Source organism: Lygodium microphyllum, chromosome 10, assembly GCF_053477565.2.
Source record: "Lygodium microphyllum isolate KBCC chromosome 10, Lygodium_microphyllum_v1.1.10, whole genome shotgun sequence".
Classification (NCBI taxonomy): Eukaryota; Viridiplantae; Streptophyta; class Polypodiopsida; order Schizaeales; family Lygodiaceae; genus Lygodium; species Lygodium microphyllum.
Window position 1 is genome coordinate 73014661 of NC_141144.1, and position 72089 is coordinate 73086749.

The 72089-nt window shown below is 39.6% G+C and overlaps 2 protein-coding genes across 2 annotated transcripts; one reads left to right on the top strand and one right to left on the bottom strand.

Annotated features, from left to right (window-relative positions):
* The first annotated feature begins 4736 nt into the window (after positions 1-4736).
* On the top strand, positions 4737-14905 carry LOC148030159 (uncharacterized). Its single transcript, XM_087687366.1, has 3 exons — positions 4737-4801; positions 4947-5475; positions 14813-14905. The coding sequence occupies exons 1-3, from the start codon at positions 4737-4739 to the stop codon at positions 14903-14905; spliced, it is 687 nt and encodes a 228-aa protein (XP_087543492.1).
* A 9526-nt stretch (positions 14906-24431) lies between these two features.
* LOC148030160 (expansin-A11-like) lies at positions 24432-27738 on the bottom strand. The gene is made up of 4 exons (XM_087686430.1): positions 27627-27738; positions 27362-27534; positions 26510-26804; positions 24432-25455 (listed from the first exon to the last, which is right to left on the bottom strand). Exons 2-4 carry the CDS (start codon positions 27525-27527, stop codon positions 25152-25154), a joined length of 765 nt encoding a protein of 254 aa, XP_087542556.1. The 5' UTR covers positions 27528-27534; positions 27627-27738; the 3' UTR covers positions 24432-25151.
* Between the last annotated feature and the right edge of the window lie 44351 nt (positions 27739-72089).

Here is a 72089-nt window from a genome sequence, read left to right on the forward strand (position 1 = left end):
CACACTTACATGCATGAATGTGTGTGTGCACACATTTGCATGTGAAGGAGCTTTAGACCTTCATAGATCTTTTTGTTCATCAATACCACAACCTCATCATTTTCATCTTCCCTTCCATCTTCATAACCTTGTTATTTGCTATCAACAATACTCTTCTTCTTGGCTTGATTGTATCCCTCCACCCTCATTATTCTACACTCTTCTTCTTATCACTTGAGCCTCTAAAATTAATTTATAAATACCGTTCTTCTAATTTCCTTTTCCATGATTATTAACTCTTCAATTATCTCTATACTTTAACCCTTCTACTATCCTCTTATTCTATTTGCCACCATTAATTATCCTTATCCCCTATTTTTATCCTTGCTCTTTTTGTAAGGAGACCCATAAGGAGTCATATAGGTCATGAGAAGGGGCTCTATTGAGAAGAAAGAAGGCAAGACCACAAGTGGATATCATGGCTTGAAGTAGAGAGCAAGTCCTACCTAGTAATGATGCTATGATAATAGCATCTCCTATCAAAGCTACTTGGTTCTAATAGCACTCCATAATTTAATTTCTCTTGGTAGTGAAGAAATGTGAAATCGATGATGGAAAAATATAAAGAAAGCTATGTAAATGGTAGTGTAGACACACATTGTATAAGCGCTAAATTGTAGAATAATTGAGGGTTATAGAAAGTGCACTATAATGTGAATGGTAGTGTAGACACACATTGTATATGTACCAAAATATAGAACAATTGAAGATAATAAAAAGGACATTGTAGCAAGTTCAAAAGTTGATTAGACTTAGATAAAAGAATAAGGGTTGTTATTGGTAACACTATATTGGGGCATGTTAGAAATATAGAAGTTCACATGAAGCTTGGATAACCTTCAAAAATATGCTTTCAATAAATAAAAAGGCATAGAAGATTCAACTCAAGCAAGAGTTGAATACTTTGAACAAAGGGAAGATGTCTGTAAATGAGTATGTTTTGAGGGTGAGAAGCTTTGCAAATGCCTTAGCAACTATTAATGAAATGACTAATGATGATGATTTGGTTTTACCTACTTGGGTGGCCTTAATAATGAGAAGGCCTAGAAATATTTTGTCACTTCTATGTATGTACGGAAGCCGTTTCTAGATTTTGATGAGTTGGTCTCTCTCATGATCACTAAAGAGATCAATGTCCAAGGTGAATAATCCAAAAGAAGCGATGAATAGGTCCAAGCTTTTTACTCAAGTTCAAGAAGGGAATGTGGTAGATCCTCTTCAAGAGATTGTAGTATGGGTCGTATTGGTGCTAATCATCAAAATAGGTTAAATCAACAATTTGATGATAGTATACTTTGGGAGGTCGTGGTAATTTTAGAGGTAGGGGGAGCTCTAGAGGAAAAGGTAAATAGTAGAATAGAGGTTCTAGTAATTCTAGTATTGTCAGCCACCATTACTATGGAAGAATAGGTCATATTGTGGCCCATCGTTTTGATAATAAGGACAGCATTTGTTGTGGCAAGTTGCAGTAAGGAAATTATGCATTATCTTCAAGATATAATGATGAAATAAATGAGCATTTTTTTCTCGTGCAACATATGATGAACACTATTGTAGGAAAGGGTGTATGTGACGATGTATGGTATGTTGATTTGGGTGCATCTTATCATATGACCAGCCATGCTGAATGGTTTGGAGAGATGCATGATTTACGAAGTCCAAGTTACATAGAGATAGGTGATGAGTTGTGTCATCCTATTTTACATATTGGAAAAACTCATTTGTCCTTGCATGATGGTTAGAGATAAAGTGTTTATCAGATGCTTTACATGTGCCATCCATCACAAATAATTTGGTATCTATTGGTCAAATGATAGAGCAAGGGTTGTAGGTAAAATATAATACAAAGAGATATTTTGTTGAAGACTTTAATAAAAAGTGTAGGTTGATTGCAAAAGAAAGTAAAGTTGGCCGTATGTTTACCTTAGATGGTGGAATCCCTACTATAAATGCTACTATGTATACTAATGATAAGAGAGTAGTTGCATATATTGAAATATACACAAACATATTGGGTGTGCAAATTTGGAAAGGCTAAAATTAATGTAATCTAAAGGGTTGATTATAGGTTTGCCTACATTCAAAGTTGTACAATTACATAAAATTTGTGAAGTAGACAAGGCGACCATTTTCACATGATAGAGATCCAATTAAGAATATACTTAATATTGTGCATACATATGTTTGGGGGCTACCCAAAATGTATCTCTTGGTGGAAATAAGTATTTGTTACATTAATTGACAATTGTTTTAGAAAACTCTAGGTATATTTCAAGAAGGAAAAGAGTGAAGTGTTTGAGCATTTGAAAACTTTCAAGGCTGTTGTTGAAACAAAATCACACTTGGAAGTTAAATGCTTGAGATTATGATGATGAGCTTGATATTCCTTCAATTAGGATACCATGTGTATAGAGAGCACATGATAATGTAAAGACTCCATTGAGTGATCTAGTGGTACGTAGGTCTAGCAGGGTGAGATATCTTGTTAGAAGATTTGGTTTTGAGGGTTATGCAGCTTATCATTATGCTTATATGGTAAATGTAGTTGAGGATGTTAAGTCCACCTATTTTGAGAAAGTTGTTAGTCATGTTCATTGGCATGTAGTAATGGATGAGGTGATGGTTGCAATAGAGGCCAACATGACTTAGGGTCTAGTACCATTGCTCGGGGGGGTCACTCATGAATATATGTATATATAGCGTGAGTTCAAAATAAGGGGTTTTTAAAACACCAATTTTATACATTTTTTACATACAGAAGGGTGTCATATAAAGGGGTTACTTACAGATTGAATAGAAAAGGGTTGTGTTTCATTCAAGAAAAATTCAGAGATTAGGATATTTATAAATAGGCCATGAACACACGTTATATAGAGAATATATATATATATTGAACCCCCCGAGTACCATTGCCTAAGGGAAATAAAGTTACTGATTGTAATTGGGTCTATAAAATAAAACATAATGTAGACGATTCTATTAGCATGTATAAGGCCATGCTCATTACAAAAGGCTATGTACAAACATATGGCATAGATTATGAAGAGATATTTAGTCTAGTTACTAGGATGCCAAAACTATCAGATGTGTGATTACTTGGGTAGTAGCAAAAGGTTGGAGTTTACAAGAAATGGATGTGAAAAATGCCTCTTACATGGTGATTTGCAAGAAGAGTTGTATATAGAGTAGCTAGAAGATAATGAGGATTTAGAGCATCCCATATATGTATGCATGTTAACAAAGTTGCTCTATGGGCTAAAGCAATCACCTAGAGCATGGTCTGACAAGATAGGAGAGTATCTTGCCAATGTTGTCATTTATATTTTTGATGCAAATCACTCACTTTATATTAGAAAGGTATGATAGGATCTAAGCCTCTTTTAGTGCCATTGGAGAAAAATATAAAGTTGAGTGTTGATGTTGGAGATGAGTTAAAAGACCCTACTATGTTCAAGATGGTAGTACGAAGTTTGATCTATATGACCATCACAAGGCTAGACTTGAGCTATGTTGTTGGAATTATGAGTTGGTTTATGCAACTATCTAGGAAGCCTCATTTGGATGCAATCAGATGCATATTGAGGTAAGTGAAATCCACCTTGCATTATGGACATTTTTATGAGGCACGTAAGGATGTACAAGTGTTTGGGTACACAGACCTATAGTGGGTTGCTCGATAGAAGATCTACTAGAGGATTCATGTTTTCCCTTGGTAGTGTTGTAGTCACTTGGAGTAGTAACAAGCAACAGATAGTTGCTTTATTGAGTACAAAGGCCGAGTAGAAAGGCGTTGCTATGATAGCATCTGAGATGATATGGTTGCAATTGGACGTTTTAGATGTGTAGCGAGATAGTCCAATTGTCATTCATTGCGACAACATGAGCAATATATAGTTAGCTAGGAACCCAATGTTCCATCCTAGGAAAAGAAACCAAAATCATAAGAGAGAAAATACACTCATTTCTATTGAGATATTTGCAATCACACCTAACATAGCCTCTCTGTATGAGGCAATCTGGGCTTAGGACATGCAGGCTGCAGTAATCCCATATGGACAGAGAGGGAAGATTGCTACCCATCCAACAACTATAAAGCATTGTACTTGATTACCACTTTTCATATAGAATGAATACAATGTCATGATGCTTTGTACTTTCAGTTAAGTGTCTTATCATTGTCAGTCATACACAAGATTGTGTTTATGAGTCCAAGTCTCAATCTTAGAACCTAATTCACTTGTGTAACAAACAGTGTCTTTGTCTCTATCATCATGAGTTCATTCTTCTTCTTCCATTCACCATAGCTCACTACCATGTCCTAGATACTGCTCATTTCGACATGGTATCAAAGCCCAGTCGGGCATGGCATTGCTTCTTCAGCCTCTCTTGATTCCACTCAAAAAAATCGGGAACCCCTCCAGGCCACACGCACCACCTTGAAACCGGGTTACGCCATAGCCTCCGCTCTCTCTCTCCCTTTGTCCCCATCTTTCTTCTTCTTCCAAGAGAGCAGTTGCCTATCCTTCCTCAGAAGACAAGAAAATCTGTGTGGATCAAAGGTCTCTCCTCGATCCTCCATTCCACCATATCACCCGATTGCACATTGTGTGCATCTGTAGGACTTGTTTCAAAGGCGGGTTTTCTCTGCTTGTGGCATAGGAGGACTCATTCCAAATGGGTTCTCAAGAAAATTGGTTATGCGGCTTCTAGCAGAAAGTTGGATTGAATTCAAATGCATACCTGACAGGAAATCAGCGCCAGAGTGATTGATAAATCTGATTTTGAAGCCTTCAACAATCATTTCACTCCGGGCTTATGATCTGCAGTGGCTTGATTGATACTCAGTTTCCTTGGTAGTCATATCTATGCACATATAAGTGCCTATATACAGAGTAGAAGTAATGAAGGTTCCCCCTGCTACAGGGCCTCAACCTTAGTCACACCAAGGTTTCAAACATTGATGCTCCATTGCATTCTGGTTCAAATACATTTGTGAGGCTTCGCAGCAGGAAGAACGTTGAAATAGTAGCAGATGAGCTTTTGGATGAGGACCTTGTCAGCACACCCACATTCGGAGCAAGGACACCAACTAGGCTAAGGCTGTCTATGGGGAAAAATCAGGCACTAGATTCAGAGGCTGGTGACCAAGTGGCTCTAGGAGAGGATATGGAGATGATGAGTGAGTGCAGGTGCTCCTTGTTTGAACCCCTGGGTCCCAAGAGGGGTCGTGAGAGGTCGCCAGAGAGTCTGCTACCACCTCCAGATTTTAAAGCAGCTTCATACCCTCGTGGGTGGGTTTTTGGAAAGAAAAGAAAACTTGTGAATGTGGATGTTGTTGAGAGTATGAGCCGTATTGTAGTTCATGAGATGCATCGCAAGGATCGGGAGATTGATGGGTTGGACATGGACATGAAGACCAATGCATATGCAAGCAAAGTCAATGAAGAATCAGATCAGGAGAACCTAGAAGAAGAGGACCAAAAGATCAAAGAGAAGAAAAATCAGAAGAAGAAGCATAAAAATCATGAAGACTCTGAAGCGGCAAGCAAAGTGAAGAGCAAGTACATGATCAAAAAGAGTAAGAAGACCTACAATGAATTGAAGATCTATGCTGAGAACTGCAAGGGCTTGTCAGTCCTTGATCCAATGTTTTGCTAACTTCTTTAGCCTTGTAATGTCTAGCCCAAATTTCTTTACCATAAGCTTTTAAACTCCTCATGTAGCCTTGTACTATAGCCTCTATAAGGCCCCTGTTACAGCCTCTGGATGACCATCATGTTTGTGATACCCACACTTAGCCTTTTCTGTGAAGCCTCTGGTGTTTTGCCATGTTTATGGTGTGCCCACACTTTGCACGTGTTACTTTCACTAAAGCCTCTACAGACTTTGTACTTTCTGGTTGTGATTGAGGAGGGGTGTTGAGATATTTGCAATCACACCTAACATAGCCTCTCTGTATGAGGCAATCTGGGCTTAGGACATGCAGACTGCAGTAATCCCATATGGACAGAGAGGGAAGATTGCTACCCATCCAACAACTATAAAGCATTGTACTTGATTACCACTTTTCATATAGAATGAATACAATGTCATGATGCTTTGTACTTTCAGTTAAGTGTCTTATCATTGTCAGTCATACACAAGATTGTGTTTATGAGTCCAAGTCTCAATCTTGGAACCTAATTCACTTGTGTAACAAACAGTGTCTTTGTGTCTATCATCATGAGTTCATTCTTCTTCTTCCATCTATCATAGCTCACTGCCATATCCTAGATCCTGCTCATTTCGACAATTTCAAGTCTTCAAGTCATATTTGCTCTTTATGAGTACTTGTTCTTCAATATAGTTTATGCCCTAGCTAAAAATTGTCCTTTGAGAAGAGAATCAGTGTACTCAAACAATCATTATTCTTGAAGAAGTGCATATCGAAGAACCATGTCATGCACCTCAAATACTCATGCAACACATGAAAGGTTCAATGGACTAGAAAGAGTGTGCCTAGCCTACATGATAATGATGTGCTTTATGCATCAATGGAAGCATGAAGGGTCAATTTAAATCCTTTACCCTCAAATTGAAACTCTGTTAGGAAAGAAAACCCCACTCCATCCCCTCTAGCTTCTAACACCAAATTGGAACTCTCTTATACTTGATTTTAAAGAAAGAAACTTCTAATACCAAATTTTTTTCCACTCCTCATTAGAGTGGCGTAGAAGATGTGGTCATCCCACAAGCCATAGATCCTAGGATTGTAAAATGGAATTCAACCTTGTAAGTAAATAATGATAAGAACATCTCAATTTCTCTAGGGGGAGAGGACATAATATATCTGGATTAATCATTTCCACCATCACGCTTATCTTGCATAAACATCTAGTTTTACTACCAATGCATGCACACAATAACCACCCCTTAGGCCCCGATTTGAATCCAAAAATAAATGAATTTAAAAAAATAAGTTTTAAAATGGCCTAGTTTTGCCACAACTGAATACACATGGTAACCATCCCTTAGGCCACTATTTAATTCCAAAAATAAATGAAAATTTTCCAAAACTTTAAATTAAAAAATGGTCTAATAGGTTTGTCACTATTGGCCTTTTATGCATGACAAAAATAGTAGTTAAGTGATGGGAAGATGACATTGAAGGAATGGAAGAGTGAGGGAGGAGAGAGAGAGTTCCAACCCCCCCATGCTTCACATGTGGTAGCCCCTCTCTTCTCTTTCTCATGCAAGAAGAAGGGATCCTCTTCCCCCCTTAACTTTTAAATGAGGCTCCCCTTCACATCATCATACTCATTTTCTTCTCATTATGCAGTCTCTTTCTCCCCTCCTGTCGACTTTCTCTCTATCTCTATGTCTATCTGTTTGTCTATTTGTTTCTCTCTCTCTCTCTCTCTCTCTCTCTCTCTCTCTCTCTCTCTCTCTCTCTCTCTCTCTCTCTCTCTCTCTCTCCCCCCTCTCTCTCTCTCTCTCTCTCTCTCTCTCTCTCTCTCTCTCTCTCTCGTGTGTGTGTGTGTGTGTCCATTGGTGTAAACACACAATAGTGGGTACATGACTTGTATTCTTTCAAAAGATGCAACTCACTTCAGTGACAACCTCATCTTGTCCACTCTAACTAACCAATCATCCTTTTTTCTGACCTAAGAAAGAAAGAACATAAGACTAGCTTCGAGATATAGCAAACTCACCAATTTACCTTTCCGCATTGTAGTCCAAAATTTTGAAGGCGGTTCCACGATCCAAGCAACAAAATTTAATGTTGTCATTTCTTTGCGTCCACCACCAAGGATGACAACGTCAAGAGAAGAAGATGGAGAAGAAGAAAAGAAAGAAGATGATGTAGAGCTTCACCTTCCCTCAGTTCTCACTCAACACTTCTCTCACTCACTCTCTCCCTCTCACTCTCAAAAATAAAGACAAGATGATAGAATGGAAGAAGTGAATAGAGACCTTCAATAGTTACATTGATAGAGCTTTCATAGCATGGATGTACCAAAAGGGTAAATACAACTCAAACGTTCTACCCTTCTAGACCAACACTAGGGTTAGATTTAGACCACTTCTCAATTTGCATTTTAGGGTTTGTGTCTCAATTGAATTTTAGGATTTCCACAATTGAGATTTAGGTTTGCACTCTCTCTTGGGCATCCTATCCACTTTGTGGACTCTAGGCTAGTCCTTGAAGCATGCTTTTACCTTGGCCTAATTAGACCTAACCTACACTATTGCAAGCACAAATCCATGTGTGCAACCCACACAACACTTGTGGGTGTGACAAATACAATTGTGAGTGATAAATACAATGTGCACAATGGCTCTCACAAAATAATACAACAATGATAATGTGATGTCAATGATGTACAAAAATGATAAAATTACCTAAAAATAATACACTAAAGTGCTCCCAAAATAATATCCTTCTAAAAGTAAATCTTACACTTATGCTTTGCCTTTTCTTTGACCTTCCTTGACTTTGCCTTTCATATTTGTTACACACACACACACACAGGGGGGGGGGGGGGGGGGGGAGGGATTGAGATTTATCCCTTCATAGCTACTTTTCCTCATCGATCATTCTCTTTCTCATCAACTCCACAATCTCATCATTGTCATCTTCCATTCTAATGTCATATTCTTCTTCTTGCCTTGACCATATCCCCCACTCTCATTGTTCAAAGATATTATTGTCAACACTTCAATCTCCAAAATATAGAAAAGATATGTCCTCTTGTGGCCTTTTCCATCCTTATTAACCTCTTCAAACATCTCAACAAAATCTATTGTCCTCTTACTCTTACAATTTCCTCACTTTATCTTCATAAATTTCCATAGTAATTAATCCTTATATCCTATTTCTAACCTTGCTCCTTTTTAAGGAGATCTGTAATAAAATATTTGTATAGGAAAAAAGAAGATGCTCAATTAAGAAATAAGAACCAAGTGTACTATTAGGATTTTATTTGGAGGGTCCAAGTGACACATTGAGTAGTCATGATAACAAGGAAGAAGTGGTTTTGTGTACTGAGACAAGCACAACATGGAAAGTGTTGAGATTCAGACAATCACACCCATTGACAACCTCTTTGTATGGAGCTTCAGGGCCAAGGATATGCAGGCTTACCTATCCCATATGCACAATGGTGCCTACTACAGTTTACTACTTTCCTATAAATCATTGTACTTGCTTCCTTTTCTAAATGCAATGATAGTACTCTTTTCTTTCCAGTAAAGTGTCTGTGTCATTGTCCACACATAAGATTGTGTTTATGAGTTCAAGTCTCAATCTTGAAACCTAATTCACTTGTGTGATACTCAGTGTCTAAGTCTATGTCTACATGAGTCTCCTTCTAGTCTTTGAACCACCATAGTTATGCTCTAGATCCATGTATTCTCACATGGTATCAGAGCACAGTTGAGCATGGCTTAGCATGTCTTAGCTCATCTCTCTACTCCTACAAGTCTCCTCTCACTCCTCCCAGCTTAGCTTGAGTACATGAACTCCATTTCCTCACTTCTGCCCATCTTGCCTAGTTGGCAGCCGTAGCCAAACAGGACGTGCAGTCATTTGAGCTCCTGGATCTCACAATAGAGGCTCTATCTTGCCATGCTTTCTTCTAACGATCTCCTCCTCACTTCTAGGCGCTTCTCTTTATTACATTACATTGCAACATTGGCCTCCCAGTTGTCCAACATTGCAAAAATTTCCTCTCGCTGCCAAGTCTATGCCTCTTCCTGTTCGTACCATCTGCACCATCAGCACACGACAAAGTTCAGCCTGCGACCATGAGGTTTTGGAAGGCTATGACATAAGCTTTCTATCCATGTAAAAAGTTTGGGAAATGATCAAGTATACAGTCCACATAGAGCAAAAAACCAGGCAGCTGCAGAAAACCTAACACAGTCCATTATAGCTTTTTGAGCTCAAGCTCATATCTCACTTCTTTTTTCTCTCTCCTGCCACCTGGAGCAACCCACTGCCACTTGATCTGCTTCAAAATAGAGGTCTCAGCAAACTTTGGGCTATCAAATCATTGAGGAGGGGAAGTGCTTGAAGATCCTTTGAAGTCTTGAAGAAATCAAACCTCTTACATCTCATCCTTCTTATTCTTCTTACCCTACTCAAGGTTCTGCCACCTTTAGTTTCCAGCAAGCAATTCAACAAGCAAATCAAAGAGGGGAATAGAAGACCTATTGAGAATTTTCCGAGTATTTGGCTCCACAAGTATCCCTTGATACTAATCACTTAGTGCTTTTTGGCATTTGTGCTTATTAGCACACTCAAAGTCAACTCTTCTATTGCTAAAATCTGAGAATTTTGGAGTTGATTTGTTGCTACTCCCACTCTCTAGCATGGGAAAAGACTCACCGACAGCTCGATTCAAAGGAGTCGGGTTTCACACCTGGCAAAGAGAAGAAGCCTCGAGATGGGGATCTTGTAGCTACTTGGCAGAAGAATGATGACAAAGCACAGGCCATCATCAAACTGGAATTGGATGACAGCTACATCCATCATGTGGATGCTTGTGAAACTTCTAATGATACTTGGAAGAGATTAGATACTTTGTTTGGTGCACAATCAAAGTCATCTAAGTATGGATTACTGATTGAATTTTTCAGGCTAGACATGAAATCTAACATATCCCTTGGAAATCATTTAAACTACATGGAAAGTCTTCTTACTCAGCTTACAAGGATGATCTCAAAATGAATGAAGATATCGGTATTGGTGTCCTACTAAAAAGTTTGCATCCTGATTATGATAATGTATCAACCACTCTAATCAATATACCTAATCCTAAACTGGTTGACATTAAGGCTTCCCTACTTGAAGAAGAAAAGAAGATAAAGTCAAAGGGAGAACCAAGCACCTCTAAAGATGAACAAATGTTGTATGTTGGAAATAGGTACAAGGGCAAGAAGGAACCACTCTTCTGTGACTTCTGCAAAAGAACCAGACACATGGAGAAATTTTGTCATGCCAGGAAGAGGTCTCAAAAGGCCTATCTTGCAACTGTGAAAGAAGAAGAAGACCATGGCCCAAAAGAAGAAGATGAAGATAAAGATGAAGACCACCAGGATTGGAAGGACAAACCTCACCAGTCCTTCTACTCTCATTACTCTGATAAACTATTCTAAAAGCCTTGTATTTCCTAGCCCAAATGCTTCTTGCCATAAGCTTTGAAAACTCCTCATTATAGTCCATGTACACTTTGTGAGGCCCTTGTTACAGCCTGTGGATGTCCATCATGTTTTGGTGCCCACACTTAGCCTTTTCTGCGATAGCCTCTGGTGTCTATCATGTTTGTGGTGTGCCCACACTTTGCAGGTGGTTCTCATTACAGCCTCTACACACTTAGTGCCTTTCTGGTTGTGATTGAGGAGGGGTGTTGAGATTCAGACAATCACACCCATTGACACCCTCTTTGTATGGAGCTTCAGGGCCAAGGATATGCACGCTTATCTATCCCATATGCACAGTGGTGCCTACTGCAGTTTACTACTTTCCTATAAAGCATTGTACTTGCTTCCTTTTCTAAATGCAATAATAGTACTCTTTTCTTTCCAGTAAAGTGTCTGTGTCATTGTCCACACACAAGATTGTGTTTATGAGTTCAAGTCTCAATCTTGAAACCTAATTCTCTTGTGTGACAGTCAGTCTAAGTCTATGTCTACATGAGTCTCCTTCTAGTCTTTGAACCACCATAGCCATGCTCTAGATCCATGTATTCTCACAGAAATCACTTAGATATTAGGATATTTTGTTTTCTAGGATAGTGCAGCAAGGTTTTTCCTATCTCGACTAGTGAAAATTTTACTTAGTAGTGGAATGTTTGCAAGCCAAAAGGTTTGGTTGGTTTATTCAAGGTATAATGATTGAAAACATGATCTAGAAGGCAAGTGTATCATCATTGGATAGGATTATATAGCCCAAAGATTCTATGATAAGGCTGTGTGTTTGATTTGGACTAGTGGATCATGGATGTATACATCATGAGATGGGTTATTAGGGTATTCTTTGAGCAGGGATGGGCTATGGGTTTTTAAAGGATATGTGCATTTATAAGGACAAGATATTAACTGTCAAGAATCGCGTGGTGGAGGGACTTGCTCAATATGTTGTGCCGAACACACACAGAATGCACAAGGAGAAGCTCACTCAAGAGACAAGAAGAGAGATGGAGGCTAAAACGTTTTCTTGCTGGTTTCTTCTTCTTCTTCCACGCACTTTACAATGTACATAAAGTATAGATAAGATACAACATAAAGGAAAGTGGCCTACTAAGTCAAACAATGCATAACCGACTACACTAGTCGACTGGCGCTATAACTATGCTAGCTGTAAATATGTGTAACAACTTGAATATAATAAGTAATGAGTCAGTGGCCATGTGAGAGTCATAATGACCACCGACGTGCTAAGTGTAGATGTGTGGACCCATCTAACCAAGTGGTCCATCATTAATGTCCGCATGTGTTGAGCTTGTCATCTCAACACTCCCCCTCTAGGTCAATTGCATCTCTGCAACTCCAAGTAAGCTTCAAAACTTTTGAAGCTTCTTTGTACCCAATGCCTTCGTGAAGATGTTAGCTATCTGATCCTGTGTGTTGACATACACCAAGTCAATCTCACCTGCTATACCTTCTCTCTCACAAAGTGGTAGTATACCTCAATATGTTTTGTCATGGCATGGAACACAGGGTTCCTAGACAACTGTATACTACTCATGTTGTCACAATAAATGACAACTGGACCTTCCACCTGCACATGTAAATCAGCCAATAACTTTTGCAGCCATACTACCTCACATGCTACAACAACAACACATCTATACTCAGCCTCTGTACTCAACAAAGCAACTGTAGATTGCTTTTTGCTACTCCAAGTAACTGCTGCACTACCAAGAGAGAATATACATCCGTTGGTAGATCTTCTATCAGACATACTACTAGCCCAATCTGCATCTATGTATCCAAACATCTGTACATCTGTACCTGCCTCATAGAAAAGTCCATAATGTAATGTGGACTTCACATATCTCAATATGCATCTGATTGCATCCAAATGTGGCTTTCTAGGTACTTGCATAAACTAACTCACAAGACCAACAGTGTAGCTCAAGTCTGGCCTTGTAATGATCATGTAGATCAAACTCCCCACTATCCTCCTAAACATAGTAGGGTCTTCTATCTCATCCCCAACATCAACACTCAACTTTACATTCTGCTCCAACGGGACTGAAAGTGGTTTGCATGTTGTCATACCATACTTGGACAACATATCCAGGGCATACTGTCTTTGGGATAGCCATATACCATCATCACATCTGATCACCTCAATGCCAAGGAAGTACCTTAGCTCACCTAAATACTTCATTTCAAACTTTTTCTTCAAAAAGTCCTTGACTTCAGCCATCCCACTATCACTATCACCTATAATAATCAAGTCATCCACATAGATGACTATGATGACCAAACCTGCATCTCCCTTTCTCACATAAAGTGAGTGATCAGCATCAGAAACATCAAAGCCAATATTGACAATATACTCTCTGATCTTGTCAAACCATGCTCTAGGTGCTTGCTTGAGCCCATAGAGCACCTTCTTCAACCTGTACACAAATGTGGGATGCTCTAAATCTTTATAACTTGTTGGCTGATCCATATACACTTCTTCCTGCAAATTACTATGCAAGAAGGCAATCTTCACATCCATTTGCTGCAACCTCCAACCTTTGGCTGTTGCCAAAGCAATCACACATCTGACAGTTGCCATCCTAGCAACTAGACTGAAGGTTTCTTCATAATCTATGCCATATGTCTGGGCATAGCCTTTTGCAACCAGCCTAGCTTTGTACCTACTAATAGAGCCATCTTCATTGTGCTTAATCTTATAAACCCACTTACATCCAATAGCTTTCTTGCCCTTTGGCAATGATACTAGATCCCAAGTCTTATTGGCCTCTAATGCAGCCATCTCCTCATCCATTGCTGCATCCCAATGAGTATAACCAATAGCATCCTCAAAGCAAGTGGGCTCAACATCCTCAACTAGTTTCACTATATAAGCATAATGGTGAGTTGCATAACCTTCAAAACCAAATCTTTTAACAACGTATCTGACCCTGCTAGATCTGCGTACCACCAGATCACTCAATGGAGCCTTTACATTACTATGAGCTCTTTGTACACCTGGTGTCCTAATAGAAGGAATACCAAGCTCATCATCCAAGCTCTCTGAGCCATTGGAGTCTCCATCAAGAACTACATCAATGCCATCTAGCACTTTATTCTTTCCTTTGTCTTTACCTGTAGTGCTATTAGATGCACCTGAAGATGTAGAGCTACTCCTTAGTCTCCCAGACCAAGGACTGCCAGATGATGTCTTTGGTCCACTAAGGGTCCATGATTCTTGCTTTTCAGCCTGCATATGAGTGTCATGATCAATTGTCTATGTTTTTTCATTGTTGAAATACAGTTTACAACAAGCAGGCTGTCAGAAAACTATTCCTAAATTGCATGAAGACTGTTTTTGAACTATAGAAAAACTGTTCCTGAACTACAGAAAGTCTTCTCCTGAACTGCAGGGAGTTAAGCACTTACAGATTACATATAGCATTGAATACCTTAGTTGCAAATATGGAAAATGCTCAAGGCATTGACAATATCACTCAAATTGTGGGAGAGAAGCTTGATAACAAAAACTTTGCTCCATGGAAGTTCAGGATGCAAATTTTCTTAATTGGCAGATGCTATTGGGATTTATGTACAGGGGCTGAAGCTAAACCCGAATTACATGAACAAACTCCTACACAAGAATAGCGGAGAGCTCACCGACAGTGGTCGAAAAGAGCTAGTAAAGTAATGCATTGGTTTTCTTCATGCATTTCTAATGCAATGGCTATGCAGATTACCAATTGCTTTTCCTCGAAGGATGCTTGGGATGCACTCATGAATAATTATGGTAATGTCATGCATACAAGAAGGATACAGCCGAAACAGCAATTCAACAACATGTCTAGGAATGGCAAGAGCATTCAAGCATACACAACTAAAATAAAGACCATAGCTGACCAGCTGGCTACTATTTGATCTCGTGTTTCAAAGAATGATATGATTGCAGTGACATTGAATGGGTTAGGCAAGGAGTATAAGGCATTTGATATGTCTATTTTTGTGAGAACAAAACCCTGTGATTGGGATGAGTTACTTGCACTGCTGCTACATGAAGAAGTAAAGATTGGCTTAAATATAGGTTCAAGCACATCTCAAGGCTGAGACATTGTCTTTCATTCTAGTGAGCAAGCTAGAGGTGGTAGAGCTCGTGGAGCTTTTTGGGGTCGAGGAGACACTCGAAACACGTATGGATAGAAGCAGCAAAATGCTTAGCATAGCTCAAATACGCAAGGACAATGAGGATCTTGAGCCTTTAGAGGCAAGGGGAGATCACCTAGAGGCAGAGGTGGTTCCTGGCATTCGCATGAGCAGTGTAACAAGGATAAAGACTATCATTATTGCAGAAGATATGGGCATATTGCGAAGGATTTCCATAAAAAGCAAGCTGATATGAAGACAAAAGGTATGCAACATGAACATTATGCATCTTCCAGTGATACTCAATATGACCAGGGAGATAGAATGTTTGCTATGCAGGATGTATCTAATAATACGCCTAAGCAAGGCAAAGATGAGAAGTGGTACATAGACTCAGGAGCATCCAATCATATGACTCCTCATGGTGAATGGTTTGATGAGTTAGTAGTAGAGTCTCGTGGATTTTTATGTACTAGTGATGATACGTAGCATGATATTCAACATACAGGTGTGGTTCTGTTACTCATGCCTGATAGTAGAAAGAAGAGCCTATATGATGTACTGCATGTACCTTCTATTACCAAGAATTTACTGTCAGTTGGACAGATGGCAGAATAGAATCTGCAAGTCAAATTCAGTAGGGATGGTTGTTTTATTGAAGAATATGGCAATGGTTGTAAATTGATTGCTAAAGGCAAGAGAGATGGCAGAATGTTTACTTTGGATGTATCTATCCTAGAATTGAAGGCAGCCATGTTTGCCCATGATAATGGAGTAGTTTAGGATGTAAAAATCTGGCACAAACGCATCGATCATGTTAATGTATAGAAGCTAAAAAATATGCAACAAAAAGAGGTTGTACTTGGCTTGCCGAAGTTCAAGTACATTGATCTTAGACATGTATGCTCTGCTTGTTAGTTTGGGAAACAAGAAAGATTTTCATTCATGAAACATGTCAGAAATAGTTCTCGGCCTTTGCAGTTGATACATTCAAATGTATGGGGTCTGACCCATAATGCAGCTTTTGGTGGTGCTAGGTATAATGTATCCTTCATTGATGATTTCAGCCGATACACATGGCTATACATTCTGGAGCACAAGGATGAGGTGTTCGATGTCTTTAAGGACTTTAAAAAGCATGCTGAAAATGAACTTGGATGTTATATCTCATGTTTGAGATCTGATGGAGGTGGAGAATATATATCCAAAGAGTTTGACATGTACCTTGCTAAATATGGCATAAAAAGGCAGCTCACATGTAGTTACACACCTCAGCAAAATGGTGGGGCAACAAAGAGAAAAAATCGGATGATTATGGAAGCTGCCAGGGCAATGCTTAATGAAAAGAACTTGCCAAATGTTTATTGGACTAAAGCAGTGGTTACTGCAATTCATTTGCCAAACCAAACACCTACAGCTAGGATTCATGATTTGACTTCATATGAGAAACTGTATGGGCACAAGCCAGACATTAGTCACTTAAAAGTATTTGGTTGCATTGCCTACATACATGTGCCTGATAAAAAGAGGAAGAAATTAGACCCGAAGGCGGTCAAAAATGTTTTTCTTGGCTATGCACAGGAGAGAAATGCTTACAAATGCTATGATCCGTCCACTCGGGAAACCCTGATCAGTAGGGATGTAGTTTTTGATGAGCGGGCATAATGGTATGGTAATCCAAATGCAGTGGTCTTTGATGGACCAGTAAGCCCTACTTATGCTAAAAATTATACTTCAACTAGTATGTCTATGAGTAGACCAACAGGTGATGGTTCATCTATAGTTAGTCCTTGGACAGGACAATTTTGCAATCGTACTACTGCATCCACTGACACAAATATGTCAGTGAGGGGGAGATTGGATAAAGGCAAATTAAATATGTTTAATGATGTGACTGGCCCGCTTACATTTGGATATGAGTCACCTGGCAATGATAGTCTTGATAGTGAATTAGGCATACCATCAGTTATGATGCCTAGTGCAAGGCAAAGTAGGTATATGCCACCTCATGAGAGGCAAGCCCAAAGTGCACCGCAGTTGACAAGTTTGAAAGGGTCAGAAAACCAATTGATAGGCTGACATATAGTGGGTATTCAGCTAGACATTATGCATATATGACTAAAGTGTCAGGCTACAAAGAGCCTACGAAATTCAGTGAGGCAATTACATATGAGAATTGGTGTGTTGCCATGGATGAAGAATACGCAGCATTGGCTGAAAATGAGACATGGGAATTGGTCCATTTGCCTGAAGGAAAAGTGTCCATTGGCTGCAAATCGGTTTATAAAGTGAAATGCAAGTCATATGGTTCATTGGAAAGGTATAAAGCCCAGATGGTTGCAAAGGGATATGCACAGCAGTATGGCCTAGATTATGAGAAGACTTTTAGCCCAGTTGCCAAGATGGCAATGATGAGAACAGTTATTGCATTAGCGGCTTCTAAGGGTTGGACATTATGGCAAATATATGTAAAAAATGCAATCTTGAATGGTGGCTTACTTGAAGAGGTGTATATGGAGCAACCTGAAGGTTATGTACACCCTAACTATCCAACATATGTGTGTAAATTGAAAAAGGCCTTGTATGGACTGAAACAAGCACCGAGAGCATGGAATGCTTGTATAAGCACTTATTTGCAGCAGCTTGGTTTTTAGATAGGTCATGCAAATCACAGTCTATTTACAAAGAAGACAAAGCACGGTTATGTTTTTCTAGTGGTTTATGTTGATGATTTGATCATCACTGGAGATGATGATCATGGGATTGCAGAAATTAAAGCAATGTTGCATGTTGAATTCAAAGTCAAGGATCTTGGTGAGCTGAAGTACTTTCTTGGGAGTGAGGTTGTGTCTACACCTCAAGGCATATGGCTATTACAAAAATAGTATGCTCATGATATGTTGTTGAAATATGGGATGATGGAGTGTAATGCCATGGAAACACCATTGGATCAGAATGTCAAACTTGCAGTTGATGTTGGGACTGAGATCGAGAATGTCACTATGTACAAAAAAATGGTGGCTAGCTTGATTTATCTTACTATTACCCATCTTGACTTGAGTTATGCAGTAGGGCTGATTAGGCAATTTATGCAAAAACCTTTTAAGTCACACTTAGATGCAATCATGAGGATTATGCAATACGTGAAGGGTACTGTTGATTATGGGTTGTTTTATCAGCATAGGAAATCATTCGACTTGACAAGTTATACGGATGCTGATTGGGCTAGTTGTCTCTATGATAGGAGGTCAACTAGTGGTTATGCTTTCAGTTTGGGTAGCAGTATGATCAATTGAAGTAGTAAGAAGCAGCCGACCACCGTTGTTTTATCTAGTACAAAGGCAGAATATAAGGGTGCAGCCTTAGCGGCATGCGAAGTAGTTTGGCTTGTGAAATTGTTACATGAATTGGGTATACAGTTAGACAGCAAAGTCACATTGCATTGTGACAATCTCAGTAGTGTGATGTTGGCTAGCAACCCCGTCTATCATGCTAGATCCAAACACATAGAAGTTCATTACCATTTTATTAGGGAGATGGTACTTGCTAGAAAGATTGATCTACTCCATGTGAAGACAGAAGACCAGGTGGCAGATATCTTTACCAAATCACTTGGTAAAGAGAAGTTTGGGCATTTCAAGGAGCTACTTGGAGTATAGCAGTTAACTTGAGCTTGAGGGGGAGTGTTGAGAATCAAGCTCGTGATCAATATCACTGACATGATCGACGTTATCTAGACAGTTGTCGTCTTAAATGTCACTCTACATGTGTGTTGTAATAACTGAGTCAATCAGACTCAACTACAATTAGTAGTACAATCAGTTAAGTGACCTAGTGTGTTTATCAATTATGTGTGCTTAGACTTTAGTAAGCATTATGGAAGAATGAGAAGAAGAGAACAAGAGAGTTCACTACTCTCTATTACAACTCCATGTCTTTGTCTCTCTCTCCCTCTGAATCTCGAACTCAAATGTACTCAAGGACTTGTTCATAAACTAAATCTCTAAAGTTGGATATGTGGATAATCTCATCATCAAGCTCAGAAATGTGAGCCAAAAAGACAAGGAGATTTAATGGTACATCACTCACATACGTAGTCTCTTTAGGAGAATCCCAAAGAAAGGATGACGCCATAAGTATGTTGTAGCTATAGCCTTCATAAATGGGATCAAAAATGAGAACTTATACAAGGAGCTAGCTAGTAACTCGATTCTAAGACATGATAGGTTTGCATAGATATATAAAGAGGCCATGAGAGTCGATGATATGTTGAAGAAGAGGAAAAATAAAGTCATTCAACCAACACGTATCATCACAATTGATAGCAAACAAGCCATAATCTCTAGGTGAATGAACAATTCTTGCAAAACTCTCACAAGGGAGATCAAATCTCAAACTAGAGCTTGCAAAAGTGTACCTGGAGGCCTTGAAAGGATAACCTATGAGGCCTAATATTAAATGCATACATTGCAAAGGCAACCACCTTCTAGCAAAATGCTCCAGACCTCAACCAAGATCTTGCAATAATTGTGGGAGATTTGGGCACATGACATAGCTTGACTGCATTATCAAGGAGACTTTCATATCCTCAACCCTACCATCAGAACCCTTATCATGTGAATCAAAAGTTTCACTACTGTAGAGGAGGTCCCTTCACTCTACCTACACCCAATGATCAAAGACAATTAGCACCACCTAGAGTGGACATAAACTTGACAAGGCTACGAAGACCCCATGCACCAATCATAATATTCCCACAAGGTGACATTCCTATTCATTATGTGAAGAAGCCACCAAATAAAGAACCGTATATAAATCCTTACATCCTTACATCTCATATGATAAAGAGTGTAATGCAATCTTTATGAACATTCCTATTCAGTATGTGAAGAAACCACCAGACAAAGAACTATGTATACAGCCTTACATCTCATACAATAAAGAGGGAAATGCAATCCTTATGAACAATAGAACAATGCCAATGATTACACTAGGTAAAGGAAGGGATCATGGGCTTGGGGGCATGCAATCTCAAGACCCAACATGCTGCTAGAACCATAGAAAGAGCAAGCCAATAGAGACAAGGTGGAACTCAAATGCCCTAAATATAGCATCATGTGCTTATACATTGATTGCTTGAAAGAAAATTCTTCAAGTAGCAAGATAATCATTCTAGTTATGTATTTAAGTATCTTTGGAGTCGAATCCTTACACAATGAAGCAATTCTAATTCTGATTAAAGTAATGAATAGATTGCAAGCAAAGAAAGTAAGAGTGTCGATACTAGGACCAAGCAACTCCAAAGCTTCTTTGAAAAAGAAAAAGAACAAGACACAGAGGGAAAGATATGGCTTCAAGATTGATAGTGCTACCATGCTTACAATAGGAAGGCAAGTCATAGAGGTAGAAGCCAAAAACTTAGAAACCACTAAGATAGGGAAATACATTGGCCCTTAACCATTAAATGCAAATTGTGGAGAAGGCTAGAGGCTAGGTAAAAGATACGTACATATACCTTAATAATGCGAAGTCAATGTTAGGTCAAGTTGCTCATGATTTGTTAAGTATAAAACCACCATAGTCATGACATATCTGAAATCTATTAGGAATTCGAAATCAAACCCACTCAACAAAGGGCAAGGTTCAAAAGTAACCATGTCCTTTCACAGACAAGGCTCCAAAGTTCTAGGGTGTAAGAAGTAAAAGTTTGATGAAGTAGAGGTTGGTTTAATAGTTGCCATAGCCTCCGACCAAGTATCAATGCCTTTCAGCCTATTGATGAAGCAAAACCCAATAATGTAGCAAGCTTTTAAAGCTTGGATAGATGGACCTTCAGATCTAGTGAGACCAATACAAGCATACATGAGTATGGTCTTCACAAACACATACCTAGTCTAACACTTAGCCCAGTGCTCAAAGCTTTACAAATGAATGCCTTCTCGGAATAACTAAAATGCATTTAGCCCTACTACTAGTGGCCCTAGGAGATACAACCCAAAGAGGGATTATCAACACTAAAGCGGGTGTATGCATTCTAAGTCATAGTCTTGCAAGCATATGGTAGTCATCCTATAGAGACTACTTTCATAAATGTAACATTGAACAAAAAAAACAAATGTGAGACCCTTTAGAGTTTTGAAGGATTGACTAAAGATAACTAGGTACTGGACTAATTTGTTTGAAAACCAAATGTAAGCAATCCACATATGGATGGACTCCTAGAAGACTTTAGTGGTCATTCTAGATGCCATTTCAATCATAGTCAATGGAGATTTATATGGATGAGTTTAATTGGATGTATATCCTTGCAACCATTGACTTGTCTTTCTTAGATGACAAGGATGATTACAAGAGAGCAATCAAGAAAGTGAGTGAACAAAGGAAGGTCATAGCCACAAATGAAGCATTGAACAAAGCCCTACCCTCTATAACTCTTTGCATTATGAAAAGCAATGCAATTAAGGGAAAGGATTATAAGAGAGCAATCAAGAAAGTGAGCAAACAAAGGGAGATCTACTCTCTATACCTCTTTGCATAATGTCAAGCATTGCAATTAAGGGAAAGGATTATAAGAGGGCAATCAAGAAAGTGAGCCAACAAAGGAAGGTTGTAACTGAACGAAGCATTGAACAAAGCCCTACCCTTTGTACCTCTTTGCCGCAGTAGTGCAACTAAGGGAAAGGGTTCTAACACAAATTTTAAGTGTCCACCAATAAGCTAGAGCTCATCAATTAGGGGGGCCTTGAAGAATAAGCCAACAATAAGTTTGAAGCCCCTACAACTCTTGGAAGCTCAAAAATGGAAGTAGACAAAGGTGCATGAGCTAAACCTCACGTACAACTATATGCTTCCAGAGAAAGATAGAGCTTTAGTCGACAATGCACAAATGAATAGTAAGTCATCCAAAGAAGGAGACTCTTGTGATAAGTACACCAATGATGGATCTGAGGATACAGCCTCAAATATCAAGACCATCACAAAACTTGACCACAATGATAAGGAACCAGTGTCAAATTCTTCTACTGGAACAAATTTAACATGAAAAGATAGCACATCCTTGATGCTTTCATTAACAAGGGAGCCAATTGCACTATTTTGATGCATGATACTTGGATGTAAAGCATGCCACCTTAGTTCAACCCAACAATTATAAAGACCAATCTATATAGACATAAACTATACATTTTACTAGGACAATGCAAGGTAATGCTAACTATTGTGACTAAAAGCCTCCACATGACATTTTATGTGCTACCAAATGTTAAAGGGATTTGGTAAGAAAACCTTGTTGGGCAAAATCTTCAAATAATAGAGTAAGTGAAATGCCAACCATGACACTCAACATATATACTTAGCCTTGCCCAACATGAAAAACATTCCTACTTTCAATAGTGATAACCTTGGTAGTATGAAGCAAGGTATACCACTAGTGATCTCAAACAAAACTTCTGAGGGTGAATAAAACATTAGTCAAGGATCTATTGAAAGCACAAAAGGAAAAATAGAAACCAATGAGTTGGGTCCCTTAATGAGAGCACCTAGAAGAAGTATATCCCTAAGGCAATACACAATAGCAACAAGGATATTCCTCTTACAAAGCAAGCAATGGGTCTCCTTCCTACAATCCAAGACCAATCTACCAACAATACCAAAGAAGGATTAACAATAAGCCAAGATGGATCTCTAAGTCCTTATTGTATACTTGAGATTACTACTCAAGAAACAAATGGATCTTATTATCCAAGCTTTCAATAATTTTTCGCTCGCTTATTGAGCTACTAAGATATCCTTGACAATGGCTCCACCATCAATAAACCATACAATCTCATATGAGAATCCCCAACCGACAATGAGGAAACTATTTAATTGATGGTTGTTTAGAAGAAAAAGGACCTATAATACCAACTAATAGATGTCTCAAGCCTTAAATTACAACAAGCATTGATTATGAAAAAAATTGGCATTAAAGCAAGCTCTAGTTATTGTCAATGCCTAACTATGTAAGGAAGGGACACCATTACAACCATTGGCAATTGCTACAACTTTAACTAGCAACTTCAAGAATAAAGAGAACACCAATGAGGGACCAACAAGTAACACTATTTTCCCTTGGATCTTCTCCATCTTCAACATCTCCTAGAAGCCAAAGCTCACCAAAATTACAACCACCATTAGCTCATTTATCATCAACAATCGTTGATACCAACAAACAACTACAATCGTAAAAGATAACAACCACCAACAACATGGAAGAGCCACTCAAAACTCCACATTCAACACCTTAACAACTATTGGGGATTTGTAATCATCAAGCATGTGTTCCTACACACAAACCACCTCCAAGTCATGGGTACCCACATACTCACCCACACTAGTGTACTCACTCAAACTTTGCAACATACACATGCACATGCTCACTCACACTCCATCACATATCCACTCACCCGCAATAGCATATGCCTTTCAAACATCACATACCCACATACTCATCCACACTAGCATACCAACTGACATACAAGGCCTCATAGACATACATATACTCACTCACATACCCAATCGTACTCACATGTAATCACTTGATCATAATCATTTGCGCACAATTGATCATTCATACCCGAGACACTTCGTTATCCTCCCCACTCATGCATAGACTTAGTCACATACCCAAGTTTACTCACCTATAATCACTTGATAATCATTTGAGCACATTGATCACTTGTATACAAGGCACTCAGGTCACACTCCCACCCACCCACATAACCACTAGTCCACCTAGTTTGCTAGGGCATACAATAGGTTCTCCCACCCACCCACATAACCACTAGTCCACCTAGTTTGCTAGGGCATACAATAGGTTCTGGTTCCTCCATGCACATACATTTAGTCACCCATCGACACTCAATTACACACATTCACTTGGACACATTTACTTGCATGTGCACTAGTCAATTGAGAACTTTTAAACATTGTGACTTAAACATATTTGCATTTTACAATTGTGAGTACTTATTGGAAAAGAGCGTGTAGTAAGATTTGAATATCAATTTATCACCCTTTAGAATAATGATAACAAACAATTTCTTGCAAATAGCTAACAACTAGTTAGCAACTTTTTTTTGAAGATACATCTAGATGAGGGTATTATCTTAGTGTGGGAGGGATGTTGGTCTACACTAAGTTATTTGAGTTATAAAAGAGCCAAGGCTCAAGCTATAATGGTTGAGCACATTATGCACCTTATAAAAGAGGCTTTTGATACACCAAGCAATGGGTATAAGAGGATGTGGACCAAGTTCCATTTGAAGAAATTGGCAATGACTAGGATTTTAGTGTAAGCGCGGGTGGCATAGGGGGGAGAACAAAGAGCACACCACGAGGATAGTTGTGCAAAACAACCGGGTGGCCAACCTCGAGCGCAATTACGCATACAATGTGAGGAGGGGACACACTAATGAAGGGGATGGAAATAAGTATGGATAGGTAGATATGATGGGAATGGAAGGATGGAGGCATGTTGACATGATTGTGAGGGAGAGGTGAACAAAAGGACAATGAGGAAGATGGAAAATTTGAGAGGGGCTTAATATAGTAAGACTGACTTCTCAAATTAGGATGCGAGAGGATTCATGAGGCCAATGGGGAAAATTGATGGGGTTGGTGATAAGGGTGGAGGGTAGGTTCTCTAAGGGTGAATGTCGAGAGAACCGAGAGGAAGAAATGCGCGGATTGCCTAGTGTTGAGAATTAAGACTTTTTTAAAGAGGGTGGGGGCCAATAGAAGGGAGGCACGTGGCGGGTTTAGAACTGGAGGCCGCTGAAGGTTTGCCCGAACTGCCAATCGGCGGACGCCACGTTGTAGGAGGTGAGGGTGCGCCCGTCGCTGGTGGTGACGCGGAAGGAGAGGGCCTGGCCGCAGAGGTTGCCGCCGTCCTGCCAGTTCTGGCCCCAGTTGCGCGCCATGGACCGCCATCCGCCCCCCGACCCTTTCACCTCCACGCTCGCCACGTCCCCGGCCCCTCCCACGTTCGTCACCAGCACCAGGTTGAAGAAGGTGTGCCCGTTTATGGTGAACAGCACCCCTCCCCTCCTCTCGCACGCCACCCTGCATTACACAAGCCCACAACTTACATCATACTGAGCAGCTTCATCTATATATCATTAGCAGCAGCATCTCCATATCATTAGCACCTTCATCTCTCTCACATTTACACACAAGCTCACTACTTACATCCTGATACATATACATATCATTACCAGCTCTCTCTCTCTCTCTCTCTCTCTCTCTCTCTCTCTCTCAAGAAGTTTTAGCGAAATTCCCACCCGGCCTCCCTCCCACATTGAGTTACCGCAGCATCTTCAGCTTCTCCTAGGGAGATACCACCTCCTTACTACCTAACTACACTGCCCACTAACTGGTGCATGTCCTGGGCTCTGAGGATTCCCTCACATACCTAGCTAAGTTCAGTTGGGGAGAAGACCACCACACTTGACTAGGTGCGCAACTCGGTATAGCTTCCATCAGATACCTAGCTAGGTGCAGTTGGAAACAAAGACCATGTGGTAGCCCCTTACCCCCAATTGCACCTAGCTAGCTATTTGGTACCTCTCTAACTCTCTCTCTGACAGAAGCTCATGATGTTAAACACTAAAAGAGACCCCTTATGTCAAAAGCCTCTCTCTCTCTCTCTCTCTCTCTCTCTCTCTCTCTCTCTCTCCACCATTGCAACTCGCCCAATAACAACAATGCTTAGCCTCCCATCTTTCCTTGCGTATGAGAAAAGCTCTTTTTGGCTACTATGTCCCATGCAAAGCTTTGGTCCTTCTCATCTAACATTTCAAGTTCTGTGTTGCCTACAACTGCTCAATTATGCAAAGGGTATATCTACAAAGTGGCACTTAACGACCTCCAAGAACTTAGCCAGCTGCACTCAAAGGTGTGCTAACCCAATCATCAGACAGAAAGAAACATGGCATATGAGTAATGCACAACCTTTAGCATTGCCTCCAACTGTATCTAGCTAGGTATGCAGTCCCTTCCTCTCAAAAGCTCATGATATCATCATAATTCACAATGTGGAAATAATAGTGGAAATTAGTCTAAAGCTTCTTGTGAATTGTGAACATCAAACATCATGTAATCAATCATACTTTCTCACCTCCTGTAAAGCAAGGGTACGTGGCCATATGGAATTTGCGCAATTTGTGAGAATGCAGGCTGAGAGAGATCAAAATGTTGCTTGGGGGAGTCACACCAGCCTCCATTGCTGCCTTGTGGGCACAGGTTAGTGGCTGTTACAACTATCGAGGGACTCCCTGACAGGCATCCATCACTTGCACACTTGATCTCAAAGCACGCCCCACATGTGTGACCATCATTGAAGAGAGGAGCACTCAGCGCAGTTGTAAGAACACCATAAGCAGAGATCTGATTGCCATAGCCACAGGCCCCATCTGTAACACATGAAAAGAAAGCCACAAAATTAGGCAATTTGTAGGGCCACAGCATCCAAAAAGAATTCAGCAAACATTTGGAGAAGACACCAGGCTTTAGACAGACATGGAAAGTGTCCCATGAAGTGCAAGTTCAAGGGACCAAGTAACCATCTTAAGAGACTAACTCGTGTGAAATTCAGTCCAAGGTAAAGAATGCAGACATTCACCCCATGTCAAGGGATCACTACATGATGTTGCACTTCTAGGGACTAAGTTACCATCTTCAGAGACTGATTCATGTGAAATTCAGTCCATGGCAAGGATTACATGCAGTATAAACTAACTCTTATGAAACTTCATCCCGTGTCAAGGGGATCACTTCAAGACACTAATCAGGGCACAATCCAAGCTAAATTGAGGCAATGCAAGTGCACCCAGCACCATATGCCACATGTAGTAAAGAAGCAACATCAATAAAACAGGGCATCCATCCTCAAGGCCACATTTGTAAAGCACAACAGCATCAAAAGATGTGATGAAAACAGCTTGAGCCATGATATATGAAATGTGTGTACCATTAGTGCCAGAGGCGTCACTTCCTCCATAGTATGTGGCATGGGCCTCATTCCACCCTGCATTACCACCTCCATAGTAGCCCCCCAAGGCTGCTGGCAAGAAGGACCCCCACATTAGGAAGGCAGCGATGCGAGCCCGAGTTAGCAAGAAAAACTGGGCGGCCATGGCTGATCTGTAGAAGCACGAGAAGGGTAGTGTGTGAGACATGGTATGACATAGTAACACTGGGTTATCAAACAGAAACTAAAACACATGCAAACACACCTCTCAAGGTAGCTTTGATTGCAGCGGTTGAAAATACTAAAGATGGGAGTTGAAAGGCAGGCTAGGCTCTATTTTTATACACGAGGAGGGCGTTGGCATGGCAGTTGTGTACAACCGAGACTGTTGGTGGGTCCAAACTAGTGTGCACAGACACACGCAGAGAGAGAGAGAGAGAGAGAGAGTGTGTGTGTGTGTGTGGGGGGGTTTGTTAGGGGGGGGGGGGGGGGGGGGGGTTTCTTTTAATCTTTTAATTGAGATCAGATAAGTTTTTAAAAAAGGCTTAGGTTTTATGGGGTCTTTGGCTCATGCAGGACAAAAAAAGGACAGGGGCTACCCCCCTCCTTCTTTAAAGATTGGGCCAAGGAGAAACGTGGATGGGGGTGAATGACAATCGTGGGTTGGGGCTTGGGGGACATAATAGGTCTTCTTTCTCCATCAAACTGCGCCCCTTGCCCCCCCCCCCCCCCAAAGCCCCATCTCCTACACAACTTCAACTTCTCACCCAAGTATCATTCCCCTTAGCACCCTTTCCTACCCAATGCCTACAGCCTCCCCCCGGGCCCACCACACCCCCCCCCCCCCCCCCAGGTGGTTACAACTTACATGGCCAACCCAACTGTGTGAGCATTATATTCATGTCATTGCCTCAATCCAACCCTCAAGCATTCCACTTGTGTTGTTGCACCAAGATGCTACTGTGGAGTTCCCCATCTTTCTAGAATGCTACAATCATGTTGTTGCCTCAAGATGCTAAGAGGGGTTCCCATCTTTCCAAAGTGCTTATAAAGCAACATCAAGATGCCAATGGGGGTTCCCCATCTTTCTATAGGGCTACAATTGTCTTGTTGCATCAAGATGCTAAGAGGGGTTCCCATCAAGTTGGCACCCTTAGCTTTTAGTGGGAAGCAACTCATTTCTCTTATCTTATCAACAACAATCAAATTACGTTTAAGATTCGCCATCAAGGAAGAAATCATCAAGCAACTATCATAATAGGGCCAAACAACCTTGGAGATGTGGCAAGCACATGTATGTAGGAATGAGCAAAAAGTGAATTAGCAATGTTGGTGTAGTGATGTAAGACAACTGACATGTGTTGTCCTAATTATGTACAAGGTCTCAGTCTCTTGCCTTGTTACTACTGCACATAAGTTTTTGGCATGACTCCTACATATTGCACATGGATTATCAAGTGGGCAACAACAATCACAACTTCTTTACTTAGCTCAAGTTCTTTGAAGAAGTTGATAGTTTTCATACTATCAACCCAATGACTTTGTAGCACTTCTACATACAACAATAGGCAATAAGGGAGAGAAAGGCAGCAAGTTACAAGATGAGTATCAGACACATCCCTTTGTGACATATCTAACAGAGTGATGGATCTTCTATTCAATTATATGATTTTCTTTCAAATGCCTGACTTGTAATTTTTAAACCTTGCCCATAATTTTTTTGAACAAGTGTTGAGATTTGATGTTAAGGGTTGATAGCCTTTTTAGTAGCTTGTTTGTCTCGTGAGAGGTCGTTTTTCAATTAAAAAGGCATGTACAGGGCCTATCCACTTTACAAAACTTAGAACTGCCTAGCACAACTAGGCTTAGTTCTTTTATCTTTGGTCAATATTAAGATTTCATGCCAAATGTTGACATTCTTTTGTGGGAAGTAGCTTGCTAGCTTATGCCCGTGACCATAATCATTGTCTAGTGGCTTGTCTCACTAGAGGTCATTTAACTATTGACAATATGTCACACATCATCCCTTATGAACTCTTTATGGTAATATAACAAAACCACATAACAAAAGAAAAGCTATTGGGAAGGCATAAAATCAATCTACCCATTCTATGTGCTCTTTTATGCACTGAGGAGCACATTTGAGCATAAGCTTTTGGTTTTTCATAAATCCATGAAAAGAAGATTGTTATTATCACATGAATAATCCCACATTAGTGCTTACATGTGTTTATGCCAACTAAGCATTAGTAGGACTATTATTGTTAGTTGGATACATTTTTGCCTACATGCCAACTAAGCATTGGTAAAACTTAGCCAAAAGCCATGTTTTGTAAAGACCTAGTCCTTGTCATTGACATACACTAGACAAAGAGGGACATGTTGTTGGTCATTATGGGTGCATGGTTTATGATCCACATATGGTCCTAGGTAGTAACTTGTATTTTGGATTGTCTCCACTTGAAGCATCTTACTTACCGAAACCTTTTGGTCTTTACACTCTATGGGCTACGTAGCTTCTTCAATAAAAGTTTGCAACAAAACCTTTGCCCTTTACTGAATGGGAGTTGCCGATTCTCCATGTAAAAGCATGTAATTTTGCAAAAGCTCAAATGATTCATAAAACAAGAAACTTATGTTCAAATTTTGTACTTGTAGGGCTATTTACACTTTTGCCTGCCTCTTTGAGGAACAAGTATGACAATATGTATTGGGTAATGATGACCATGCATAAGTACATTCAAAAAAAAGTGCCTTTTGGAAGATGGAAGGCTTCACTCAAAGTTTTGGCTTTAGATCAAGGCTTGGGCTTATGCACAAGGGTTCATAATTACACAACATGTTGTTTATTTTATCCATACATCTATGTCCTACAGTAGCATGTGGGCAAGTGATAAGAGAAATTTGGTGTTTGTCATTGAAAGTAGGAAAAAGATTTGAGAAGCATGTTAAAGTCTCTTTTTTAAAAAGGTATAAAAGGAGGTATCTCAACCATTATCGATGTTACGCTCACAAACTTCTCTAGTAGAAAGTGTCAACATAATACGTAACTAACACAAGAACCAACAATATGATAATTTGGCTTGTGGATTCTTGATCCACATAATTATGATTTAAAAACTCATTTAAGGGTCATTGTTACCTTACCTTGTTGAATGAGTGTATCCATTGCTTATGATAGTGTCTATATTAAACAACCTTAAAATGTCAAAAGGAGTTGGTAATATCATATTTGATCGTGAAGTTTACTCTTATTTACTTTATATGATCTTCTCTATTTCTTGAGTGTGAAGCATGAACTTTGATGTATATCAATGAGCTTATTTTGATATTTTCTAGAGAAGATTTATCAACTAATTAGTGTGATGATTATTGTACCAAAACACCAAGCTTGCACCACATCTCTTCCAAATTTGAAGTACGTTGTATGAGACTTCATGGCATGTCCAAAGTAAGAGAAGCTTGTGAAGCTTTTATTAACAAAAGTATATGCTTTCAGCTTGAAGATGGATGTGAGCTCTTCTAGCTTTTTTGCACATACTACCCATGTGAGTAGGCCAAGCTATCTATTGTCATCCTTATCAAAAAAATTGAAGGTGTTAATGAGATATGTAGTTTCTTACTTGAAAGTCTATTTTTGTGTTTGCTTGGGCTTGTTCTTTATGAATATAATGAACAATAGAACATGAAGTGTTTTTCCATGTCACATGAACCTATTACATTAAAAAGTAAGGAATTGACTTATTGTTTGGTAGTTTGAGAATATAGCTGACCAAATAGCAACAACAAATATGAGGGGAAATATGTTATTATATGCATTGATTAACTCTCAAAAACATGGATTGAGTTGGCATGTATGTCAACATCAATGATGAGATCTATGAAATTGTGTGCATCCAAAGGGCTTGGAATTGAGTACTCACCTTCCATGATGGTCCTTAAGCACACTTTCAAATATGATGGTAGATAAGATCTTCTTGTAATAACAAATATTAAGATATGATGGGAAATAAGCTCTTCACAAAAGCATTTAGGTTAGAATCCAAAGGCATGGCCTTATATACTTCATAAATAACCACAAACATCAACCAAGGATCTAATTGTCAAAACTCAATTGGCCTAAAAGAAGAGATTCCTAATCGTGAAACCTCAAAAGTGGAAGAAGAGAATAAGAAGTGTTTGCCAAGCTGCTCCTAGAATTTTTGGTGGAATAGGAATAGAGTCATTATAGGCAAGGAAGGGAAGCTTCCTCTATATGCCTTGGTAACTAGAGGGAAAATCAAGATCAAAGGTTCAAACTTGTCAAGAAAAATTTAAGTTGTTGTCCCTAAATAAAAAAGTGATTTGGCAAGGCTTGCATAGCTATAGCTATTGTACACACCTTTTGATTAATATATAATATGATTCTACAGTGAAAAACAAGACCATTGCCAAACCCTAATGTTGTAACCTCTAAAGACCTTGGAAGTAGGTGATAAAGGTAGTGAAAACAGTTCATGATAAAGATGAACAAATCTTAGTATGATTTACCTCCAAAATAAATTATCAATACATGCACAAGATCAATGCTTGTTGAGCACCGTTAGCATTGTGACCAATTGAACAATTAATATTCTTTAAAGAGGTGATATAACAACATTCCATTTCTCCCCTCTAAAGTCATTGGAGGTAGAAAAGTATACCTTGTTGAACAATGTGCATGTAAAACCTCTATGAGCTACCTAGACTCTTTCAAGCCATGAAATCTTGTGTGATTTGTTTGTGCATTCATAACAAGTTTCCTTACATGATGGAAATCAAATGTTGAAAGACTTATGTAGAGACTAGCATACAAAGGTGGACTGCACATTATTTGCACCTTTATCTCATAATCTACCATTTTGAGTACTATTTTGATAGGAAAAGTTGTTACATTATAAGAGAACATGAGTGAGTGAAATGTTGTAGTCAACATGTCTAAGCCCTACACTTCTTTGAAGATTGAGTTCTCTTGTTGTTTTAGTTGTAGATCCAATTTGTGAGTAGAGTAGGTGAGAGCTAGTCATTTGCTCTATGCATTGAAACTCTTGAACCGATAAGATGATGTCCAATGGTCTTGACATCAAGCTTGTAGACCGTAACAATCCCAAGTAGCTAGAAACATGGGCACTCTTAATAAGCATGTTGGTATATTCAATTTGAGTTGTAATCATTCATTGTTTCCACTCATAGTTGAAATTTATTGCTTTGTTTTGTGGGTTTTAGATGTATGTAAAATGTAAAGCAGCTAACTATCTCTCACCCCCCTACCCTCTTTTACTCCCTTTGCCACTTTCTTGCCTCCCCTTCCATTTTCCTTTCACCAAATGTCAATTTCTATCTCTATCCCTACCAATTTGGGAAAATGCATTTTGACTTGTGAAATGGGCATGTGTCAAACCTACAATATCCAATTACATAAAAATAATGTAAGTGACAAATTGTATTATTTTAGTTTTAATATGCAAGAGGTCAAGTTTATACTCCTTCCTTGAAGGAAGATGTTACTCATGTGTTGGTGATACTAATAAACTTTTCAAAGGATTAAAGGATATGAAAATGTGAGAATCCATTAGAAACATTTGTTTGGAGTCACACTAATTGGAAAACTCATTTGCATTCTAGACCACCAAAGGGATTATTTGTTGTCAAGAGCCACCATTATGTTTATTACTTTTTTCAATGTTCAAATAGCATGGAGACATAATTACACCAAATTCTAGTCCAAGTGAGAGCCCATCATCAGGCTACCTAAATAAACATCATATTCTCCCATGGTTATGTTGTAACATTGGTTGATTATTAGCAATGACTCTTCAAAGTTCTATTACCCATTATTTGATTGATTTATCACTATAGTAGAGGGTATGGACAAAGCTTTTAATGCATATGACTAGCAAAAAAAGAGGGCTACTCCACTTTGGACATGAAAGGTACATGAGGTTAAGTGTTAGAGACTATCTAGAGAATAAGAGACAATGGTAGATCGATGGTGGACAAAAGATGGCAATTGAGCCATTATTGCCTCACGCACCTCATAGACATCATGTAAAGTATAATCTATTGGTCCTTAAATCAACATCCTATTTAATTTTCCCAAGGTCAAAAGAGCACACCACTTGCAAGTATTTAGTTGCATGTGTGAAAAGCCTACCACCATGCATGTGTGAGTACACTACATAAGACATACTTTTTCTATGTGCTATGGACCTAGGTGGATGTTTATAGATGTTTGCTTGATTTGTAATGGAAAAATGATCTTATAGACTTAGCATCCTGTTGAGAGTGTACACACTAGCAACAAGCTATGTCATTGCAGTGAATCTTCACTTTATTTGTGATACGATGACAATTAAGATAGGTTTTCTGTGAGCCAAAGCTAGACACCACAACCTTTATCCAAGACTATTTGAAAATTTGCAAACTCTCCAATCTTATAAAGGGCATCAACTTATTAGCTCTCCAATGGTGGTTTTGCAAGTTGGGAACTTCAAACAACTTAACACAAGCAAATTTTTGGTCAAATAATTCTTGTGAATAACATTTAGCATTATGTAAACATTAAATGTTTAGGCTCCAATTTGTTTCAGCAGTGCCTTAAGCTTTCTGAGACTTTAATTATTAAAGAGAGTTCTAAATGTTCTACAATTGCTTCAATATTGGCTTCATAGGCAAGCTTGAAGTTGGATAGACAGCCTCTTTCTTGTTCACATCAATTAGTCTCAATTAAGTTTAATGTTAACATTGATGTGCATACTTACAAACCTCACTTCACCTTACAATGGTACCTATCCTTTTATATTCAAGTGAAAAAAAGACTTCTAGAAGTTGTAGAGTGCATTCTCTATGTAGCTAAAAATGCATACAAATGACTACATGTAAGAAATTCTTCCATTGATATCAAAGAATTGAAATCATATCTAACTAATCATGAAAATTCTTTAGCACATAGCTTTCAAATAATTCTTCATAGAATGGTATAAATGTAATCACAAGGGTCACTGCAAGGTCATGTATTGAAGCTTAATGATTTTTCATGTGGCAACCAACTAGTTGCAAAGCAAGCAAGAGTGCAAACATGACTAAGGTAGGATGAAGGAGCCAACTATGGTACGCATAATGGAAGAGATGTATTTGTGGGGTGATTTTACATTGTGATTTTTTATTGGGTCAAATTTTATGACATGAGAAGTTAGGTGATAACAAGTGTGGAGTTTTCTTGTTAGAATTTATGACATGAGTAGCTAGATGATATTAAGAGAAATTCAACAAGTCTATTATTAAAGTATTTATTTTCAAAACATTATGCATAATTAAAAATATGTCTTTGCACAATTCAAAATATATTATTGGGGTGCTTTTTGATGTATTACATTAGAGACTTAGCAATGTGTCAATTCCAAGCAAATAATTTATCGACATCTAGGTGAGATTCTCAATATATTCCTTTTTTTAATCACATTAGAGTTTATTTTGCATAATGTGCAAGTACATTATTATAGCCATGTCATGTTAGGTAAGAGCCACCTCTTGCCCATGGCTTCAAGGGGCAATTGAGAATTATAAGAGCGCTAAACAAGCCTAGTTGTGGGACCACAATAATGTAAACCAAAAGTAGGGATATAGATGCAAAAGCATAGAAAAAGAGTGTTAGCGCCTTGTTGCCATTCCATCATTAGGTTCTAAGCTCTTACAATTGGAGTATTTCTGTAAGCACTTACATTTTGTAAGATGCTTAAAAAAACCCTCTAAGCACTTTGAAAATCCAAAGCCCCAACTATCATGACGATGTGACATCTTTGTAGTGGCATCTACAGTGTAGTGTATGTGTTGTATGATCTAAATGAGAAGAGGCTCTAGCAATGTTGAAAGATAAGCATAGGAACTCTCCTTACACTGGAGAGGATAAGGGTAGTTAGGTGTAAATGGACTGGAGGACACGAAAAACCCTAACCCTAACTCCTCCAAAGGCTATATAAACAGCCTAAAGTAGACACTCAATTTGAGAGGAGAGTGTACTAGTTGTACCTTGAACAATTGACTAAATAAGATCTGTTCTTGTACTTGAGCTCTCTCTCTCTCTCCCTCTTGTGCACACTCTCTCATGCTTCCATCTCTGATTTGCAACGTGGTATCAAAGCCATCTTTGATCCTTCAGCTTCCCTCAGCCTCTTTACACATCTAAGTGCACAAGAAGAACTCTTGTCATCTCAGTTACCTTTCTTTCCACCATAGCCAGCTAGATCCCCTGACCTTAGAGGAGCTGGTGTGTGCAATAGAAGCAGTATTAACTCCTAATTTCTTCTGGAGACTTCATCCTCAGCTTAGGCCGCTTCAAGACGGTGCATCAATCCCTGACATTGGATGACGTGGTGGGCAACATTGCAACAAATGCAGAAAACATCACAGTTCTAACAGAGTGGCAGTTTGTACAACAGTGCGGCCCGTTAGAAGGCGTAATAATGGCAGCCACCATGGGGCTTTGATAGTCCCCCCAAGTGGGCTATCTCCACCCAAGAGGATTCTCAGAAATTCTTACTCTGCTGCTCCCAAAGAGTCAAAGCCTAATTGTGGTTTCGTGGCAGCCATAGCCACAAGCTTGAAAGATTGACCTTCTGGCTTTTTTCATCTTCTACTGTCACTAACAATGATTTTAACCACCGAGTCATCTCTTCCAGAGTCTGTTACTAATCTGGGAACTTCATTTTAGAGGTTCTTTTACTTGGAAAGGCATCACCAAGCTCATCAAGATCGAGATCTACCATCTCTAGCAACATAAACAAAGAGATGAGGGCTTGTAAGCACTAAGACACATTGCTCAACCATTTTTGCTTCTAGTACTTACACAATCTGAGTTTTTTCATCAAAAAATTAAAAGAATTAAGTGCTCCACTTCATTTTGTAAGGCTATGTGCACAACTATAAACACATAGACCATCCTATCCTAAACTTGTATTGCATATCATGTGTGGTTTTTTCAAGTACCCTAGTCAATGAAATCAGAGGGATGAGTGCCATTGTACTCTCCTCGAAGTCATTAGCAATAAGCATTGAAATCATAGACCGTCCTTGTCCAACACAAGGTTCATCTACTAAACCATACCACAAGGAGGAGCCCGAAGTCCAGTCTAGGTTCACATCATTGAAGCCTAAAAAGACCATTAAACCTCGGAAGAGGATTACACATAAGAAAGGACCACCAAAGTTATATTTTGAAATATTACATATGTATGATTTTCAGCCTTTCTCCTCACTACAACTTTGATATCAATTGTTTGTAAGGGTGTCCTTGATTTGTTTCCACATTCATTGGCAAGTTTGTAAGGGACTAGACATTGCCCTTTGTCCTAGCAAGTGGTAAGACCTTCCCAATGGCCACAATATATGCTGATGTCCATCCTCAAATTCGAAAATTTAATGGAAAAGATTTCCATCCTTGGCAAGTCTTGGTCAAATACAAAATGATGGAAAGAGGATACTAGCCCTTCATAAAAGGGACCAAAGTAATTGACCCATCCAATCCCCTTGATGTAGAAGATGATGAACGGGCTCAAGCCATCATCATGCTTCATTTAGATGAATCATTAATTCATCACATTGACCAACTCTCAACTGCAAAAGAAAAGTGGGATAAGCTTGAAAGACTCTACGGTGCAACAGGGAAGAACTCCAAGATATTTCTCAAGATTGAGTTTTTAAGCTTGGAATACAAACATGGAGAAGATCTAAGCAAGTTTATTTCACATATGAAGGGGCTTATGCCACAACTTGCCTCCGTTCAAGCACCCATCCATGATGAAGATGTCATTGCCATCCTACTAAAGTCTGTGAAGAAGGTCTTTCCAACTCTTGTGACTACCCTAACTAATATCCCGAACCTAGCTTTAGTAAGTAACATCCAGTCATGCGTGGATGAAGAGAAGAGAAACCATATTGAAGGGTCTTCAACATTTACTTCCCATGAGCAAGTGTTAGTCCATACAACTTCTACTAAGTGCTCCTTCTGTCACAAAAAAAGGGCATATTGTGAGCAACTACTAGAAGAAATATTCTGATAAAATGAAGTACAATAAATGCAAAAAGACTCGACATATCACCAATAAGTGTCCCAATGTTCCAGAAGTACCTAAGGAATTGGAGGCCAACTTTGCCTCCCAATCCACAGATGACCAATTCTTTTGAGTCTTGTAACACTCTCTACCTATAACCTTCTCTTGTAGCCTGATTTATAAAGGCATCTCATTGTGTATTAAGGGGAGGCATCCTATTATGCTTTATCCAATGCCACCTGGCATTGAGGGGGGGTGTTGAAAGATAAGCATAGGAAATCTCCTTACACTGGAGAGGATAAGGGTAGCTAAGTGTAAATGGATTGGAGGACAGGGAAACCCTAACCCTAACTCCTCTAGAGGCTATATAAACATCCTAAGGTACACACTCAAATTGAGAGGAGAGTGTACTAGTTGTACCTTGAACAACTGACTAAACAAGATCTTGTTCTTGTACTTGAGCTCTCTCTCTCCCTCTTGTGCACACTCTCTCATGCTTCCAACTCTGATTTGCAACAAGCAATTGGTGTGTTGTGGATGACTTACCCCCATCAACACCCCATAGACCCCTCCAAAGAGGGTTGTGCTAAGAAAGGGTTAGCAAAACTACTAATGGGAAGAAGTTGTGAAATCACAACTTGATAAGCCAATCATGTATTGATGTCTACTATGAATGCACACAAGACACTGGGCATTCACCTAGCCTTTTGTAAGAAGTATTCACTTAACATGCTATGAAGGCATTTTTCTCCCTACCTCACTTGTGCGAAGGGGTCCTTACTAGTTCCTCCGATGTGTATTGTTTAAACAAAATGCCTTTCACACCCTAGAGCAATACATTGATGACTCAGCCCTACCAATGGGTAGCAACCAAGTTGGATAGGAGTGTGTGTTCTGAGGCCAGTTTCACATAAGGGCATATGAACATGCTCACATGAAAAAAATTTGTTTGCAAGGCCATGTTTTGTGTTCCATATTGGCTTTGCAATTCGTGCTTGATGAACACTTTTAGCCAAATAGAGTTCCATTTAGAAAAGTGAGGATTGCATTTGGTGGGAATAGAACCACGCAATTGCAATACTTGAAACTAGTGGTGGGGCCGCACCACATTTTGCGTATCTAAGTGCGTAAACAAAGGACATGTTCTTGTAGGGGTTTTTGGGAGAGGGTTTTCTCAAAAATTGGAAACTATTTGAGGACACATGCACAACTTTTTACTTTTGGTTTCTCAAAGGTTTTTTGAAAGGTTTTCAATTGGTAGACACTTGATCGGGTGTTCTCAAGTGGAAACCATCACCTCTCTCTTTTTATATCTCTCTCTCTCTCTCTCTCTCTCTCTCTCTCTCCCCATTAGTAAAGGAGCCAAATTTCATACATAGAAGTATTTTTATTACATTTAGAATATGAGAATCTGTTAATGTGACCTCCTTCCAAAAATGAAAAACCCCTACTTGTGTGAAGATTGTTTAAGGCAGGAAAGCCTCACAAAGAACAGCTCCAAAGTGAATGTTCAGAATTTTCCGTGTGACTGTATGAGGTGGTGTGTAACTAACCCAAGTTATATGGAAGGTTAGAGGTTCAATACCCATGGGTGGGCGAGGGGCTGCGGCTCCGTAGTAAATTTTCGGGTGTTTCGACCATTTGGTGAAAAGCACCATCAACTAAGTGAATGTAGTGCCCAAAAGGCAAGAAAAGAACTCATGTGACTCAGCCCTTGGCTGGTGACCGGAAGAAAGGATGACCACACAATAGTTCTGACAATTTTCGGTTTTTTGGATGGGACAGAGCGAAGGACGGGGCCTGGTTCCGCGATCAACGGGCTGAAATGCTTCCTTTTGCCCGGGCGCGCAGCCCTTTGATTCGCTGCAGTCGCTTTCACGGCCGCCACGTGGCGGACCCCGATTGATGAAAAAACGGCGCGCACGTGGCCCGCCAGGCTCCATAACTACCTTACAAGACGCCCGTCGCCCGACGCCGCCTGTGATGCGACTGTACCTTTCTCATCAACCTTCCGTAATGTCTTCACGGAATTAAAAGTTTTTCAGTTTTTAAAAAAAATTAAGAAAAAGGGTCTTTTTCAGGGGCCCTGAATGACATCATACGAGCCATAGTGTAAGGGGGCCGGTGGAGAGTGACGGCCCCTGCAGCGTTGCAGGCTGACCCCCCAATACAGTAACGCTTTCTCGCGCTCTATGAGATCGTCCATCCTAAGGTTGCTTAACAAAATTTGACTTTACAAAAGAAGAATATAATCTATCACGCGCTTTGCGCCCTCCAAAACTCATTCCCTAGCTCTTGGAGCCATTGAACACAACTATCTTGTAAGAAGTTGGGAAGAAGATATATTTAGTGTGGAATTATTAATAATAGCTTGTCACATTGTCACATGTATAAAAGAGAGAGACGTGTAAATTTTTATCTTTTTAGAGCATTAATATATTTTACTGTCTCTTACTTCACTTTCTTTTTCACAGCTTCTGTTGGCTTCTTTCTCTTCTTTTTTGTTTTTCTCTCTCCTCAACTCTTTTTCCACTCACCTCTCAGTTTTCTCCTTGACATCTCTGGCTCCATCTGGTTTTGTTCCCCTGATGGGACAAAACTATTGGTGGCTCATATTTCCCATTAGAGTTAACTTCTCCCAAAATCCATCAAGGAAAAAATCCATTTCGCTCAATGGAATGATAGGGAATGGACATGTGGTTGACACTGAGGTACATGCCTCAAATATTCCTATGGAAGGAAAGACAGGCGTGGCCTCAAATGGCACGACTACCTCTTCTCATCATGAGTTGCCAAATAGTATACCCTTGCATGACGGAGCTCTAAACTTTAGCTATATCCCTGCCAATATCATGATATGGTGTGTGCCTCTTAACCATATCCATGCACTGCAAGCTCAAAATGCAAAAGTGCTCCTCTCTTCTTATGTAGCCATCCTTCACAACCCTACCTTCTAGCTCCACCTTGACAATCTCTGGGCACAGAACCATGATGGTTTTGTTGACGAATGAAGATGCCTGATTTGCTTTTGCTCTAGAATCTAGCTCTTTCGGGCTCACCTACTACACCCTCCTAGAGGCTTATTGAACTCTTCTCGACCTTGTTGAAGGAGCTCCTGGAGCGATGCTTGAAGGCTAGAAAAATCTCGGTTACGATGGAAGAGAACAAGGAGGGTGCCCTCAGAAAGCCTTCGAAGGCTAGCATAAGCAAAGCAACCCCATCAATCAAGCACCCAAAAAAAAAGAGGTAAATTCTGCTCCATTGCTCCTTGTAGTGGCATACGACATTGGAAAGATGTATTTGCCAACAGAGCTCTGATCGAGCTCTGTCATGGCTCTCACCCCCTATTGAATATTTCAAGAATTGGGCCAAGTTCAATTGGGAACCTTTGGGTAGCCAGGTGGTTGGAACCTAGTACTTGGCTAATAATTATTTTATCTTTTTGTTTAACTTTGAGGAGGTTGCGTTGAAAGTATTAGGGCATGGGCAATGGATGGTTAGGAATGTGCTATTAATCTTGTTCAAATTGTCCCTTGACTTTGGCCCTAATGACCCGCCTACCAAGCCTCCATATGGGTAGAGTTGCCTGACCTACCCATGTATCTCCACCCCAAGCTAAGAACATTGCCTCTCCTTTGTAGGATTGTCAAGCAAAAACTAGTTAACATTTTTGGAATCCCAAATGGCATCCACATGTCCTAGTTGAATCACATATATCCATCGACCTTCCTTACTACCTTGAGATCACAAATGAGTTTGATGTTCATGTTCTAGACCAACATGTAGTCTACAAAAATCTCCCCAATTCTTGCTTCAAATGTCATAAATAGGTCCATTTCATTGAAGATTGCCCTGAATTGAAGCCTGCAGAAGAAAAATCTAAGGCAAAAACTGAGGAATCAGACAACAAATTCCAATCAATTTAGTCATAAGAAATTTAAAACAAACAAGCTGGCCCAATAAGCCTAAGAACCAAAATAAGTTTGCCTCCTTCTCATGGACATGGCTAACCTAAAGAGTACACCTCTTAGAAATCAACATCCCCCCCTCCCTAGAGAAGGAAAAGACCCCTAAAAGTGAGCCCCTCAATCACGCCCAAGTGGATCTCTCCTTCGATGATGAGGATGAGGAGTTTGTAGATAACTCCCAATTCGTGAGAGATTTGAAATCTGACTCAGAGAAGGATTATGACCTCAGTGCTATATCCAAAGAGGTCAACATGACTCGGGTTGAAGAGGAATCCCTCCTCCCAGACTAGTCAGCAAATAGAAGTCACCGAGGAATAATGAAAGTAACTCACTTTTGGAGGCACTTGAAAATTGGAACCAACTCTTCGAACTCTCAAAATCAAGTCCCTGGCTCCAAAAAATCTAACAAAAGCATTAATGATTAAGTCAATTAACATGGTCTCCTATAACACAAAAGGCTTAATCGACCTTGTCAAGGTGAAAACTATTAAGACTTGGTTAAGTCAGAAGCATCTCATCCTTGATTTTTTGTGCTTGTAAGAAATTAAAGTTGCAAGATCCACCCTCACAAGAAGAATTTGGGAAGCATCTCCTATGCCTATCGTTGGCATACTACTATCCATCCAAGAGAGATAGTGGAGATTATCGGGATTCACTGGCTCTAGGGCTCAAGCCAGGCCTCCTATACTCACCCAAACAACCCCACGACCTTACGACTAGGACTATATAGACATTATGAACTAATTTATCAAAAGAACACATTTGTAGATACAATCTCTAGATTGTAGTCTAACGTGGTGCCCTTCCCGACTCTAAGTTGTTGAGATCTAGGCAATCATACCCAATGTAGCCTCTTTGTATTGAGTGGTTCGGATAAAGGATATGGAGGCTATCCAGAGTCCCATAAGCACAAAGTAGAAAAGTAGACCTATCCTGAAGCTATAAAGTGTTGTACTTTCCTTTTATTTTAAATGCAATGTTATAGTACTTTTGTCCTTCCACTCAAGTATCTATGCCATTGTCTACACACACAAGATTGTGTTTGTGAGTCCAAGTCTCAATCTTGGAACCTAATTCACTTGTGTGACATCCTATCTTCATCTCTATGTCTTCATGAGTTCACTCTATGTGTTCAAAGCCACCATAGCTATGCTCAGATCCATGCATTTCAACATGGTATTAGAGCCATGGTGAGCATGGCTCAGCTCCCTTCTCTACTCTCTTAGCTCCTCTTTACTTTTGGTTAGCTCATGAACTCGGTTTCCACCTTCATCTCTACTCTTCTCTTCATGTTTGTCATAGCCAAACCTGTATCATGTCACATTGGAGCTCTTGGATCTCTCTGTACAAGGCATATATTCATGAGCTTCCTTCTAGGGAGTTGATCCTTGACTCTAGGCGCTTCTACCTGTTACATCATAGCTAGACATTGTTGATCAAAGAAGCCGGCATTGCACAAATTCCTGCTCACTGCCTGAAATGCGCATGTCTCTGGTCGTACAACCCACGATGCCTCTGTGCTTGCCTCGATTCCTCCTACATGTATAGGGCATTTAAAGCCCTTGGTCTAGGCTATTTTCCCATCAAATATCCAACCAAATCGTGCATGCTTTGATCTGTTGGAAGCAAAAAAACACTACTGTGGCAGCCATAGCCACACACACCAAAGCTCATATTTGTTATCATTTCTTTATTCCTCTCAGTTCAAGAAAGTCACTGTCACTGTGATCTACTATCATACTAAAGACCCAGCAAGATTCACCACTCAAATAATCAAGGAGAAAAGTTTTATTGGAAGATTTGAAGACCTCAAGCATCATCAAGCTCCTCTAAGGGTCAGCCACTCTCTCTAAGTTAAATCCTAGCTCAGTTTCCAACAAGCATTCAACTAATTTACTAGCAAGGAGGGGACTCAAGTTACAAGACAAGCATTAAAGAAACATCATCAAGCTTGACATCTAGTTCTTCACAGCTAGTATCTCTTGATACTAACCTAGTGTTTTTTGGCACTTGTGCTTGTTAGCACACTCAAGATCAACTCTTTTGTTGCTCAAATATGAGAATTTGGTGTTGATTTGCTACTGCTCTAGCAATCCAATGGCAAAGACTCACCGACATGTCGCTTCAAAAGGAGTCGGGTTTCTCACCTGAAAAACCCGCATCAAGCTCATCCTAATGAAGAAGGGCCTACGGGCCATCACCAATGGACAAGAGAAGAAGCCCCAGGATGCAACTCTTGCAGTTGCTTGGCAAAAAGGAGATGACAAGGCTCAAGCCATTATAAAGCTTGAGTTGAATGACAGTTACATCCATCATGTGGATAACTATGACACATCCTATGATACATGGAAAAGATTGGATACTCTGTTTGGTGCATAGTCAAAGTCCTCAAAGTATGGTCTAAATTGAATTTTTTAGACTAGACATGAAGCCTCACACATCTGTGGCATCCCATGTGAACTACATGGAAAGTCTTCTAACCCAACTTGTAGGAATAAATCTGAAAATGGATGAAGATATTTGTATTGGTGTCTTACTAAAATTTTTGACTCTAGATTATGATAATGTTTCAACCACTTTAATCGACATGCCTAACCCTAAATTGGTTGACATTAAAGCCTCTTTGTTAGAAGAAGAAAAGAAGATTAAAGCCAAAGAAGAAACTGCAAAAGATGAACAACTATTGTATGTTAGTAACAAGAACAAAGGAAAAATGGACTAGTTATTTTGGGACTTTTGCAAAATATCCAGACACACTGAGAAGTTTTTCCATGCCAAAAAGAGGTCTCAAAAGGCCTATCTTGCACCTGTAAAAGAAGAAGAAGATCATGGAACAAAGGAAGAAGAAGAAGAAGACCATCAGGAGTAGAAGGACAAGCCTCACTAGTCCTTCTATTCTCACTACTCTGATAGACTTTTTTGAAGCCTTGTATAACCTTGCCCTAGTGCTTTTGTCATAAGCTTTGTAAACTCCTCATGTAACCTAGCATTACAACCTCTGTACACTTTGTGAGGCCCCTGTTATAGCCTCTGGAAGTCCACTATGTCTTTGATATCCACACTTAGCCCTTTCTGTGATAGCCTCTAGTATTTACCATGTTTGTGGTGTGCCCACACTTTGCATGTAGTGACTCACTAAAGCCTCTACACACTTTGTGCATTTCTGGTTGTGATTAAGGAGGGGTGTTGAGATTTAGGCAAGCCTCTACACACTTTGTGCATTTCTGGTTGTGATTAAGGAGGGGTGTTGAGATTTAGGCAATCACACCCAGTCTAGCCTCTTTGTATGGAGTAGTTTGAGTAAAGAAGGATACACAGGCTATCTAGAATCCCATAAGCACAAAGCAGAAAAGTGAACCTATTCTGGAAGCTATAAAGCATTGTACTTTCCTTTCATTTTAAATGTAATGTTATAGTACTTTTGTCCTTCCACTCAAGTGTTTGTGTCATTGTCTACACACATAAGATTGTGTTAATGAGTCCAACTCTCAATCTTGGAACCTAATTCACTTTTGTGACATTCTGTCTTCATCTCTACGTCTTCATGAGTTCACTCTATGTGTTCAAACCACCATAGTCATGCTCAGATCCATGCATTTCAACATAAGTATGGGGAGTACCCCAATATATAGGTGCTAGTGCCTCGTAACACAAACAAAGGGAGCATCCCCCAGCTTATTGTTGTGGCCTCACTCGACTCTCCTACACCAAGGGATTGGCCCCAGGATGCACCGTATCAACATATAAGACATTTGCACAAAGTCCACTATTCATAATATTCGTTCCCAGAGATAGTATATTCCTCACCAAATCAGTCCCTAAGGAAACAATTATACTAAATCTACAGCATAGGGAGCCTCATGCTCATCATGGGTAAATTGTTTGAAACCAAGTGTTATATGCATTCAGGAGATAGTTCTCTTTATACCATGTTGATGCAATGCAATGAAAAGTAGATGACTTTGAGTGCACAAACATTTACTTAAACGAAATCAACATTGTGAATGTGGTCAAACATTCTTTCCATGATTTTCCTTCACTAATGACTTTGCTGCGATGATGAGGTAGTGCCGGACTACTCGATGCCATTGTACCTCTTAATACTTAAAACAAGATCAAAATCTATATGAAAAGTATACAAAAAAAAATCAGATTTTGAACCATATTCAACACATAAAACTCCCTCTCTCCCTATTTTTTAGGGTTTTGCTTGTGATGGGTAGTTTAAGAGGTGTTTTCATGTATGTTTCTTCATAATATAAGCAATAAATACTCACTAAAACATACAAATGGGAGTAAGCTGAGGCAAATCCTCATGCCTTACCTCCATTATACTTGCACAAATATATCGCTAATTTTTCATTAATTTTCACGTGCAAAAACTATTTTTCTCCTATTTTCTTTGTCTTAGAACCCCATTTTTGGTCATTTTTCTTATTTTATTTATGTAAAATCCATATTTTTATTTTTAAATTAAAAAAATAATTTAAACTTTGGTTTAAATATCACATTTAATATCACCCCATATGAAGATTGCATGGCTACATAAACCCAAGAAAAACATCATTTTTTCTCTTAAAACACGCATTTCAAGCTTTTATTAGTTAATAGTGCACAATTACGAAAACAGGTTCAATATTTTATGATTTGTAGCCCTCAAATATTTCACAACCAAGCTTCAAACAAGTTTTTATCACATATGAACATGATTTGTACCATGAAATGTAAAAAAGAATCTAAATTTCAATTAAAAAAGAGGCTTACTGCCATTTTTCGTAGTTTGAGTCTCAAGAATTGATTTTATAGATAGCGATCAGACCTAGAATCGGTCTTCAAACAATGCTGGTCATCTAAGTGTTAGCATGGTCCCACATCAATCCAATTCAAGTCGGACAACCGATCTCCATCCCGATCTTCTTTTCTATTTTTCACACATGAATAGTCCACAAGAGGAGAGAGGGAGGAGTGAGAAAGATTGATTTTGGATCTCCCCTAATCATTTCATCGTTTGCAAAGGTAGAGGTGGCAATTAGAAGCAAAAAAATGCTAGAGGAGGATGGTGTAGTGAGTTGATATAGGCATTCTCTACCTTTCTATGGCCTATGCTCTCCCCCTTCTTTTGTCGATGCAGGTTGCCCCATCTTTGTTTTTTTTCCCATGTAAAAAATATCCCCTCCCCCCATCATGTGAAATTTTGGGGGGTAGGGAGGCCCCAAGGGTCACATCCTTCTATAAAGTCTCTTTACACTCTCTTTGGACCCTCATGTTCTTGGGTAGAGCCATCTTGTGCATCCGACAGACCAAATTAAAGTCGGAAAATTTTTACATGTCTACCTCAGAGTCCCACACTGCTTGGATCCTACATATGTCTTGATCCTTTTCAACAATGGATTTTAGTATTTATTAAGGGTGAGGAAGAGGTTGCCATTATCTCTATGTATGTCAATTGCTCGTTCTCTTAAGGAGTGGACATTTGGAAGTCCCTCCAAAATATGACTTATCCTATCATCCTAGTAGGAGACTTTAATATAGTAGAATACCCACAAGAAAAATTTTAACGAGGTGAGAGAAAGGAGGGCAAAGGAGAGAGAAATAAGTGACGAAGAGAGAGAATTACTAGAAATAAAGAGAGAAAGAGAAGAAAGAAGAGAGAGAAGCCATAGTAACTGTGAGCAAGAAGGTGAGGTGAGAGACAGTAAATATATTAATGTTCAAAAGATGTGAAAATTTACATGTCTCTCCCTTTTATACATGTGTAAGTGTGGCGAGATATTATTAATGATTCCACACTAAACATATCTTCTTCCTAGCTTCTTACAATCCATCTCGTCCCAAAGGTTTTTGCCCACAAAAACAAACTTACAAGAGTGGGAAACGATGGATGAAATAGAGCACTACTTGGTTTGCAACTATACAAAGTATGGAAATGAATGAAAAGCCATGCTTTTTTGGTGAGCATAGAGATTAGCTCTCTTTCTTTCTGTTTTAAAATTGTGTTGAACATTTCTTTGCTAGGCATGTCTATTTTCCCAGCCCACCAAGTTCTTAGATAGGCATGTCTATTTTCCCAGCCCATTAAGTTCAACCATGTAGTTTTCTCACTTCTTGCAATTAGTTGCTATTTCATCAAAATCCTATCAGTTTTATCTTCCACCATATTGAAGTCTCCTGTAACAATTATCAGACATTGTATTATTAAGAGAGAGTTCCATAATGAAATTATTGCATGAGTTGAGCAAGAGGCATATAAAGAAATGACGATGATTTCTTTTTGACCTTTGAGGTGAGTAGCAACCCACCTATTTCCTAGGTTTATCATATCTTTTTCTTCTTCTTCTTCTCTCTCTCTCTCTCTCTCTCTCTCCCCTTTTCTTCCCCCCTCTCTCACTTTTTCTTCTCTCTCTCATTTTTTCCCTTTTTTATTCTCTCTCTTTTAAATTTTGTCTTCTCTCTCTCTCTCTCTCTCCTTCCCCCTCTTTCTTTGGCTTTTATTTTAGTTTGTTTTCTCTCATCTCCTTGTTCTCTCTCTCTCTCTCTCTCTCTCTCTCTCTCGTATCAAATGCCAAACTCTCTCTCTCTCCTTTTCTTCTCTCCCCACTTTTCTTCTCTCTCTCCCTCTCTTCCCTTTTATTGTCCCCCCTCTCTTCTCTCTTTTTTCCTTTTCTTCTTCTTCTTCTTCTTCTCTTTCTCTTTCACACACACACACACACACACACACACATGCACACACACACACACCCTCTCTCTCTCCTCTCTCTCTCTCTCTCTCTCTCTCTCTCTCTCTCTCTTTTCATTCTCTCTTTAATTTTTTTCTTTTCTATCTTTCTCTCTATCTCTTTTAAATTTTATATTTCCTTTCTCTATAATTTTCTCTTTGATTTCATATTGTCTCTCTTCTTCTTCCTCTTCCTCTTTCTCGTCGTCTTCTTCTTCTTCTTCTTCTTCTTCTTCTTCTTCTTCTTCTTCTTCTTCTCTCTCTCTCTCTCTCTCTCTCTCTCCTTCTCTCTTCCTTCTCCCCCTCTCTCCATATTTTATTTTAATATATTTTTTCTCATTTCCTTGTTCTCTCTCTCTCTCTTATGTCAAACATAAAATTCTCTCTCTCTCTCTCTCCTCTATTTTCCTTCTCTCTCCCTCCTCTTTTTTTATTTTCTTCTTCTTCTTCTCTCTTTTCATTCTCTTTATTTTTTTATTTTCTCTCTCTCGCCCTCTCTCTCTCTCTCTCAAATTTTATCTTTCCTCTCTCTATAATTCTCTCTATGTATTCATATTCTCTATTATTATTATTATTATCTCTCTCTCTCCCCCCGTTTTTATTCTCTGTGTGTGTTCTCCTCTTTCTCTCTTTTTCTTCTTCTTCTCTCTCTCTCCCTCTTCAGTCTCTCTTTAAATTTTGTTTGTTTCTCTCTCTCTCTCTCTCTCTCTCTTTTAAATTTGATATTCTCTCTCTCTCTCTCTCTCTCTCTCTCTATAATTCTCTTCTTCTTCTTCTTCTTCTTCTTCTTCTTCTTCTTCTTCTTCTTCTTCTCTCTCTCTCTCTCTCTCTCTACTATAACACTACAAGGGAATGGGGATATAGCGACGGGTGTTTCTGGCACAAACTAGTAGCGTCACGATGCAACTTTGAGAAAAAAAAAGCGAATGAAAACCCGAGTGCAACATTTTTGCAACAAAGAGTTTGTGACAAAGAGAAAGAGAGAGAAGGAGAGCTTCTCGTTGCCACTACCATTCGCAAAGAAGAGGGAGAAGTGCACAAAGGAGGAAGAGGGGCCATGACGAAGAGGAGACGAAGAATCCATCCTCGGGCCTTTGCGGTAAGTACAGTGCCTCCTCTGGGTTTGTTCTTGTTCTTTCTTCTTTTCTTTTATTTATTTATCTTGAGAATGAGGTGCATTGAGGAAAAAAAAGAGGAAATGAGAGAGGGAGAAGAAAAAAGGAAAAGGAAGAGAGAACAAGAGAGAGAGAGAGAGAGAGAGAGAGAGAGAGAGAGAGAGAGAGAGAGAGAGAGAGAGAGAGAGAGAGAGAGAGAGAGAGAGAGAGAGAGAGAATAAACATGAAAGATAACAAAGAGAGAATGAGAGAGAGAAAGGGAGGGAGAGAGGAGAATGAGTAAGAAAACACAAGGGGGCGGAGAGAAACAAAGAGAGGGGCAATAAAGAAAGAGAAAGGGGAGAGAATATGAAACGAAGAGTGCAAAGAGAGGTGGATAAATTGTGTTAGGTTAGCTAGAAAACTAAAGCTACTCCTTGAGGGGAGCGGGTGTTTAAATTGCCCATGGATTTTTTATACAGCAAAGTGGTCTTGGTTAGTCAAAAGGATTCCATTAAAAATTTGAAATGCTAGATTAGGTCAAGTTAGGAAATGATCGAATGTCAAGTATCCTAGTGTGTCATCTTAGATCCAAATCAATGTTATTTTAGGGGGCTTGAGTTGAGACTATACCTTATTAATAAAGTGGTTGATGCATATCACTCCCCCTCATTTCTCACTCTCTTTAAACCAATGCAATGTTCTACTTAAGTTTGAGAGATGATAGAAAAGTTGTTATTTTAAGCTAATGTTAGATAACCATGGTAGGAGACTATAGTCATGATTTAGGCTTCCTTTAGGTTGATCCTTGTGGGGTTGAGGTGAAAATTTCCCTACAAGGTAGACTTAAGTAGTTTGAGGTAATGGAGTTTGATTATTACAAGGGAGTTTTGAGCGGAAGTTACATTAATTACCTCTTGATAAATTTGTGCCATTAGGATTCGGTGGATAGACATGTTACAAATATAGATATGCACCTAGATATGACTATAGTCTCTAGATTTGTAAGGCCATGCACTCTCTGGAATTTGGAAGAAAAGGGATCAATTTGTGTACACCTTAGATTGAACTTATGATCTTTCTCTATCATGAAAGGTGTTGGATATGGAATGGCATGTATTGCTTTATCAATGCTGATCATCTTCCCTATATTAGAACCAACCTTAAGTAGATATAATGGATGAAAAATCTAAAAATTGTTAAAGGTTTTTTTTAAAAGGAATCTAGGGTTAACCATACTATTAATGTATCTAGTTTTCATGGGTAAAATCTTTATAATAGGATTCTTATCATGATGTAATGTCTCTTAGCTATTGGAAAAACCTAAATAAAAGATGACTCTTTGTTTAGGTACATTCTACATATGTTCCGTTGATTTTTTTTTTTGCACCATTATAACAAACACTTGTGCTTTTTCTTTCAAGGTGTTTTATGATTTTTTTAAAGGTTGCTGAAGTATCATATATTACCACTTGGAAATACCATGTCTGAGTCTCATGATGATGCACAACATGTTTTACGAAAGCTTGGCATGGACTACAACAGCATCCATGCATGTGTCAACAATTGCATGTTGTTTCGAGGAGAGTATGGGGCTATGGAGACATGTCCAAAGTGTGGTGCTCACAGGTATCGACAGGACTTGCAAGGGCAGAAAGTTCTTAGACACTTTTCACTTATCTCACGTATACGTCACATGTTTCGTACATCGGGCATGGCGAGCTTGAAAATGTGGCATGCATAGAATAGATCCATAGATGGAGTCCAATGAATGTTAGCGGATTCACGAGTATGGAGCCATATTGACTCTACATTTTCAAGCTTTACATGAGAGCCAAGGAATCTTCGGCTCGATCTTGCTATGGATGGCATGAACCCATTTGGTCTCCACTCAACTTCTTACAATGTGTGGCCTGTAGTTCTCCTTGTTAACTACAATATCCTGCCATGGCTTTCTACAAAGAAAGGACACATGATCCTTAGCTTGCTCATTCCTAGGCGCTAAAAGTCGATAATATGGATGTCTATCTTCGTCCATTAGTTGACGAGCTTAAGATTTTTTGGAAGGAGGGGGTCACTGTGGAAGATATGAGCAAGCGTGATAGTCGACGGTCTGCCAATATACGAGCCATTCTCATGTGGACCATGCATGACTTTCTAGGATTCGAGGAGTGCTCAGGTAAGTAGACTTCCATTCTTGTTGGTGATATCTAACATAGCTCGTTCAAGTTTGTGTTGACTAAATAGGGGTGCTGAGACAGGTCTCTTACCTTAGGTTATCATGCATGTCCATTGTGTAGGACTCCCAAAGGTCACAAACCATGAAGAAGATGGTATATCAAGGACATGTCACTTTCTTGCCGGAGGGTCATGAACTGAGGGAAGGTTTTCTTAGATGACCTCCAGCACGAATAAACGCCCAAAGCTGGTATGAGTTGAAAATGGTCCACACGGAGTCACATCCAAATGGAATGCAATGATTCTTGGTGTTCTACGAGTTTTCGTATTGGACCCGCTTATAGATCAACCACTTGTTGGATCCCATACATATTTTCAAAAATGTGAATAGCTTACTATGGGACCACATCATAGGAAAGAGAGACATTGCAGGGGTACGAATGGATTTGAAGGAGGTAGGCAAGATGGAGGCATTTTGGCTACAATTGAGCGCTAATGGTCACTTGCAACTATCTTGTGCTCCTCGGGTTCTGTCCACTAAAGAAGAGCGCATTGCGAAGTAAATTATCAGGTCAATCCACACCCTGATGGGTATGATGCGTTCTCTCAGATCTGCTTTTTCTAAAGAGAACCAACCATCAGGCCTAAAATCCCATGATTGGCATAAGATATGTCAGGTACCTTCTAGGCTTGATTGTAAGTGGCATGCATATTTTGCTATTTAGTGTCTAGTTAGTATTTGTAATGCTTCTTTATTTGTGGTAGTTTGTACTACTGATCACGATTGCGGGATGCCTCACTCTAGAAATACACGGGGCGATTTACAGGTTGTTGAATTTAGTGCAATGGATCTCATGGAAGGAGATTAAGACATCCTCTATTGAATCCACAAGGCGGGGACTAGTGGAGACAATCTATCTCTTTGAGAAATACCTGCCCACCAACATGCTTGCAATATAAACCCACCTCTTGGTACATCTTGTAGATGAAATGGAGATTGCGGGACCAGTTCATACACGATGGATGTTCTTCTTGGAGTGCTTCATGAAAATCCTAAAAGGCTTTGTGCGACAACGAGCTCGGCCAGAAGGTAGCATGGCTGAAGTTTGGCTGGTGTCGGAGGCGTTAGTGCATATTTCACAGTGGCTACCAACGGTGGAATTAGAAAACAGTATGCTATGGTTGCTAAAGGATGATGATAGACTAACCGGAGATGTGGTGGTTGGTAATGGGGTAGAAAAAAGGATGGATGAGAAAGTGAATCATTTTTGTATGTTTCACCATGTATCCATGGAGACATGACTCGCTAAGTACGAGCAAGCCAGGAAAGATCAGGAAGAAGCGCGATCAGAATTTCAACACAGTACACGCCATCAACTGATTCGATATCTTGAGGGCATGGAGAAGATGCCGCGGTTTATGTCTATGCGATGGTTACATGGAGCTTTAATCGCAGCTTGTTGCAAAGGGGTGGAGGTCTTTGCTAAGGAGTGGGAATTCTGAAGGGGATATAGTCTGAAGGTGACCACATGTTTTCTAAGCTATCATATCTAGATTTTATATGACAACTAATCTAACCGTTTCAATGTACAATACAAAATATACTATGTGGGGTGGTCGTGCGGGCAACATTTGCATGTCGAGTATATCGACAAAATGTGCTCCATAATGGATTGTGGTGTCATGGCAAAGTTCGAGCAAGAGAGTCGATGGCAATCCACGGATCCAAACACCATTATAGATGAGATGGAGTATTTTGGAAACTTGCATGGTGTTATCTCAGTGGATTATCATAGTTCTCCATGATCATATTCAATGTGTAGTGGTTTAAAGTGGTATTGAAAGGAGCCGGGGCAACCGTTCGGCGAGGTCCAGCTGGATTTCTCAAAATAGATTTCGAGAAAATATGGATGGATCTGTGTGACATATTTGTCTTGCTGGCCCATTGTGAACAGATGCATGAACTGTTTTTTTTTTTAATTTTTCATGACACAGATATGTCACAAATGTGAATGTCTCTTATATGTGATTTTGAAGATGTAATTTTCTATCCAAACCCCTAATAACCTGATGGTGGTATGTTGTGCCTTCAGCTCCTCAGAGTGCAAGAGTGCATAATGAAAGTAATGTTCCTAGTGCATAGATGAGGAGAGTATGTAGGTGGAGGGGTTGATATTGCAAGGGGTGGAGGTCGAAGATGGCTTGGAGCATGTAGAGGAGGCAGAATTCAATAACGATAATGGTAAGGTAAGAGGCTAGGAATTCTTTGAGAACAAGGTGGACTCATCCTTTTGTGGTGACCTATCCATCGACCTTCCAGTGTATGCGGAGTTGTGCTAGGAAATTAACATAGGACCATAGGCTACGTCATACTTGCAGCATCCGCCTACTCAATGCGTTGTTGAATCACTTATAAGAGTACTCTAGAATATGATATTCACATGTATGTCTCTAGATCAGATGGGCCGATTCAGAGATATGGAGGACCAGGAGCTATCTTGGACACCATCAAGCCATTCCGTTAGATCTACTTCGGCACGCTCTGATGCTTCGATTTCTAGTAGACAAGGTCGACCCTCCAGACTCGGCTCGGATAGAGGGAGTGTTTCTGGGGGTGTTGCAGAGATATGGATACTGTGAGCCCGTGGTTGGCTTGAGATATAGATGCTACTTCTTGCTCTCGTACATGTTTGAGAGAGGGTGGCTTAGGTGGGTGTTGTGGAGGCACCGATGCTACTTTGAGAGATACCACCCCGGTGGGTACACCAGATGTATAGGGGTCTCTTGGTTATGCCCAGGAGCGTGGTCGTAGATGGGAGAGGACACACCTTAGACATATCCTAGAGGGGTATGGATACATGTATGTCTCTAGATCAGATGGCCCGATTCAGAGATATGGAGGACTAGGAGCTATCTTGGACACCATCAAGCCATTCCGTTAGATCTACTTCAGCACGCTCTCATGCTTCGGTTTCTAGTAGATGAGGTCGATGCTCCATACTCGGCTCGGATAGAGAGAGTGGTTCTGGGGGTGCTACGGAGATATGGATACTGTGAGCCCGCAATCGACTTGAGATATAGATGGTACTTCTTACTCTTGTACATGTTTGAGAGAGGGTGGCTCAGGTGGGTGTTGTGGAGGCACCAATGCAGTGTCTCCGTTCATCATTCTGTCACCTGTAGGATTTGTCACAACTGTGGAGACATCTACTCTAGTGACTCCAGCTTTTGCTCAGCTGTCTACAGGTGGCACCCCTATGGGTGCTACTTTGAGAGATACCACCCCGGTGGGTACACCAGATGTATAGGGGTCTCCTGGTTATGCCCAGGAGCGTGGTCGTAGGTGGGAGAGGACACACCTTAGACATACCCTAGAGGGGTATGGATACCTCATAGATGATAAGACAGGAGCCGTGACCATGAATGATGATGAGGGGAGGAGGGTGATGTCTCACATGAGCGAGTTGTGTCAACAAGTTTTTCGGGACAACGTCTTGGACCGTTAGAAGAACATACCCGAGAGGAGCAAGGACTACATATAATAGCATCCTTGCACGAGGAGTTTTCGATATCCACCACGACAGAGAGGTTTTCTATTAGGTGGATGATGGAATGCATGTATGCGTACATGCCACACAAACGATCGGCGATCACACGCAAGGTAATCAAGAGTGGTGCCTCAAAGCCCGAGTGGCTAGATGCGGATGATTGGTGGAGACTTAGGGATGAGGCTACAGATTCTCTAGGACATTGGTGATAGCAGCCGAGAGGCAGCGAGGGCACGGTTGGAGATAGGGGTGGTCCATCATCTTAGGAGTAGCGGCCACAGGACTTATCTAGAGGACTTTGTAAGTTTTTGTTTTCTTCTTCTCACTTTCTTATTTGCAATATCACTTGTACTAACAATTGTGTTTCTAATAGTTGTATTCTATTGTGATATTCCGACTTTAATTTAAATTTTTTCCAACTTCTTGCAAAATGGACTTCAAGAACTCTAAAATCATTAAATAGAGAAGATCTTGAGAAAAAAGACCCGAGGATCGTAACTTGATATTTTTTGGATTGACAAGGACTGTAGCCACCCGTCACGGAAGTTACCGCGCATGAACAAGAGTTATGAGTCATATTAGTCATCATTAGTGGTCCAAAAATTCTAGATTTTTGGATAAAACTAGCATATTTTTGATATTTTGGATATTATCTATTGTAAATATCCTAAAAAACTATTCAAAATTTTAGAACAAGGTATCGTGAAAAAAAAACAAGTGGCTTTTCCAACCAGTTTTGGAGATTTAATGCAAAAAGAAGGATTGGCGAAATCGTGCACGTTGTGATCGCAGTTTACAGACAGCAAACAACATTTCGAATAGGGAGAAGAAGAAAGAGTGATCTAGAAGAATTCTAAGCAGGTGTCCAGGAGTTTTACCCCCCTTTCAGAGCCAATGGAACAATTAGATTTGTGGTTTGAGCATCAAATTGTTGATTTTGCCAAGATCCCCTCCATAAAGAACTCTTCTTCTTAGCCACAACCCTTCCTCTCTAATTTAGCTATAAATAAAAGGCATGGGGAGCCATTGAGAGTAGTCCAAGCAAGAGGGGAGAGGCCCTTCTCAGGAGTATAGAATAAGAGGGAGTGCGGCAAGAGAACTACGAGCATGGGAATTTCTCGTCAAGAAGACAAGGAGGATACTCCGCGAGCTCTCAAATTCAATTCCTCCATCCCTTCTATCCCATTCCTTTGTGTGGAATCAAGACTCTTCTCGATTTCTTGAAATCTTTGGTGATTGCTTTCCCTCCCCCCAGTCAATCAAAATTCCGTCAATCTAATTACCCCCAAGTTCCTTCATCAAATTCCCCCTTTTTGTAGTCTTGCGATTAAAGACTATGGCCCTAAAGAAGAAAGCTACAAAGGTCGCAGAGGCACGAGTTGCCAATAATGTTGTGGATACAATTACTACAAACGGAATGGTGAGTACAGGGATTACAAACGAAGCCGCGAATACCATCATCTAAGCACCTGTCATGGATCTTTAGGTACTAACTTTCTTAAATAAAAGCAACTAGTAGGCATTTATCCCATGAATAGGCAACAGAAACTGCATGTGAAAATAAAGATTTTATTCAATTCATGCATATAATTTCTTTGAGGAATTCTTAACCGCGAATTCCAAGGGTTAACTTGGGTTTGTATAAGATGAGCTTATGCGAGTATAAGGAAGGTACTGTGTCCCTAAAAGATTTAATATTTCTGATTTTTGTATTGATCAAATAAAATCTCTGAATCACAAATGCTAATCCTTTGTATATAAGAGACCTTGAGATGCAATTGTCAAATAATACTATTTGTAATTAAACTAATCAAGATTTTCTTTTATTACATGCAAAGACCCATGAAAATCCAAGGGAATTATCCTCAAGTATAAAATTCTTGCTTAAATTCAATCCAAACAAATCCCCAAGGAAGAGGGAATCCAGGAAGACTATTGGAAAGTATTGCTACTTATGCTGATTTGTCTGGAAGTTATTTTGCCACTTATGTTGATTAGTCTCAAAGTTATTTTTTCACTTATGCTAATTTGTCTCAAAGTTATTTTGCTACTTATGTTGATTTGTCTCAAAGTTATTTTACCACTTATGCTGATTTGTCTCGAAGTTATTTTGCCACTTATGCTGATTTGTCTTGAAGTTATTTTGCCACTTATACTGATTTGTCTCAAAGTTATTTTGTCACTTATGCTAAATTGCCTCAATGTTATTATTTTTGGAAAGAAAAGATTTGTCTTAGAAATAAACTTGTTAAGAGTTTATGTATAATGCATTCGAAATAAGATGTTTGTGATTGTAAGCTAGGTACTGATATTTCCTAAAATCATCAAGCTAAAAGCTGGATGACTAAGTACATATCGCCGAGTGAGGTAGTATTTTGGTGAACAGAGAACACCGACCGAGGCAGTGTTCTTGATGGTGCTAGGCCTTCCCAAGGCCAGCGTGAATAAAACCTACTCCAAGGGGTTTTCCTTTTTTTGTTTCACGTTAGTGACTTTAGACCAATCATGATGCGAAAGGTCGTGTCTAGGGAACTCTAGTCGGCGGGAGGAGATGAGGATACTAGGGGCCTCTGGTCATAAACTCCATAGGCTCTTATGAATTGCAACTACCCTTCGATTTCCAGACTACGTTCTGGAAGTTCCAATACTAGTTGGGGAACGAAACTTGGAGAGAATAATACTTCGAACAGAAGACATTGTAAAATTCATTTTTCTGAAAGGAACTATTAAGAAGGAATTGCTTTACTCTATTTTTGTGTCGTAAATTAAAGGCGTGTAATGAATTTGTATCAGGAGATAATTCAAGGAAGCTGATTTTATATGTTGAACCTAAAGTGGTAGGTAATTAAATAACTAAAACTACTCTCTCGATCGAGGTAAGCAGGAGGATGGACCCCCGATAATGGATCCAAGCAGACCTATGACTGGGTGGTCTCGATAAGATAAGAGCTTTCCTAAGAAGGAATAAAAATCACACTTGATGGATCATTAGAAACTAGAAATACTGACTCACATTACTTTAGAAACCGCTAATATTAATTAGCAACTAGTAACAGATTTGACAAAAAAAACTCAGATCAATCCTTGTGGGAGTAGCCTAAACTTCCACTGCGGGGTAGACTCAAGCGAGCCTAGTTAGCAAACTTCGAGGGTTTTATCAAAATTCCGGACGCTGCTTCCTAGTCTTCCTTCTTGCTATCTGCATCACCTTCAAACAAGTCCCACAAGTCCTTTCGCATAAGGTGATACATGGTCTTCTCTTTCTAGGCATGAAAGCCTTCCCCATTAAACTTTGTTATTTGCTCAAGTTCAACCATTTTTTAAGGAGGTCTTACCATGAGAATACTCGGGCAATGTCTATCCTTTTATAAAGATATTGATGCTTATAGGAAATTTGATTAACAAGGCTTTTGTAGATGAACCACTAAGCAATCGAAGAAATTTCAAGATGCTATCCTAAAATTCAAGAGTATTGCCTTGACATTCAGCAAGGAATGCCCTGAAGGTATATCAGTAAATTAGAACCAAAGACTTTTAGAGATAGCCAGGTTGAGCTGATTTGATGTGTCAACAAACATAAGCATTGGCAATGAAGAATAATATCAAGAGATACTTTGTTTGTAGCTTGTTATGCTTGATTTCTCCCCTTCTTATTGATTTGAAGTGCTAGGACTAGTTGAAGACTTAGATCAGACTATCAGACACTTGAGTGAACTGAGAGGAAAGAGATTTATGAGCTTGATGAAAATGGCTATGGATTCTAGTTCTAGGGTTTCTGCAACAGCTTGGTTTTTTGCTTACAGCAGATGGAGGAATGAATCATTTGGCATAAATCTTCAGTGGAAGGTAGCTTGGTTAGTAAACTTTGAAAGCCCTATGGTGACTGCCACGATTGGGCTATGTGTCGCGAGCACAGTTGTACGAATCATCACGCTATTGCAGACTGCGCCATTTCTGGAGATCACGCAATGCCACCTTCTGGGAAGACCAATGTCGAGGTTCAAACATGCCGGGGAGAAGTGCCCAGAGTTAGAGAAGCTAGCCACAAAAGAAAGCTTATGAAGATATGGCCTGTAATGTGAGATCCAGGAGCTCAAAGATGACAGGGTCTAGTTGGCTATGGTAGACAGAAATAGAGAGTGTGAAGATGAAGTAGGAGATGAACTCAAATGCTTGAATTGAGTTGACCAAAGAATGTGATCGACTGAGAGAGCAGTGAGGAAAGCTAGACCATGCCCACATGGCTCTGATACCATGTGAAAAAACATGGATCTTGAGCATGGCTGTAGCTATGGAGGTTTGAATGTATTGATTAGAACCATGACAATGTAGGCAATTAACACTAATTGTTACTTGGTTGCATTAGGTTCCAAGATAGAATACTTGGACTCATAAACACAATCTCGAGTAGGACGACATGACAGAGACTCACAGTGAAATACAAAGTACAAAATATCATTACATGAAAAGTGAACCAAGTACATGTCTTTATAGCTTTTCAGCTTCTCCACTCTCCTCACTGTGCATATGGGATTCATGACATCTCTTCTTGGAGCATACATCATTTGTTATTTCTCAATAGGGTTGCCTATCGTAGGTCAAGAAGAGATGCAAATAGGCCCATGAGAAAATCAAGCACATGAAAATAGCCTAAAATTTAATCCTGTAATACCAAGTAAGAGCCTTGACAAAAGGGCCTCTTGTGCTCTCTAATATAATATAAAGATGTTTTTCTTGCAATATATCTCTTGAAAATATTTTGTATTTTTTGTATTCAAATATCATAATATTGAAATCATTTATGAATCAATGTTACATGGTACATGTTAATATTTTTAGAGTACTGAATATGATAAAAATGTAATTAAAATTTTTAATGGAGAACAATTATTTTTGGCAAGCTAGATAGCTTAGTTTTGTCTCAAAATGCTAAAAATGATACAAAACTACCAAATGAGCTACCTAAGAGGCCTTGGATGCTATGATGTGTGAATGGATAGGATGATATTGTCATGCATTCTCTAGTTCATTCGTGTGCCATAGCATCCAGGGCCTCATGGGAAACTCATTTGGCATTTTTTGATCATTTTTTGGCATTTTGGGAGAAAATTAAGCTATCTAGCCTATCAAATAATATTTTTTTCACTAGAAATTTTAATAAATTTTGTCTATACTTCATCGCTTGGATAACACATGCTAAATATTCGTTCAACAAAGGAGAAAGGCTAATTAACTGGTCGCCTCGATAAAACTGAGTGCTCATTCTATTTAATTGTCAATTTTCAAATGATGTTCCAAATTAAAAATTACAACATCATACATAAATACAATATGAGACATTCAAGGTTGAATAAAAAGCAAAGGTTTTTCATTACATATCAAAAGTTTACAAAGTGTATCGCACTGTAGTGCTTAGTGTAAAAACTGTAGGTGCTTGGTATCGCTAATCTCTCTCCCCTCTTATCCTTTTAGCTAATTGCATGTCTTTGTATGATGGTCACTTGCTTATGTTAAGAGTCAAGCTCATCTTATCTTGACATTGATAGCTATAGACTAGCTATCACTAGCCATGTTTGACTTCATAAATAAGTTGAGGAGTGTTGTGTGTAATAGATGAAATAGATGAAGACTGATGGAAGAAGTTGAGAGCACACAACTCTCTATTTCTACTCCACCCTTTTGCCTCTATAGCCCCATCTTCTAACATGGTATCAGAGCCAAGCTTTGTAGTGCATAGGAGTAGTGGAGCTTAACCCGACCTTTAGCTTGAGAAGAACCCTGTAGATGCTCATTGGCAACCATAGCCTACATTCAAAGTGGTATATATTAGTGTGTTTTGACCTCTACTCTTGAAGAGCGTATTGAGGATTTAAGAAGTGACTCATTGGCATGTATTGGAGCCTTGGAAGTGATAATTATGGCTAGCATTAACATCATCATTTAGTGTAAATCTGGATAGAACTGCGCTTGAAATTTCCAGACAATTGGGGGCAACACCATAGTTGACGAGGAAATTATATTAAGCCTTAGTATTCATGGGTATATTGCACATATGTGTTGGAGTATATTTATTCAATATATGTTCACGATGGTCATCATAAGCAGTAGTCAATCACATCTAAAATAAGTGTGAAAACTAAACTTGCTCCTCACAACAACTTCAAAAGTTTTTGGCTAGATAATGCTTGATAATGGCATACTCAAACATCAGTGAGATGGTTGGCAACTAGAAAAGCATAATTTCCATACATCTGGGCACCCCCTAGAGTGGATTGAAAGTCATCTATTGGATGTATATGATAGATTCTGTGTTGTCATAAAGTCTATGACAGTTGTACTTGTTGGTTTGGGCTCACTGAAGCTTAAGTTGTTGGCCATTAATGCTTGGATGATGCCACACGATTGGTGGATGGTTTCTGAATGGTTATGAGCAATGAATGCTCAATTCTAGACTTATTTAAAGCTGGTTTAATAGGTCTATTGGCTAGCTACATCCTATGAGAGGCTTTGTTGTCACTACTACCTGATGTATGTACAAGTATTGATGCTCATATGTCCGTGTATTGACTTTTAGAGGTTATGACACATGTCTAAGATGTCTTGAGGTTGTTATAAGTAGAGAATACCTTGGTTATAGTAGAGGCTTTGCTATTGATTATTTCAGATTGCTTGTCTATCAGTGGTTATTGGAAGGTTCTTCTTCATATATGCATTAGGTTTATGCAGTTAATGCTATCTACATGATATGCTATTACTTATAGAAGTTATGGTAGATGTTTGGAGATGACTTGGCATGTTATTGAGCTAAAATTTCTTGGATATTATAGAGCTACATGATATGCTATTACTTATAGAAGTTATGGTAGATGTTTGGAGATGTCTTGGCATGTTATTGAGCTAAAATATCTTGGATGTTACAGATTTGTACTATCATTACTCTAGGACTGAAACTATCTTGTTTGAGAAGTCGCATACGTATGCTACTTGATTGAAGTTTTTGGGATCCTAACTGAAAAAGCGATGCCTACTACATGTCCAAAATGAGCAGGGACTAAATTGGATATTGAGTACCTACAAATATACATGTGTTGCTTGAATAGTATGTAAGCATTTTATCAGTGAAAAGACATCTTGGTTTGCAAGAAGTTAGGCATTGACAACTAGAATATTGCAATTAAGACATAGATCTACAAACATGGCAAATGCATATAGGATAGATAATATCACACCGATAGTGGGTGAAAAGTTGGATAACAATAATTATGCAATATGGAGATTTCATGTGGAGAATTTCCTAATCGGAAAAGAATCTTGGGATTTGATTATAGGTGATGAGGCTGAAGTTAAGCTTCTAGAAAGAAATCTCATTGTTGTTGAATAGTAGAGAGCACATCCCATAGATTGAACAAGCTCGTAGAGTCTTGCATTGGCTTTCTCTATGTATCTCTAATGCAATGGTCATACAAATCATGAGTTGTAAGTCATTGAAAGATGCATGGGATACCTTAAATAAAAATTTAACACTATGGATAGGAAAGGATAGTTAATACAGGACTATGTTATAGACATAAAGGCCATTGCTAATTAGCTAAAGCATTTGTGAACTAAAGTCGATGCTGAAGATTTAGTTGTAGTTACATTGAATGGCCTTACACTTGAGTATAAGTCATTTGATATGTCTATCTTAGTATGATTGGAGATGCCTGATTTTAATGAGTTGGCTTCATTACTTGTTCATGAAGGGGTTAACCTTGGATTAGCCACAGGCTCTAGTGGGTTAAAGGGTAGAGATGCAGTTTTTAACTCGAATAAAAGGCTGAGGTAGTCATGGTAGAGGGTTCTCTCGTGGTCAAGGGACTAATCAGAATGCATCTCAAAATATGAATAATCAATAAGTGTAGAATGTTAGAGTTGGTGGATACTTCTAAGCAAGGGGGAGATCCAACTCTAGAGGTAGAAGTTCATGGTAATCTCAGAATGCACATGAGAATGCAAATAAGGATAAGGACTACCACTACTATGGGAAGTATGGGCATATTGCTAAGGAATGCTAGAAGAAGCAAGAAAATTTAGAGAGGCAAACAATAAGGTCATTATGCTTCATCTAGTCATGCTAAGGATACTACTAATGATAGGTTGTTTGCTATGACCTATGTTCAAAAGAATGTCCCTAAGGTTGATAAGTCAAATGATGTATGGTACATTGATTCAAGAGTTTCTAATCACATGACTTTGCATGGTGAATGGTTCATTGATATGGTTCTTGATAAGCATGATTATGTCTGTATAGGTGATGATACTCAGTATAACATTGAGCATCAGGGTGTGGTTCCCTTGGTTATACATGATGGTTAAAAGAATAATTTACATGATGTCTTGCATGCTCCTTCCATCACTAAAATCTACTATCAGTTTTGTGGAGCAGAATTTGCAAGTTAGGTTTAATAAACATGGCTATTTTATTGAGTTTGGGAATGGTTGTAAGCTTATTGCTAAGGGCAAAAGAATGGTCAATTGTTTACCCTAGATGCTAGTCTTTCCCAGCTAAAAGTAGCTATATTTCCACAAGGACAAGGTGCATTTATAGATCTTGAGATTTGGTATAAGGGGATTGGCCATGTTAATGTTCAAAGGCTGCATAATATGCAAAAAAAGCAATTCAAGCTTCCCCAAGTTTACCTACACAAATTTAGGTCATGTTTGTGATGCATGTTAGTTTGGCAAGCAATCTCAGTTTCCATTTATGAAACATATTTGGAATAGCTCTATGCCAATACAATTGGTTCATTCTAATGTTTGGGGACTAGCCCATAATGCTACTCTTGCTGGATCAAGATATTATGTGTCATTCATTGATGATTTCAGCCAATATACATGGGTGTATATCTTGAAGCATAAAGTTGAGGTACTTGTTATATTTAAGGACTTTAAGCAACACGTTTAGAAAAAAATTGATTGCTTGATCTCTTGCTTGAGATTTGATAGTGGCAGTGAATATGCATCCAATGAATTTGATAAATTCTTGGCAAAGAATGGATTTCGTAGGTAGCTTAGTTGTAGTCCATAGTAGAATGGAGTAGCAGAAAGGAAAATATAGGGTTCTTATGGAAACTGCTTGTGCAATGCTTAATGAGAAGAATATGCCATTTTATTATTGGGCTGAAGCTATAGTGATAGCTATGTATACGCTAAATTATATTCCTACTACAGGGATTCATGACATGACACCATATCAAAAGCTATATGGACATAATCCCCTGACATCAACCACTTGAAAGTCATTGGCTGCATTGCATATGTACACATTCTAGATGAGAAGCAAATGAAGTTGGATCCTAAAGCATACAAGTGTGTGTTTATTGGCTATGCTCAGGAGCTAAAAGCATATAAATGCTTTGATTCGTCTACACATGAGAAATGATAATTTAGTAAAGGTGTTATCTTTGATGAGCTGGCATCATGATATGGTTCATTAGCTGTTATTCCACATGATGTATCTTTAGGTCATGCATCTACTGATATTTCACAGCAGAGCACTACTATGTTTAGGCCTATAGGTGATGTATCTCTGAGTGTTTTGCCTTGGATTGGCAAGTTATGTAGTGATGCATCACCATCCACTGATAGCACTGTGCTAGTGAGGGGAAGAAATGAAGTAAAAAGCAAAGAAGGCAAGGCAAAGGGAAAGTTCTTGATGATGCTCCAGGTATTTTAACTTCTGCATATGATTCATCTGACAACTTGGATAGTGAGCTTGGGATTCCATCTATGTATACTCTTGGAGTTAGGCAGACTAGATATGTACCACCTCATGAAAGAGGGGAATCAAGTAGTCCACCACAATTGAGATGATCATAGAGGGTGAGATACCCTATTGATAGGCTCACATGTAGTAGATTTTCAGGAACACATTATGCACATATGACAAAGGTTGTGGAATACAAACAACTTGATGTATTTAATGAAGCTATCATGGGCAAAAATTAGTGTAAAGCAATGGATGAGGAGATGAATGCTCTAGTTTAAAATTAGACTTGGAAATTGGTTGCATTGCTTGATGGTAAGAAGACAATTGGATGTAAATGGGTTTACAAAGTTAAGTGCAAGTCTGATGGAAGCATTAAAAGTATAAAGCCAGGTTAGTAGCAAAAGGATATACACAATAGTATGGTTTGGATTATGAAGAGTGTTGGGGTAAAAGGCCTTTGGGCTTGCCTGTGTACACTGTGACTGCCCATTCTTTATTCATATATAATATGATAGTGCAAAAAGGCTATTAGTTCAGTTGGACATCACCTAAATTGTGTGTGCTCTTCTCTCCCGCATCTTCCTCTTCTCCTTCTCCACTGCCATTGCATCCTCTTCAATTGGCATTAGAGCTTGATCATGGAGCTTGGCCCGGCATTACTTCAGCCCGGATTGAAGACCTAGAGCTTGGAGCTTCAATGCCAGCCACGGCTTCTTCCCCCCGAGGTAAGATTTCATGGCTTATCACTTATGTAGCTTGGATGCTATTTGGCCCTTAATGCCCCGATTATGGATCTTAGATTTACTTGGATGCAGATACATGTTTTGAGCAGTGCTTGCTCCATTGTCTTGGTAGTTTGTTATTGAGATTTCATTGCTCATCGATGGTTGGTTCTTTTCGGGTTACTCCTTGATCACTAGACTTCTTGACAGTGCTTGGGTTTAGCAGTTATGGCTTTGTTGCTTTTGTGTTGCCTAGCTTCTATGCTAGTTGGTTTGCTTTTGTCCATACAGGTCAGAGAGCAATTGCTTTTGATGCTTACCCGACTATGCACTTTGTATACTATCATGTACTTTACAGAGCCACTTATTTGGATGTTGTTGTACAGATACTTGGGATTCTCCTGGAGCTTGACCATTGCAGAATCTTATGCCACTTACCAGTCTTGCATTGACTTGGATGCTACTATGTGGTCTGACGTACTGCAGAGTCATGTTTGCCATTATGGTTATGGGTTGATTTCATGGCTGAATACCATATGCTCTTATGACAGATGTCTTATGCTTTACCATACTGTGGTTGGTTATGCCATGTAGTTGGCTACGACTCTTCTTCATGTGGGAGCTTTTGCATCCTTGGTTGATGCCTTTATGTCCTCCCATCTGTTGAGGTTTCATGAGCCTTTGTAGCATGCTTCTACCACTAATGTACTTGCAGATGATTGTCTTTATGAGCAGGTTCCCTCCGCTGGGATAGCCCTCGACTGCTTGAGCTCTGTGGATGCTATGGATAGCCCTATTCATGATGATTTAGATTCCTTGTCTTCTACAGGTTCTTCTACTTCAGATGTTGTTTTCTTCCATTGTGGGTGTCAAGATTGTGGGAGAGAAGGAAGGAGTCTCACTTGTAGCTTTCTTGCTTGCACAATGGGGGAATACACACAGAGGTGGAGGCTGAAAACAGTTTTTCTCTTAAAGAACTCTCATACAAAGAAATAGAAGAACCCTATATATGGGTCTCAAACCAAACTCAACTAACTACGGTGGCATACTAACTGAGCCACGAACTAGAGTAGATAAGGATAGCTATCATGTAGCTATTATTCATGGGCGGTGTACCAACCACATCTGCAACTAACACGTCGGTGACATAAATGCACAATGGTCACCCTGGCATATCATGAGTGAAGCTCGATATCTCAACACTCCCCCTCGAGCTCAATCCCAATTCCTGCACACCAAGCAGGTCTCTGAACTTGCGCAGCTTCTCTGCGCCCAATGCCTTCGTAAATATGTCAGCTACCTGATCCTCTGTGCTGACATAAACTAGATCAATAAGACCTAGTAAAACCCTCTCCCGCACATAGTGATAATGCACCTCAATGTGCTTTGTTCTAGCATGATAGACTGGGTTATTTGCCAAGTGTATACTACTCATGTTGTCACAATAAATGACAACTGACCCATCTGTAGGCTGATGCATATCATAAAGTAGCTTATGCAACCAAGCTACCTCACATGCAGCCATTGCTGCACCCCTGTACTCAGCCTCTGTGCTCAACAAGGCAACTGTAGGCTGTTTCTTGCTGCTCCAAGTGACTGCAGCACTCCCAAAAGAGAACACATATCCACTGTAGAACGTCTATAAAAAATGCTACCAGCCCAATCAGCATCAGTGTATCCATGCAACTGTATCTGAACCCCAGTCTCATAAAATAGTCCATACTGCAATGTGGACTTCACATACCTGAGTATGCGTCTAGCCGCATCCAAATGCGGTTTCCTTGGAGCCTGCATAAACTGACTTACCAATCCAACAACATAGCTCAAATCTGGCCTGGTAATAGTCATATAAATCAAGCTTCCTACTATGCGTCTGTACATAGTAGGGTCTTCCAAAAGCTCACCTGCATTTGCGCTCAGCTTCACATTCTGCTCCAAAGGAACTGAAATAGGCTTACAGCGTGTCATCCCATATTTGGACAGCATGTCCAATCCATACTGCCTCTGCAAGAGCTGTATCCCACTTGGTGATCTAATCACCTCAATGCCCAAGAAATAACACAGCTCTCCCAAATCCTTCATCTCAAACTTCTGCTTCAATAGCATTTTCACATGAAGGATATCTTCATCACTGTCACCTGTCATAATCAAATCATCAACATAAATGACAAGTAGCATAATACCTTTCTCTGTTTTTCTCACATAAAGTGAGAAATCTACCTTGGAACTGAAAGCCAATAGTGACAAGATACTGTCCTATCTTGTCAGACCATGCTCTAGGTGCTTGCTTCAAGCCATACAAGGCTTTCTTCAACCTGCAAACAAACTCAGGATGAACATCATGCACATAACCTGGTGGCTGCTCCATATAGACCTCTTCTTGCAAGTCACCATGCAAGAAGGCATTCTTTACATCCATCTGATGTAAAGACCATTCCTTTGATGCAGCCATAGCAATGACTGCTCTTACGGTTGCCATCCTTGCAACCGGACTGAATGTTTCTTCATAGTCAATGCCATATATTTGTGCATACCCCTTGACTACTAATCTTGCCTTGTATCTGTTCACAGAACCATCTGCATTGTGCTTCACCTTATAAACCCACTTACAGCCAATTGCATTCTTACCTTTAGGCAAAGGTACCAATTCCCATGTAGCATTTGCTTCCAAGGCATCCATTTCTTCATCCATGGCTTTCTCCCATTTTTCTTTTCCCATGGCTTGCTCAAAAGAAGTGGGTTCTGGTTCCTGTATCACTTTGACCATATATGCATAGTGAATGGCTGTAAATCCATCATATTTCAGCCTATCCACAGGATACCTAGCTCTCGTAGACCTGCGCAAAGTAGGTTCACTCCTAGGTGCTCTCAAAACATCCCTGGTCTTCCTTACTCCAGGTGTAACAATAGAAGGAATACCCAACTCATCATCAATACTCTGTTCTAAGCCACTGGATTCACCATCCACATAAGAGTGATGTGCATTCACATCAAACATGGGCTGATCAACCTTCTCTTTTCCTTTTCGTGATACCTGCATACCACTATCTGCATTGCTTTGAGAAGATTCTCTTGATCTCAATCTACCTATCCATGGTGAAGAATGTGAACCACTGCTAGAGGACGCTCCAGGTCCACTAATATTTTGTGACTGCTGCTGTGAATTCTGTGCAGCATTACCATTTTGTGCATCTACATCATCAATCACATTTACTGGTTTATACCAGCTACTCATCTCATCAAAAACAACATCTCTGCTCACTGTAAACTTATGAGTAGAAGGGTTATAGCATCTATACCCTTTCTGCTGCAAAGAGTAACCAATAAAGATGCACTTCTCAGCTTTTGGATCCAACTTGGATCTCAACTCATCTGGCACATGTACATAGGCAATGCAACCAAAAATTTTTAAATGAGAAATATATGGTTTCCTACCAGTATATCTCTCCTCTGGAGTCATCCCATGTACTGCTGCAGTGGGAGTCCTGTTCATTATGTAGACTGCTGTAGCAACTGCCTCAGCCCAATAAAAATCTGGCAGGTCTTTTTCATTGAGCATGGCATGAGATACCTCTCCAATATGCCTGTTTTTCCTTTCTGCAATTCCATTTTGTTGTGGGGTATGACTGCATGAAGCTGCTTTATGCCATGCTCCTGCAAGAACCTTGCAAACTCATTTGAGAGGTACTCTTCCCCTCCATCTGACCTTAGGCATTTTATTTGCAGACATGTTTCTTTTTCAACCATAGCTTTAAGAGTTTTGAAATGCCCAAAAACTTCACTTTTCTTTTTCATAAAATACACCCAAACTTTTCTGCTATAGTCATCAATAAAAGTAACAAAATAATGACAGCCTCCAAGAGATGCAGCTTTGGTAGTCCACACATCAGAGTGGATTAATTCCAATGGCTTCTTACTCTCTTGAACATGTCTAGGAAATGGTTTCCTTGCCTGTTTTCCAAACTGACAGGCTTCACATACCTTATGCATTTCTGCAACATTGAATTTAGGCAATCCTGCAACAATGTTTTGGGCCTGCATTGATTTAAGTCGCTGTACATTAACATGACCAATGCGTTTATGCCAGATATCAATATCTGCAACTACACCGGTCCCATGTGCAAACATTGCTGCACTCAATTCAGACATGTCTGCATCCAACGTAAACATTCTTCCCTTCTTCTTTCCTTTTGCTATCAAGCGACCTTTATTTTTCATATCCTCAACAAAGCATCCATGAGGATTAAATCTGACCTGCAAGCCCTGCTCAACCATTTGACCAACAGAAACCAGATTCTTGGTGATATTCGGGACATAAAATACATCAGACAGGTATTTCTTTTTCCCATCCTGCATAGACAAATGAAATTTTCCAATCTGCACGATAGGATGTGCAGTATCATCACCAGTCTCCACAAATCCTTGTTTTTCCATTTTCCTTGCATCCTCCATCCATTCTGCATGACCTGTCATGTGGTTTGATGCACCTGAGTCAACATACCACACATCGTTGCTTTCTTCTGCACTTGTCACAGAATTGTTCAAGTGCTGCACCATAAACAAATGCTCATTTCTGTCATCACCCTGTCTACTAGAAGATGCATAATTCCCTTGTTGCAATTTCCCATTCATGATGTCATTCTGCTTTTTATAGCAGTCTTTAGCCATATGACCCATTTTACCACAGTAGTAGCATTCAACATTGCTGTTTGCATTTTGGCCTCTTTGCCATCCACCACGACCTCTTTGGCTCCCCCTGCCTCTAGAGTTACCACGTCCTCCTCCATAGGACTGGTTTTCTTGAGTTTGTTGCATATTCTGATTTCTACCACGGCCTCCAAATCGGCCTCCTCTACCTCTGCCTCTACCTCTTCCAGCATTTGAGTAGAAGACAGTTTCTTTTGAAGTTCCTCTTGAAGAAGATGCACCACCATTTCCTTGCTCCTCAGAAATTAGAAGAGCAATCAACTCCTCAAAATCAGGAAATCTTTCACGGACGGAAATGGATGTCGAAACTGTGCATAATCCTTTCCTAGACCATTCAAGGTCATAGAAACTAAATCATCATCTTCCACTGGCGACCTAATGGAAGCAAGTGCATCTGTAATCTTCTTCACCTTCATGTGGTAGTCATTGATGCTCATATTTTCTCTTTGCACATTATGCAACTCTTGCTTGAGCTACATTTTCCTGGCTTGAGTATTTGTGCTATACATTTTTGACAAAGTATCCCATGCCTCCTTTGGCGTACGTGCATCCTGAATATGCACAATCATAGAGTTTGAAATACTAATAGACAGCCAGTACATAACTTTCCTGGCTCTCTCATGCCATGCTTTAAATGCCTGCATTTGCTGTTGATTGGGAACATCAGGAAGAACTGGTTCTTTTTTTATTTCCTGCAACAAATTCCCAATATCCTTTTCCCATAAGGAAATTCGTCATTCTAAACTTCCATGCTTGGAAGTTGTTCTTGTCAATCTTTTCAGTGACAATCTATGAGAGAGAATCAGATGCCATTACAGAATACTGCAAAAAATTCTGTCACTGCAAAAAACACAGCTTCACCCTCACAAGGACAAATCTGCAAAACTGGCGAAAGTGGTATTTGACCACACAGTCACTTCCTAGTGACGATTTTGCATCAACAGGCAACAGGGATGATTCTGTAACTCCCAATGTCTCTGCACACAAGCATACGATGCAATCTCTGTGGTAACTTTTCACCGACCTGTAGAATAGTGGTCGCACAGCATAAAACAGGGCCTTTTCCTGAGTGCGTGCAGAAAACTTTCGCCTTCAAAACAGGCCCCGAAATGGCCTCAAATCAAAAAAACTTCAACATGAGACAATGCACTCTTGCAATTTCCAGCTGTGCTACCTGCAGAGATCTGCTCCCAAAATAGAAAATGAAAGCAACACTGCTCCTCTTACCAGAACACCACGAGCTTGGCTTGCTTTCTTGAGCTCCTTACCACGAACAAGGCTCTGATACCATGTCAAGATTGTGGGAGAGAAGGAAGGAGTCTCACTTGTAGCTTTCTTGCTTGCACAATGGGGGAATACACACAGAGGTGGAGGCTGAAAACAGTTTTTCTCTTCTTAGTTGTGTAAGCCAAAAAGGACTCTCATACAAATAAATAGAAGAACCCTATATATGGGTCTCAAACCAAACTCAACTAACTAAGGTGGCATATTAACTGAGCCACGAACTAGAGTAGATAAGGATAGCTATCATGTAGCTATTATTCATGGGCGGTGTACCAACCACATCTGCAACTAACACGTCGGTGACATAAATGCACAACGGTCACCCTAGCATATCACGAGTGGAGCTCGATATCTCAACAGTGGGAAGCTTGGGCATGTTCAAAGAAAATGCTTTAGATGGATTAGAGAGTAGCAGAGACAGAGACAGACTCAACATGAGGAGAGAGTCAGAGATACAACAGATGCAGCAGGTGTTACCACTCTTACTAGTGGTGAGGTACATGTAGTTACCCTTGACGATGCAGTCGAGCATGTACTCCTGTCATCTTGTTTCCCTATAGCTTACGTGCTTAGTGATCAAGCCTATGCATTTGATTGGCTTTTGGACTCTATGGCATCTTGTCATGTTACCCCTCATAGAGCATGGTTCTCTTCTTACATGGAGGTTGACGGATGTATTGATTTGGGCCTTGAGAAG

Coding starts and splice junctions, on each gene's coding strand:
- LOC148030159 (XM_087687366.1), top strand. CDS start 4,737: ATGCGGCTTCTAGCAGAAAGTTGGATTGAATTCAAATGCATACCTGAC. Junction 4,802..4,946: donor GACAGGAAATCAGCGCCAGA/GTGATTGATAAA, acceptor GAAGTAATGAAG/GTTCCCCCTGCTACAGGGCC. Junction 5,476..14,812: donor CCAATGCATATGCAAGCAAA/GTCAATGAAGAA, acceptor ATTTATGTACAG/GGGCTGAAGCTAAACCCGAA.
- LOC148030160 (XM_087686430.1), bottom strand. CDS start 27,527: ATGGCCGCCCAGTTTTTCTTGCTAACTCGGGCTCGCATCGCTGCCTTC. Junction 26,805..27,361: donor TGACGCCTCTGGCACTAATG/GTACACACATTT, acceptor CATGTGTTACAG/ATGGGGCCTGTGGCTATGGC. Junction 25,456..26,509: donor GTACCCTTGCTTTACAGGAG/GTGAGAAAGTAT, acceptor TGTGTAATGCAG/GGTGGCGTGCGAGAGGAGGG.